Raw genomic sequence first — 54,093 nt, forward strand, 5'->3', positions numbered from 1 at the left:
ATCTACAAATACTACACTATGTTTCTGACACTTCAAATTACTACACTTTCCCTGACTCACCACCAACATTTTGGGTTGAGCAGAATTACTATTCTATTGTTGAACTAGAGCAGTTTAACATTGTACTATCTACTACAGCTTCACTCTGTTGCTACTTTTCCATGTGAGGGTGGAATTTGCATAATTCTTTTTTTTTCCTTGGTAATTTTTCTAGGAAGACTCAGGATTGGGGGGAGGAAAGTTACACCATGTCTTGATGCGCTTATACAATGATACCTGATTCCTTGGTGTGTGTGCTGAGGAGGCTGACTGACATTTCAGGCCAATCGCAGTCAGGTGACAATGAGAACATGTGAAACACTAACCTGCAACAAAAAGCAGTCCTGTGATCCCCTGGTTGAGAGGTTAGTGGGGCTTCACGGGTAAAAATGCATTTTCAGGCTCATTAAATGTGTGAAAGTAAAGATGAGGAAAGTGAACACACTAGCAATAAGACCACCCCCATTTACCTTTCACCATGTCATTTTGTTAAGACTTTTGGTACGTTTTGTCCACTTAAATGTTAATGTGCCTTTCACTTGCATTGCACATCCACAACACAGCATAACACAAAACATGTCAGCCACTGCTTCAGGTTAATATGCCGCATATCTAAAACATCCTGCTTCATCAAAGACAATGCAAATGGAGGAAAAAAAATAGATCCAACACATTCTTTTATGTTCCGAAAATAATTTCAGGTCACAGGGTTGGCTGTAGATTATGCTATAGTCTAATTTTGGTCTGTTTTTTTTTCCATAACTCCGGATCAAGTCCTCACAATGTCTCAGTACATTCACAATATTCTATTAATACTATTACAACAATATAACCTATTTATCAAAGTGCCTCCAGTCTCACGTTTTCAAAAGGGAATATCCTGCCTAGTACAGTTAAGTGTTGAGAAAAAAAGACAAACACTGTCAAACAATGAAATAAAAACACCACAGAGAGTCACCTAAAACCGCAATAATAAACATTTAGGCTTCTGAAGACTGATGGGAAACTGGTACATGGTGGATATTCAGCCGCTCCCTGCTTGGTGTGACATTCCAGTAGCATTTTCCACTCGCACACCAGGAACTGAGATCTAAGGATGTCAGTGAAGTGCAAATAAACACTGATTACCAAACTGCTGTGCCCAGCTGGCTGTGATCTCCTCAGGGGTTCACCCAACACTGTGCACTGTACTGAAACAAACCAAAAGCAAGCAAATACATTAAGGTAGCTTTTCAAAGAGACACCAGGTTGTGGCACAGTTCCCACAGTCAGGTAACGGAAGTACAGACCTACAGTGTACACGACCTCATTTAAGGGTGGTCTCATAAAGTTATGGGTCACTTAAACCCTAGTCAATGCCTCCACCACATCAGCCAGTTGCTAATCTTTTCCTTGTGGTTTTCACGAGGGTGCCTGCCAGTGCAAGTGGGGCAGATTTATGCCAGGTTGTGGGTAGGTGTGGTTCAACACATGCGCCATCTGCAAGCAGCATCATGTAATAACCTGCAAGTGTCCACAAGAAAAGACTAGTGTGCTACCTGCAACCATTTTATTTTTATTCTCCAAGCAAATGCATCATTTAAATGAGTTGGAAATGTAAGACATTTTCTTGTTTTATATTTTTTTCATTAACAACACAACCAGTGCATATTAAAAGTTTCAAAAATGGAGTAACTGAAAGACTCTTTTATTCTGGAGAACTATGACCATCGACACACGGGCCAGCAGTGCTCCGGTTACAACTGGCTGCAGGGATAATGGTCCTGTTACTTGACTTAGCATTGCTCCAACTGCTGCCACAGTCTTAAGAAGATTATCTGGAGAAGTAACAAACCTGCTAACCTCATTATAGCTCGTGGCTGCTCCTTGCTCCATCCATATAAACAACACATGGCTTTGTTTTGACTCTCTCAGTTGGTTAACAATGATGCTGGACTCTGGTTACATGACAATACTGTCAACACAATTTCTGATTCGTTGTAGCAACACTATCGAATACCTCACATAAACTGCAGTCAGCCACCAAGTTGGTTATAAACTTGCTTACAAGGCAGTGGGGAAAAAAGGACAAAAATCAGGAAAAATAAAGATGAATTACTACAGCATTAAAATGTAATGGCACTAGATAATTGCTGTATCACTTGTATTGTCTGAATTTCAGACATAAACACTGATGACATTAACAATTTTATTTCATGACCTATAAGATTACAGGGAAAGGCTGAACGGTTTCATCAACTGGGAAATTACAGCAAATATTAAATATTTCCTCAAACATTAAGTTTGCAATAGGGAGGCATTCAAATATATATTCAAGCATCAATCCACCATAAAACATTGGATTATAGTTGACATTTTCAAAACTATGTACCCAACTTCAAATACTAAATGGATCCTAATAAACCTAATGACATGTTGAATGTTTCAAGGGCAAACTGCTGGACACTTAGTACAATATGTCCAGTACTCAGCAGGACCACATTTACAGTGGGGAGGATAATTGTCACCTTACATAACCCTGAAAAGTACACTGGATCATGACTGGCTGAGCTGAGTGACCGAGCCATTTTAAAACATCATGATGAATATCCGTTCACCTACTAAATGTGTTTGTAAAAGTTAGTGTAATTTGACATAACAGCTGCATTTGTGTAACTGTGGGTTAGACTAACCACAAAGACTGAACCGGACGACCCTTTAAGTCACCTGGCTAGAGACCAAAGCCCCTGCCACAAAACGCTCCTGCTGTAAAATGGAATGTGACAAAGTAAAAATCTGCTCACTCTCCCATGATCAATGCCAACACCATTAACACACACAAGATGTGAAATTAAATCTTTAGGAAGGAAGTTACTGAGTCGCTTAACATCAATAACGAAAAGCCACCATGAGGCAAATCAGTTAGATAAACACAGAAAAACAAAAAGAACAGAATTCATGCGATTACACAGAGAAGGCACTTGAAATCTGATCACTTAGAACTAATGTTTTAGGAAATTCATAGTAATTGAGAAAACTTAAATCACAACAATCACTCCAAAACTGTAAAATTAATGCATTCTTTATCATACATTATATTTCTAAGGTCAAAAACACATATGGTGTCATGATGATAACCTTAGCTAACCTTAGAGTTTAAATAAAAGCACATACTGTATCAGTGTATCTCTGGTATGAAACTGAAGTACGGTTCAAGTTAAATTCCACTGATAAAGAGTGCACACCTTCTTAATACGTGTGTCAAAAGAATGATCCAGTTAAATTAGAAACACATCAACAATAATGATTTCACACTGAACTGTTAGATTAGGAGTCAGACCTTGCTCAAACAAATGCAGTCTAAGGTAACAGATCTGCTTTCCGTCTATACAGTTCTATCCCTAGTTAAATTTCCATCCCAGTAAAACATATTTACTTTCATGAGGTAGGGCATGCATCAACAGACTACAATATGTTTATCTAGTTGGAAGCTGGTTACTTACCATACGGTTATTGCCATATCACCCCATTTATCAAAGAAACGGTCTGAAAAGTATTCGATCATTGTGGTCATTGATTTAAAACTTTATAACTAAGGAAATGACATGTAATTTAAGGAAATAATTTTTTCCTGCAGGTCTAGGCTGTAATTACTGTAGTTACAACATGTATTTCAGGAATCCGGCGTGACCACCTGGTCAGTCCAACTGCTCCACCTCCAACCAGTCTGACTACAAACATCCAGGTTTAATTTACATACTGATCACCTTTCTTTCATTTTCGAATCACAATTATACTAAATTTTCGGCTATTTAGTGGATGCCACGGATGTCAAAGTCGGCTGATGCAACACACGCATGGTACACATGATGCCAGGCACCATGCCAGTGAACACTGTCTGAAAGTGTGACTCACTGTAAAAACACGCGACGCGGCGGATGCTGAGAGCCACGGATATGTTAAACTTAAGTCAAATTAATATCCACGCAAAATTACATTACTTACGATGAGTGTCAGCCACGTTGCCCCTGTAGCCAAGCCACCGGTCTGCCGCTGTCTGAAACATAAGCTAGCTACGTGGCTCAGTCACTCTCGCGTGGTGTTAATGTTGCCTTCAGAGTCTTCAGTAAACAGATTAATACATTTTGTACACATTGCGCATTGAGGCTGGGACATTGACACGAGGCTGGGAATGCCATTGAGAAAAGAGTAAATATCTGTCATTGATTCAATACAGGGCAGGGCATGGAGACTGGTAATGAGTCAATCTTGCATCAGCTTCCATTGTTGTGCCTTAAAAATCACATTATTGCGAAATAAGCGCTCGTATATGTTTTACTACACAAGTCTTTGAGACAACTCGACAGCGTTATCTAGCTAATAATATGCACCTAATCGGCTAATTTAAGACACACGCGTTTTTTATAACAGTTCGTTTTGGTATGGATAATTATTCAGATCCTCTAAATTCGGCGCTTCTTATGGATCCGTGAAGGCAGCATCAGGAGAAACTCCACGCCTTATTAGCACATCCTGCTAGTAAGGAACGTTAGCCGGCAAAGACCATAACAATGAATGGAAAAGCCTCAGTAGTAACACTGAAAAGCCACTTGACATTCTCTTTGAAGAACAGAAATGTACTTTAAGCGGGTTCCCACAAAGGGCAACGTCAAATAAATTTTCCTCGTCAATTTTTCGTTTTTTTTTTCTCCGTGTAGCATTTGACGGTATCAGCTGATTACCCGCTCAAATGACAAATTAAACTACAGCTCGAAACTCAGAATTTCGCTCACGGTTTGGTGCTTATTTTACCTTAAAACATATATAGAAAAACAAAAATGGTCGTTGTTACGTTCTTTTTCTAAATGTGTGCGCCAATACAAGTGATAACACACGAGGGAGGATTGCATCACTCCACTAATGCTACTCTACTCGGTACGTAAACGTTACAGGCACGAGAATTAATTTAGGAAATGTTGCTGAAAACATTCAGTTAAACAAAGTATTGTCACATTGATTAATAGTAGCCCGCCTTACCTTTTAAACACTTGTAGTTGTTGGTGGTTTAAGGACACACAGAGAAAGAAGGACAGTGATGCTTATTTCGTGCTCGCTGATGAAATATCCCGCTTCGTTGTACGCGGTGTGCTTTTGATCCGCCGGGAGGGGCGTGTAAACAAACCGTGACGCACGTGGGTTTGGAGGCGGGGCTTTCTGGGCATGAATGAGAGCGAAGAAGAGGTTATATTTTTGATAAGCCTGAGGACTGAGAAATATTCGTGAAAATTAATAAATTGAGCGACATATGAAACATAAGTTAAATGTTAAAAGATAAAAAAAAAAAAGCAGCTCGTGAGAGATGAAAGGCCGTGTACATAACGTCTATTATGAGCGCGCTTTCCACCGTAGTAGGAATGCCCATATATGGGCACACAGGTTGTGACCCCCTCCGTCAATGCTATGTATAGGTACTTGCTCCAGCCGCTGTAGTATGTCCGCTGCTCTGTTGTTTTGTCCCACAGATGAAAGAAAAGGAGGGAAAACCAAACTATTTCTTTCATGTCTTCATGTGTGTGTGCACCCAGTGACCTTAGCATGTTTGGGCCTCAGTGATGGTGTCAGACAGTGCGATTTTAACCCTTAGTGCCACAACCTATCCCTTATTAAAATTAAAAATTGTCATCCAAAATGTGCTCAGTCTGTGTATTTTCAACTGCTGGAACCCCACAGAATAGAAGGAGTGAAAATTAGACACTTTAAACACTCATTTCAATGTGATGTGGTCTGATGCAACCCTGAGTCTATATGGCATGAGAGTTAAATCATCTTCAGTTTCACTCTGACTCTTAAAAGTCTGGCTTAAAATCTAAAAAAAAAAAAAAAAAAAAAACTTAAATCCTTTAATACTCAGGAAACATGGAAATAATAAAGGAAAGTGTATACAGCTCATACTCATATTTCACATGAAAAGAAAAGTAAAAAAAAAAACAAAAAAACTCTGGTCTTACTTTATCAAATTACTGTATAATTTACAGAGGCGAAGAATAGGGTTTAAGGGATAGGAGATGAATCAGTACAGCATTATAAAGACTAATGAACTCATAATAATATAAAGTAACTATGTACAATAACTTTTGTTCACCTTTTTCATATTCCAGCTGTGTTTGACTCCAGGATCACGCCAGGTCACATAACACGTTTTTTCTTTTTCAGGGAAATAATGTTTTGTTTGCAGTTCTTAGAATCCAGAAAGATGAGGTAATATGTTCCAAATGGTCTGCAAAAAAACATTTCCGAACAATCTGAGCTATAACAAAACTGGAAGTTAGACAATAATCTTCATCATCATTCCGGCCATCTAAAAACACATTCTGAATTTTAAAAAAGTAATAATAATAATAATAATAATAATAATAATATGTTATATTTCCCTTGAAAACACTGTTTCGTTTTTACATTTGATCACAAAAGACAACCATTAACTAAAAGTAAATCTGGTGCAAGTATTTTTATTTTTGAAAATGCAGCTTTTATTGCTATACAGTAATATAGTTGATTATAACAACATAGTCTGATGGAATAATTATGCTTTATTTTTATTTTTCATTTTACTCTAAATTCAGAGAGGTATGAAAATCAAACAATAATTTTAAAAAAATATATTTTATTTTAACACCAAGTTTTATATCAGAAGACATCAAATTCATCAAATTTCACCTTGATACATTCAGAGCTGAATTATATTTTAAAAAATTTGTTGATCATCTAATCTTTTTTTTTTTTCTTTATAGACATGAGATGTACATAACATAAATCAACACCAACAACATTATTGTTTGATAACTTAAATTTGGCTGGACAGCCGAGAAGGTAGAGAATAAAGCAAAGCTATATTTGTGTTGAGGTAGGGGGTTTTAATTGTTAACACTGGAAACAAAATATGCAAAATTATTTCAAATCATTTCCTGAACTTAATCTTAATGTCTTCATCAGAATGGACCCAGGCACTGTGCAATAGTATATATTTTGTTTCTGTTTGTTCTTCAGTGAAGGGCAAATTCAGTTTCCTTGAAAACAGTGGGATGCAAACCACAGTCTGAAATGTTCTGCTAATTTGACAACATTGAGTTTGCAGTGACAGAATGGAGGGCAGTGACTTGACAGCTGCAGAAGCCAGAAGACAGCAGCCATGGTTGAGAATGTTGGAAAACTGGTAGATGATCAAAGGGTAGGTGGTTTGATTCCCCAGACCAGCAAAGAAATTGTTGTCTGATATGCCCATGAGCAAAGCACTTAACCTTCTATTTGTTCCCCAGGTGTCTGACTTGGCAGCCCACTGCTCCTAGTCTGCAGTGTGTGGTGTTTCTGCATGTTCGGCTATAGATAGGTCAAAACCAAAGGTTTGTTGTCAGTGTGGGCTGCATGTATACTGACAGTCAATAGAAACTTTGAGGTAGAAATGTCTGCATATTTCTACTTGTAAGGGGGTTGTAATTATTCATTGTGGATTTATTGATGACTTAGTGCTCGGGTAGTTGAGATAATGAGTTGTCATGTTGTCATGGTTCATTGCACATGGGTTGGTCTCTTTGCAAAAGTGGACCAAATACACATTGAGCAATACTCAGTGGGTATCTGCACAATTTGAGGATTGGTTTTGAAGGCCTATATAAAGGCCCAAAAAAGGCCACCATTGTTAGTGCAGTGAACGGCATCATGCCACGTCTATCACATGAACAGCGTCTCCGGGCACTGGGTATGGTGGAGGCCGGTTTGAGCTCCAGTGATATAGCCAGGCCTATGGGCTGTTCCCAACCCACAATCAGAAACCTGGTTGAACGCCACAACACCACAGGCTCTGCTGACCATAGATCGTGTCCAGGTAGAGAGAGTGACAACTCCTGACCAGGACCGCTACTGTTGTGACTTTGTGTTTGGCAGGTGCCATTTTCTTTTGTTAAGATTTTGGTTTTGAAATTATTCTTGAAACTTTAGATTTTTGTTTCTGTATGCCAATATCCTAAACAAATGATTCATATGAAAAAATTCCAGTTTAGGGTTTCACAATAAAAATTATGTCGAAAAACATGGTCTCAAAGTTTTCATTGACTGTGAGCATAAAATATACTCACAAATAAAGACTCTTAATTGTTTATCATTAACCCACAAAGACCTCAATAAGCACCGGTGACCAAAAGCAGCAACTGATTTAAAATGTTTAATAACTTCTGAACCACTGATCCTAACGATACATAATAATAATTCAGGTAAAATGCAGTTTCTCAGGTTTTCATGGTCATCCGATATGACCTATTTGGACGTTCAGAGGCTCCGTAGTAAATGTGGAAACTCTGTCATCTTCTGTAACTTTGATTCACCAGTAAAACCCATGAGTTTGACAAATGACAGTGGTTGTAAAGACTTGTTTTTATGTTCAGTTATTAATATATTTTACTGAGAAAGTCCGTTTTTCTTCAGTTTTTTTCTGTTCTGAAATAATAACCTTGGAATTTATTCTGAGCTAAATGTAGAGAAATACATGATTACACTGAAAAATGCTAAATACAAAATGATAATATTATAATAAATGGTGATAAATCACTCAAAAAAGGTTAAATGTAGAGAAAAAAATTATTTGGAAGCCACAAGAAAAATCTCTGAGTCTTTTTGGGTTAAATAATTAATTTTAGCCATGAAGCACTTTTCTCTAAAAAACAAAATGAAAAACACATACAGTACAGTTCCACGTGTTAAAAAACATCTCTGTGCTTAGATAAACTATTGCATGATTTACTAAGAAAAGAATATGGTCATAAGGTTTGATATATGGTTCTCAGAAGTGAAAAGGATGCAGATTGGGTAAGTAAATTCTAAAGTAAGGTTTAGTTCCGATGGTTGCACAAGTCAGTATCCAATTTACGGTACAGCATAAAATAGAACAGCTGCTCAGCATGTTTAAGACAAATTAAATGAAATGTTGAACATGTTGTCATGGAAATGTAGGCAAGGTTTCTGTTATTTCCAAGAAACGGAAACCATGCCTTTATGATAAAGTATTTCCAAATGTTTTAATTTTTTTCATAATTTGCTTGAATGTCACAGTATCATTGTCATCATCATCATCATAATCGTCAAGCTCATTCTACAGAAAAAGAACAGTTTTACTTTGAAAGTAATTTAAAATGTGTGTGTGTTTTATTGCTTTAGTTACATGTATTGGGAATGAACTAATACCTACATCCATTGGTCATCAGTAGAGTCAATATGAAGACTAAAAAATGCACAAATAAATAAAATAATATGAAAACACATACTGTAATCAGGTTAATCTTAAACCAACTGCTGCTGAATGAAAAGGTGTCTTCAGGGTCCATGTAGGTCCAGGAACCAAGACTTTACACATTTTTAATCCTGTAAAAAAGGACTTATTTTGAGTATTTTTTGGCTCTTGATTTTAAGTTACACTTCTGCCTTTCTTTTATTTTAGTTTTCTAACAGCATCTTGTTGGGTTTGATAAAACTAAAAGGGAAATGATTGTAAAGTCTGTAAAGACTTTAAAAAAATGGGGCAGTCTGTATTTGGAAAATGTGTGTGCAGACTAAGCCACCCACAGACATGTTAAGAGGCCAGCGTTTTTTTGTTTTAATACTGCTTAACTTATTGTGAGTTATTTTCCTTCACTTTTTCCTGTTTTTTCCTCTTTATTTCATGCTAGATTTTTAATACCTTCAACTATAACCCCAGATAGCTTTAGATTGTATTAGTAAATTGCCCTTCTACATCTGCCTCTTTTCTGCTCTCCGTCCAACGGTACTGTAGCTCGTCTCTCCTTTTGTCCTTGCCTGGTCACACTGCTTTGAGTTGCTCTTTCAATTTACTTCCACTTTATCAAGCTAACAAAACTGGGTGTCTCTGCAAACACAACAAGTGTCATAGCTGCACACTGGGCTCCAGTGTTAGACCTATTAACAAAACACCAGCTAATCTCTGCCTTGGCCCGCTGTGCCCATTCTGTCTGCCTGCTTTCATTACTCAGGACAAGGCCAGGACATCAAAGCTCATAGTTTTGTAGGTCACAGTCTTCATGATGAGAAAAATTGTTGAACATTTTACAGAGTGCCCCATATATGTTGTAAAACCTGTGTTTTGACAGTCTTTTACTTTTTCTTTAATTTTATTGGATTTTATGATATTTATGGATTCAACCAATGCAATTCTGTTACTAGAAAAAGTGCATGAATAGGCTGTAATTTAAAGTGGTTCAACAACATTATTTTACATTGTCTCATTTGAAATTCATTTTAGGGCAAAATATGAAAAAATAAATAAATAAATAAAAAATATCTCTATCTATCTATCTATCTATCTATCTATCTATCTATCTAGCTATCTATCTAGCTATCTATCTAGCTATCTATCTAGCTATCTAGCTATATCTGCTTATATTGTGCTAAGTTCTTATGTCATCATTAGGTTTGCTGGTTTAGTAAAGTTCTAATGTCCACACATATGCACTTCTGAGTCTCTGTATTAAGATCCAATCTAGATATATGTGAAGTATGTACAGCAGGAAAAACAAACATTTCAGGGAAAAAACAGCTTCTATAAACCACTGTGGTAGTATTTAGTGTGGCCTCCCTTTGCATTTAACACATCTTTAGCCCTTTTATTCAGACAATATGAGATTTATAGAATTTCTTGATGTTTTATACCAGGTTTCATTCAACACGTCAGACATTTTTGATAGTGCTGCTTCTTGTCATGGGGTCACACTAAACAGTCACTTTAACCTTTAGAACCCATGTAGTTCAGTTTTTGTGTGTCTTTTAATGCTATGCACATATTTCCTGTATTTTATTGTTGCATCTGAAGAAAAGAGAATGAGAAATAAATATGTATGCTCATTTCAACTCTGCAAAAACAACAAAGCTAAAGGTGGTCTAAGACTTTTGCACAGGACTATGTGTCAGTGCTTCCTGAAAATTGTCAGCTCAACTCTCAAAAGGTTCATTTTATGGGACCCAGATTTATAAAATTAGGCCATGAATTGCCCTGATATCTACAGTTTCACTGACTTGTCAATTATCAAAACGCTATTGAATTAAACACACTTTGCTGGAGCCTCACAGACAGAAAAACAGCATGAATAGTTATTTCCAACTAGTACTGTCAGTTAAAAACCATCACACAAACCTATTAACATGCTAATGTCCACAGACGTGAAAAGTCATTTGTTTTTTGTATAATTTTTGTCATTGTGCTGTTTTTGTGTTGTCGTGTCTCGCACGTTTTTATCCTTTATGTTGTTTTCAACTTATTACATCTTTTACAGCTGAGGACTCTCCTCTACATTTCATGTGGCTTTGGTGAGGTCAGTCTTTTTAACCCTTCTGATCAGTGACCCAGTATCAACAGCTCTGTGACCCATTTTGGATCCCAGCCCTACGTTTGGGAAAGACAGCTCTATGTCGATGCAATCTGTTCCATGTTTGGATTGTTCTGAGTCTTATACAGGAGAAATATCTAATAATATAAGGCTGGGTAATAGGTCTAAAATGATGATAGAACTGTAAGTATTAGTCAGTATCAACAATTACAGTATCAGTGACAATTCATGGGTCCTTGTGGGTCTAAAAGATGATACTTTGGCTGGAATGAATTGCTTAAACTCTTCTTTATAATCAGAATTTGACAAACGCTTCAAAAGTTAGAAGTAGGACAGGTACCCATGATACAACATCAAGATTCATGAATAAAATAACATTAATCTTTTTGTGAGCATCCCTTAAAGAAAATACCTACAAGGTTAATGTATAACAAGATAATCATCAGTATTGTTTTATTGCCCAGTCCTACTTTAATGTATATGACCATTTTTAACACAAAGTAAAAACAATTTTAGTTCATAGTTGGCTCAGTTTTTGACAACTGTGTCCAGTTACTGTCATGTCTCCTTTATAGTTCAATCACCTGCATTTATTCAAGACCACCATTCTTGGACGATTTTAATCCAGCTGCAGCTAAAATTCTTTCTTTGTTAATCCTGGCTTTTTCTGAAGGTGAACAATAACAAGAAAAAGATTAGAGGACTTTGTAAAATTCATTCTGTGGAACAAAAACACCCAGTGTTGCCACTGAAGTATGATGCTTCCTCCCTACCACATAAGCTGTTTTGTTTTAGTTTTATTTTGCTTACTAATGTTCTCCAATAGTTTGTTACAGATGAAATTCAGTAAGTTATTCACCTGTGAATGGGAACTACATAAAAAGGGGAAGCGCATCAGGTGTCAGTGCATTGTTTTAATGTAGATCAAAAAATTCCGTCTGTAAATCACAAAATTTGTATTGTTTTCTTGTAGCCTAGTGTGATACAACAGCTATGTATGAGTTGAAGAATTTACAACTATGAAATCTATACAAAAATGTGCCTTTTCCATTTCTTTTTTTTTTCACCATTGGAAAACACTGTAAAACAATGTTATTTTGAATAGGGTTGCATGTGAGCAGAAATATTAATGTCGCTGGTGATGTAAACAGAATATTCAGAATATTGTCTTCAGGAACAGGAACATTCTTAGGTAAATATATCTGGATAAAAGCATGAACATTAATATCAGTTTTACATTTAGAGTGGGGCTGTCAAACCTTTGCATTTAGAGCAGGGGTGTCAAACCTTTGGTGGGCCATAACTGGCCCACCAAAGGTTCCAATCTTTCCTGCAGGATGAATTAATAAGATGAAAAAACTGCACTGAAGATATTAACAGTCAAAAGTGTCAAGGGTGTTGCATTATGGAAATATTAACTTACAAACTATCCTCACAATAAAATGTGAATAACCTGAGCCTTTTCTATTTCATTGTTGAATTGGGTCACGTATCAGTCTGCGCTCTGTGATCCGACTCACCGATTCACACACTAATCGGCTAAAGTATGAGTTTTAGTAATTTTGTTCCCTGAAAAAAACAAAACAAAACACTCATGTAGACACCAACCAGCAGGCAGCAGGAAATTTAATTGGTGGACAGAAATAACAAGAATGTTCTTGTACTTCATAGTGAAACTGCAATGATGGTAATACACTTCACAATAGTATTGATAAAGAATAAAACAGCTGATAAAGCATGGAATAAGCCTCATTTCAAATCAGTAAACCAGATGCTGATTACACCTTTAAACAATGAAATATTGTTCATATAATGAACCTCTTGTCACAGTGCTTAGATATGGTTATTTATCTAACTAAAACCTCTCAATCGCTGATTTAACAACACACAGCCAAAATTTGGAAATAATGACTGGGACAGCAGAGATAAAACAAGTATTCATGAAACAATCTTGTCTGATAAGGTCAATCATTTTTAAATTGGGGCAATGCTCAAATATATTGGAATAATGTGTCATGAGACTTGTTCATGATGCTACATGTTGCTCGACTTTGGGTGGCTGGGTGGGGTTTTTCATCAAATATCACATATCTGCTTGCAAAACAAAAGTAGACAAAGGAAGAAGTCAACCCTGATGGAATCAAATTTAAAAAAAAAAACAGACATCCATAAAACATAGTAATCATTACAAAAACAAATCTAGCTAAGATTAGATGCTCAAAGTATGTCTGGAACATGTTTCCTTTGAACTGATTAATAAAACAAAACAATGTACATATGTGGAATGACTAGGAGGGGAAAAAAAAGCATAACACTTGACAATTTATACATTGCATCTATTGGTTTTGTCCAGGAGCAAAACTCGTTTTTCTTACACTGTTGATATTTCCCACCAACTTTTTAATGAAGTGATGTAGAAATCATTGTACAAGGGGAGCAGGTGCAGCAGTCTGTATTGTCTTTGCAATAAAAGAGAAACAAAAGAGAAAAAAAAAAGAAACATGAGATATTATATAAAAAGACATTTTTAAACCAGAAATGGATTTGGTCAGTGCTGGAAGTTTATTTAAGCAGTGCCTAATAATGTACTGAAGATAACTAGCACAATATTTTCTATATATAAAATATTACAATATCCACAATGACATGCATGTGGAATAGGGCTGCCAGCATTCATGTGCATGTTTTTCTTTCTGGATGACAGTTGAAAGCCTCCTCCTATCAGTGCGTTTGTTTGAGGATACACTTACTTGGCCAATAGACAAATAAGCAAAGGCACTGTCCAAGGTTGCACCATCTATTCTTATTTCCCATAGTTGACACATGTACAACTGAAGACCTTTCCCATAATACAAAGACAAAGTAACCATTAGAATTATTCATTACTGGCTGAAAAGCCCAGAACCACCACTTTAAGGGAGACATATTTGGGTTTCATTTGTACATTCATACAGGCACTGTAGTGTAGGTATTAGCCATATGACATCTTCAGCTTCCAGAGCGTCAGCCCTATCTGACATGTTGACCCTTGCTCTTTGTAGTGGTCAGTGTTTTACGTAACCTGGTCAGGAAGCAAGCACCAGCTTTCACATATGATATTTTCCTACTGCATTTAACAAAACTTTCTATAATGAAATGACTCTTCTTTAATCCAGCAGGCAGTAAAATAAAACTGAGGTAAAACACTGTATATGACACATGTGCATGCAGTTTTGATGAAAAGGTATCAGAGGGGGACAGACATATCCTGAGCAGCAGGGGTTACCGTGCATCAGCTTCACCAATAAGCATCATGCAGTTTTGCAATTCCCATCACTAATGCGTCATATCAATTTCATGTGTTTCGGTGTTGACAAAATAGGTCATTCACACGTTTTCTTGCTTGCATGCGACCAATGTATTTAGTAAAATGTAATGCTTTTTACTATTGATATAGTGGATGCACACTGATTCACTGAGTAGGACAAAGATAACTGAGTGGCAGTGTGAAGCTTGCGTGCTGTGAAAACACACAAAAAACACATCTAAAATAGCAAAAAGCTATATGATTATACATTAAAAGCGCCTCCTAGTTCTGACATGTAGCTATAAAATGTCCATTATTCTAGCATCTACTTAGCTTACTGGTAGCTGTAAGTTACTACACTTAAGGGCAAATATTTATATAGCCTACACAGGAACTAATGTCAATATTTTCAGACACTTTTTAGCTAACCATGTGAAATTTTTACTTTGCAACAGTTAAAATTATGTATTATACGTAACTTTGAGATGATAGTTTTTAGATTACTACTGTTAAGCTAACAGCTAACAGGAAAGTACTTAAATAGTCTACACATTAAAGTCAGTGTCGAGTCAGACACTTTTTTTTTTTAGCAGTTTACATTTTTACTGTTAAAATGAAAATGTTATGTGTAATATTAGCCTTTAAAGTACTAGCTAGGAAAACACAAAGCAAAATATCAGGATGGTCTAGAGTTGGTTAATTTTTTACCAAGCCTTCTATTTTTTTAATTTAACTACTGCAATAGTTGTGTGTTATTTCTGGTTGGTTAAGTGGTACGTAATAAGTCTAGCTGATTAATCTGATCACTGCATTCACTTTAAACCATGTATTCTGTTTGTCTTTACCAGGGTAGGGGAAATTGTGCTCCAGCTACAGCTGTGTTTGTTTAATGTGGAAAACAGTATGACGTGACAGCTCTTAATCTATAATCTCTTCTAAAGGCAGCAGTGTTGAAGCCTGTTACGCCACTTAGGCCTGGATGAGGGGGCGTTTTCCAGTGGGAAAGTGATGCATGCAGTGCATAACTTGTATATGATTATGTACGGGCACTGACTTGAGCTCACTCAACTGATTAGACATGAACTGTTTAATGAACTGTAGGCCTCCAGATAAAATGGTTCACTACATGTAACAGTCAAGAGCTAGGTGTAATGTAAAAGTCAATTTGTGGCAGAATGGACTCCTTTGTTTTTCAGACAAAGTACAAATGAAACAATTTAACTGAAGTGCCAAGTCCATGTCTGGAAAAAAAAAAAAAGATCAAGGTAATGAAGATCGGAATCAACAGTGAGCGACATGAAAATGATCAAAAGCATGTGAAACAACGTTGGTCAGTGAGGCTAACATATACTTATTGTAAAAAAGCGTGCAAGATTGCCATGCAGTTGATGATTAGCGCAGTTAATGACAATGTATTAGAATTAGTTTGGAAAGAAATATTTCAAAGAGCTCTAGACATTTGTGATGTACTTATTACCTATGAAACAATAGTTCACACAACCCAGAACACTAGTGGTGGTTTGTCTTTCCACTAGTGGGCAGAGAATCACCTGCAAGCCAATTTCTGAGTAATAGTTGTTAAACATTTGTACCATGAACACCAATTATGATTACTTACTGATTGAGATTTTGGTAAATAGTAGAAATGGGTGATGTAAAACTGGCTTGCAGAATGATGTTCTGTTTGCAACACACCATGACCAATTATTCTTTTTTAATTACTGGTTGACTTATATGACAACCGGGGCCTATGTGTGGCATGTTCACAAGACAAAAAGAATTTTTTAGAGTAAATGAATGTTAGTGTTGTTCTCGTGAACTATCGCCTTTGGTCTTAACAGTGCCCATGCAACCACATTTGACCTCCAGAAAGCTCTCAGAGACAGGATGTCAATAAAGTAATGCAATAAAGCAAAACTTACTTCATTCATACCTAAAAAACAAAGAGAATAAAACAGGATCAGAACTCTCATTAACAGTCAGCATACATCTTACAGTACACATTAGTGCCAACACACATATTTAGACATTATTCTACTTTATTCACATTATATTACAATCATGAATATGACACTAACAGAAGGAAAGACGGGATGAATCGTACATTACTTTTGTTCCTGAAAGTTGCGATTAAAAGCCAAATATTAACGATACAATCACAACTACTTAGGATCACTTTCTTTTTTGTACAATTATTAAAACAAATGCACAAATAGAGGAGTCAGAGTTGATTGAAACATTATCAACATGTCTGGTTGTATACAGGGTGTCCCATAAGTCTCCATACATAGGAGACATAATACATTCCATACATATATGGTTCTAACATGTATTTCTTTATATTTCTTCTTTATAGTTCTTCAGCAGACACGCATTGAAATGTGTTCCCGACAAAATGGCTGTCATATACAGCATATTATATAAATAAAACTGGTTTATGTCAAGAAACGTTTATTTTTCCTATGTATGGAGACTTATGTGACACCCTGTAGTAGAAGAGCATACTATAGCTCCAAGATAAAGTGAATATGACTTTACAATAGTATAGAAAGATAGAGGCAGATAAAGCAGAAAGAAAGGGAAGAGAAAGGCAACAAACAGTTTGCTCTAGATTCCACAGTTTAACCCCCATTTGCCAATCTCCCTAATGCCGTGTTTCCACTACGCAGAACCAGCTCGACTCGACTCGACTCAGGTACTATTCCAGGAGACTGTTTTCATTACAGGATACTACTGACTTTACAGTACCTGGATGTCATAGTGACGTTGCGCGTAACTTCTGTGACGTCTGCTGACAGAGTTGCTGATAAACTCGCTCGTTGCGTGTTGCCCTGTCAAGTTCACACTGAGTCTTTTCATTGGCCACCAAGGACAGAAATGTCTGAACCTCCTCGACTGACCATGGTGTCGTTTTGCGGGCTGTCATCATGGATTAGCCTACTGGTATATTTACTGTAAACTTCCAAATCTGATTTTTAAAAAATGGCGCGCCACACATTGATGACACAATGACGCAGAGACAACTCTCTGACCAATCGGTGGTCTGTAGTGTTTACATGTCACATTTTCGTATCTCTTCCCGTATTTTGGAACCTTGGACGAGCAAGTACCAGAAAAGTAGTACCGGGTACCAGATTCCAGGTTCCTTTACATAATGGAAATGTAAAAAGGCCGAGTCAAGTTGAGCAGGTTCCATTTAGAGGAAACGCGGCATAGTAACCCTAGTGTCGTACTTTTCCAGGAATGTAGTTACGGTCAATGCTTTCCTCTTGCAGGAACATGTGAAGACAGCGCTCATTTTGGGCCAGGGGATGACCTGCAATTCTGCAGAAACACACAGACCACACGTGCAGATGGACAATAGAAAGAAATCACTCACTACACATTTTAAGTGCAACAGTAACTAAGTCAACTTGAAGTAATTTAACCAGGTACAGCTGTGGCAATGAATGACCCAATCAAATATGACAATTTCACACAAGACACAGGAAACAAGTAAATTATTCTATGCAAAAAGATAATCTTGCATGATGAAAAAAAGAAAAGATGAAAAATAGCTACCATTTGAGACATTCCAGGCTGCATAAAATTGAAATAATAGCCTAAATAAATAAATCTGAATAACTGAAGATAAAACTAACTGCAAAAATTCTAAGGGATTCTTAATTGAACTTTTCTTTTCTGAAGTAGTATTTTCCACTCAAGTGAATTCCAAGTGAGAGACTTAATCTTAGGCACTGGTCACTACTGGAGCTAAGTTCTGCTGATAATTGATTCATTCATTAAGAGACTGAACCAATAAAGAAATAGGCAATAAATAAGCAGTATGAATGTTGAAGTTGTAACTTGCTGTAACCTAACCTGTTGATGAATTGCTCCAGGCCCGATCGTCGCTCCTCAATAAAGGACTCCTCAAAAATACCCTCATCTCCACGGAATGGCAATCGTCTTTTGAGGGCTTTGCCCGGCAGAGGCGGTACTACAATCTGTAGGAGAAACAGACAGGAAATCCTAGCTCAGGATATAAACATTTAACCTTTTATTTAATATGCACTGTTTGTCCAAGAGTATAAATCACATATTTCCATTGTCTAAAAGTACAATGTAAAGTAAAACAGAAAATGGAAAACTTTCCTGAGAAACCTTAGAGGGGATGGAATTCCAAACACTGCTCTCATTTATAACTCTTTGTGACATTATAACACCTGAGATCATCATAACCATGTGCACCTGTCTATGTCAGTCAAACTGACAAAATTAGCCTCAAACATGAGCACACTCACCTTACTGTCTCTTTCCAGCTCATTCTTTAACCACTCAAAGTCACTGTATCTTCTTCTCACACAGGAATCCTTATGTTTGAAAATGGGGAGGTTTGTCTACGTGAAAAGAAAGAAAAAGTTTTAATCTATATAAAATCATGTGCAATGGCTGGTGATGAAAAAATAGGCAACATGCAAAACTTAGAACTGATTGCTAAATGTATTCTGAAAAGGCGAAAAGGACTGACAATTTTTCTTTGGAAGATCAACGTCTCTGATTTCTTTTTGACTTGGCAGCAGAATCAAGTGTTTTAAGAGTCTAAAAATGCACTACATAAATGACCAGAGTGCAGTTTGGTACACAGATTGCTTGTTGTTTCTACACAAATTTTAACAGAATTTTCAGAGAGTCAGCCAAATCAAAGTGTAAATTTATGCATATTTTCATCACCACTGTTATGTGAGAGCTGATTTGTCATCACGGTTTAAAAGTTTGCCCGTTTGATGTAGTATTTCATACAATAACCTACTGGCGGGAGCTGAAAGAGGGAAGAGATCAGTAAAGACCTGTTGGTGGCTTTAGCTTTTGTACCTGGAAAAATGCATCAACCCAAACTGAACTAAAGGACATGATCATAAAATGTTGTTTCACATTCACAGTTCGTCAAAACCTTTGTTGAACATTTGTTTTTGCAGCTCTTCATACATGGTGCTGCTTTGTTGTCAATTGCATCTAAGACATTTCTGCTTGATCATTAGGTGGTCCAGAACTACTTGTCACAGTATTTTTCACAGAAATATTTGTACAATTCAGACAGGCTTCCTAATTAGCTAACAAACCTACTGTGAACATGACAATGAACTTTTAAGTTAAGCATATTATTACTAATATCTAGTCAGAACATATTAAACTCTACTATTAAACTAATTTGTGGTAGATATGTTTATACATAAATACAATGCATCACATCAGTAACTTAACTACCATGTAATCCTTCAAAGACAGCAAACCTATAGCAAACCTAAAACTCAGATGTGGTGTTTATGCACTACCAACATTTTATCATCCGAAGAGATAGAGTTTCATTTGTTATAGAGTGGGTGACCTTTTCCATTACTCCCCAAAGTTTCATTGCAGTAACCAGCTGGTGACCTCAACATTCATGACTACTGCTTACAGTGTCTGTTAAAAAGTGGGTGTAATTGTGTCCTATAAAACCATGTCTTCATCCAGGCTACCCCCACCACCTCAAAACTGCAAAACAACAATTGAACATGACTATTCTTCATAAGGGAGGTTCCAGAACAATGCCAAGAAACTTAAGTACTAATGTGACCCAACAGGTCAGACAGTCATTTATTTATTCAAAGTAAGCATACTTTCTCTAGAGCCAAGAGCCAAATAATAAGGAACTATCGGGAAGAGGACATCACGTAAACTGTAATTACGCAATTAAGAGTCAACGTTAGCTTCCTTACAATGTTTTAGGATTTAGCTGTGTCAGTGACTTTGTTTCCGGGACGTCTATCATTGTAATATAATGCAACACCTTTTGTCTTTCTGATTTTACCTCTCCTGCACCTCTAGACTTCTGATACTTGTAGTTAGCATGAGCAGAACTGACAACACTCATCATGTTATGCGACTTCAACTTCATTTTAATAATGAACGTACCATTAGCTACTTCTGAAAGTATATTCCATTTTCTAACGATTACCAAAACCATGAGGTTACCATGTGTTCTGTGAGGACTCATGGTACCGAGTACTTATAAGAAAGTCTTTATTTTGTCCATAATCTGGACTAAAGTGATGATAGTTATCGGTTAGCATCGTGAACACAACACACCTATCTTTTTCTTTACCTTAACGTACATACAATTTACACAGAAAGGCACGTATGGATGTTTGGCATTATGTTAGTTCTACATATGTGAAATATTTGACAAATCCAGGTGACTTTTGAGCGTGTATTGCTATGCAGACAAAAACCCACGCTAGGCCGCTAACAATCACCGGTCCTCGATTTTTGCTAGCGCGCCATCTTAAACTCCTACAGACGCCTCGCGTCAACGTCACACGCCGGTCCCTCTGTCGACTTCAGCTCAGCGGCTAAACATGCTAACTGGCTAGCAACTACTCTGTAATTACTGGTTACCTTTGCAAATAAAAGCTAAAGCAACAACGAGATGTTCTCGTTGCGGTTGGAAAAACCTACCCGCATACGAACTTCGTAACTAGTGTAACGATTCCGTCCGACTCCAACGGTTTGTGGATCGTAAACGTCTATTTCCAGAAAATTGCTGGGGGGGCCGTAAGCATCATTAAGGTCCTGGGGCTTGGAATTCAACCGGCGAGTGTCGGCCACCGCAGACTGTGACATTTTGTCGGTTCGTGGTTTTTATAGACGACCAACAAAGAATTTGCGTCAAACCAACTGAATGCGCAGCCAAATCTTAACTCTCATCGGAAGACATTCATGGATTGCGAAAGCCGAATGGTTTAGCTAAGGAAGTAACTGACTTATTTGTGTTGTTGCAGGGGCCAGCCGCCCTACCCTTCTTGAATCTGAAAAATGCGTTGACTCAGTTCCGTACGGTGCGGGACACACTGCCACAGCGCATGCCCTCTACCGGAGAGGGACAGAACTGCACCAGGGGCACAGTCAGGAGGTCATGCAGATGTACTGAACGCATCACGAAGCAGAGTTTATTCTTATTTTTAAAATAAATTTATTTAATATAATCAGATGGATATAAAGGAGGACACGACTGCTTTAGAGCTCATATGTTAAAAAGAATAGCAAAAAGAAGCAAAAACATTCAATACAACCCATACAAAAACACACTTTAAAATGTCTAAATGTAAGCAATAATGTGTTGCTGGTTTATTTAATGTAGCTGCTATTTTACATGGCACATAACAAGCAACTGCGATTACTTAAATGGGATATAGTAAAGAAGATATGTGTACACATATTACCAAGCTCTGCTAAAAGAAGGAGAATAAAACTTAGCTCTTCACCAAAAATCTGCACAATTTTGCACATTTATCATTATTTCACATGCTCTGAATAATGAAGTCCTGAAAATTGGTATGGCTTTAATGAGACTTTTCATCAGGAAGGTATCTCATCTACTCTAGTTATATTTCCAATTCCATCCATCCATCCATTGTCTTCTGCTTATCTGGGGCCGGGTCGCAGGGGCAACAGTCTAAGCAGGGATGCCCCGACTTCCCTCTCCCCAGACATCTCCTCCAACTGTTCTGGGGGGACCCCGAGGCGTTCCCAGGCCAGGTGAGAGACATAGTCTCTCCAATGTGTCCTAGGTCTTCCTCGAGGCCTCCACCCGGCGGGACATGCCTGGAACACCTCCCCAGGGAGGTGTCCCAAGCCACCTCAGCTGGCCCCTCAGCTGGCCCGTGACATCGCCTGGCATGGCGCAGCTGGGGCCCCACCCTGGAGCCAGGACCAGGGTCGGGGCTCGAAAATGAGTGCCTGGTGGCTGGGCCCAGCCCGAAGGAGCGATGTGGGCCCGCCCTCCAGTGGACTCACCATCCACCGAAGGAACCATAGGGGCCAGGTGCAATGTGGATTGGGTGGCAATCGATGGCAGGGGGCTCGACTACCCGATCCCCAGACACAGAGTTTGGCTTTTGGGATATTTCCAATTGTAAAAGATTTTAAATATAGGAAAGTTTGTTTCCTCCAACAGAATAAATAAAGCCCTTAATGTACAGTATATTCATTGGCTAATTATGCATTAGCTTCTTCTGAATAAACAGGCAAAATACTCCCACAGAAATGAACACTTGTGTCACCATGTTACATTCATATTTGCATTGTCTCAATGCTGTCAGTTACTTGTTCTTATTATCAACTCTGTGTCTAAAGAGTAGGTGGTTACTTTTTAGGGCCTCTACTATTGTTAAATCATTTATTTGGACAAATGAGAAGTTGTAAATGCCCTTTGTCTGATATGGGAAGGGAACCTCAGTTTATCTTCTTAGTTTAGAAATAATCAGACCATCTTTTTGGGGGGAAATATATATATATATATATATATATATATATATATATATATATATATATATATATATATATATATATGTATATATATATATATATATATATATATATATATATATATATGTGTATGTATATATAAAAAAAATAAAATATCAAGGTTGGTTGCAAAAGGGTTTCAATTCAACTACTTATGAGGCCCTTTAAAACATTTTGCAATCCAAATCTGACTAGAAAGGCTCCTAAACAGAAATCGGCCGTTCTTCATTTGGGGCAAAGACAGCTGAGGTGGAGGAACTGGAGCAGGGAGTGGACACATCCCCTGATTCATCAGTTGGCATGGAGACGGAGCAATCGGTTTGATCCGTGGTGACAGAAAAGTTGGAGCTGTCAGAGCTCTCACTGTCGGACTGGGATAATTGGCAGTATTCGCGGACGGGACAGGCCCGTTCATTGTAGTTTGGCTTAAAAACATCCTTTAGATCTTTGGAGTTGTTGAGCCATTCCTTTAAAAAACAAAACAAACAAAAAAAACTTGACTTGGTTTTGTAGTGATCAATAAAGTTGTAAATAGCAGTACAGAGAAATTACTGAATAAATTATAAGATTAACAGTACAGCAGTAACTGTAGTAGTTTTGTCTCTAGTGTTTTAACTACCAGGTAAATAAGTATTTATGTGACTGCGTGACAGGAAGGAGGCTATGGATCCTACAAACCTGGATGTCTTTAGGGACCAGGGACGGCTTTGGAACCACAGGGATGATGAGGATTCTGAACCTGTATGAGGAGGTAAACATTTTTTACTCTCAAATCATATAACCAACACTTAATCCCCTTTAGACTGATTTGATGAAAAGAAATGACTGTATCTTTAAATGTGAATGTACTAAAACACATTCTCTTTACAAAAAAAAACAAAACATTTGTGTCATCAAACTATATTTTCTGCATATGTTACAGAGGTGGCAAAAGTACACACACTCAACTCCAGTCAAAACTACTACTATCAGATACTACCGATTCAACTTTATTTATTTATTTATTTTTTAATTAAAAAAAAAAAGAAAAGAAAAAAGATTCAACTTCTTTTAATGCAGTAAAAGTTAAAAAGTACAGGCTCTGAAATGGACTCAAAGACTTAAAGAAAAAAGTAGCTTTTGTTATTATACCATGAAGACTATTGGAAGTTTAACATCAGATAAAAGAGAAACAATAAGTAAATGTTTATCTTTCAATACCAGCAACAGAGCTTGATACCATTTGACATTTCTCTTTTCTGTCATTTTACATTTGTCATGAGTAATATGCACACATCCTTTGTATGTGTTATAGTCCTGCCCATTGCACTGATTCAAAAGAAAAGTAATTGCTAAACCCTCGCAGACACATTAAATTAAAGCCTGTTTTGAAAAATAGCGCAAGAAAGTACACATATTTGTGTTAAAGTATAGGGAGTAAGAGTAAAATAAATATATACTTATGGTAAATCTAGATAGTATTAGTTCTGGTTTTCTTTCCACCTCTGACATGATATCATTGTGCACAGATGTGATTAAACTCACCTTTCATAGTGCAACAACATCATGACCAGTAAGATTAGAATGAGAGCCCCCACTACAGTCACCACTGGTGTCCACACGTTCATTGAACCATTCAGCCGGTTGGAGTCTATAGAGGAAGACAGACACATGATGGACAATCGTTCAAACTTTGAATAGCAGACGCTTGTTGGAGCAGTTATTTGACATTTACTTGTATATTTCATGGAGGACATTAGGTTTGTAATAAGACTCATCCAAACACTGGTGCATGAGTTGAACTGGACCTGATGAACTGAATAACCACTTAATTTAGGATCTTTAATAGCTGCTAATGCCACCTTTGGTTGGATGATAACTACATCAATCTCAGTTTTCTCAGAACTAAACACCAAGAGCGATGAAGAGCATCTACTGATCTAAAATACACTGCCCGGCCAAAAAAAAAAAGTCACACGTGCAATATTTCACTGCACCACCTTTAGTTTTTGATTAGAGGAGACATTCACTGTGACATCCAGCTGATGCAGTAAGTAGCCTCTCATGTCTTTAATGTCAAAAAGATTGATCAGGATCATCAGGCTTGTGACAGAATGGTTCAGAGAGAATCAGACATCATTTTCATACATGAATTAGCCTCTATAAAGTCCAGACTCTAATTTAGGATGTGATGAAGACTTGTTGCAGCGGTCCAATTCTCCATCATCAAAAATTAGAAGTTAATGCAACTATGGATGGAAAATATTATAAACCTTATTGTGACACTACATAAGCATTATATGGCAAAAAAGAAGTCCCAGTGAATGTCTCCTGTAATCAAAACAAAAGGTGGTGCAGTCAAATATTGCATGTTTGACTTTTTTTTTGGCTGGCCAGTGTATTTAATAACGTTTGATCCACCAATCCTATCAGCACATGTAAATAATTTAAGCAAAATTCTGTTTCTCAGCTTTTCAACATCATCAAATATAACCCATTTGGACATTTCAGACTTCATAGTCTGTGGAAATACTAACATCTTCTAAAACACAGGAGTCAAACAATAAATTAAATGCAATTTTAACAATATTCCTCCTGTTACTAAATGTTTTCTGCATTTGTAGATTCACTCTAATCTGTAAATTGTGTTGATAATAAGATGACACATTATATTGTAGAAATTCTTCATAGTTTAGTTCCAAATTCCAAACAAATTTTTTTAACACTATTATGCCCGTTACCAAATGTTTGTGTAGCATTGTGTGTAATGAGTGTATATGCATAAATAATAAGATGAGGCATCATATTGTTAAAATTGCACTTATTTTTCTTAAATAAGTTCATTTTTTTCAGGTGATTAACATCTTTTTTGTTCGGATAGTTTGTAAATGTAAATATTTTCATAATTTAATGTTTCTCATTGCACTAAAACAGAGAAAAAAACTTGGAGTTTTCATTATTTATAGATTATTATGCTACTATTTTAATGGTTCAGCCAATTTAAGATCAAATTGGACTGAATGTGGCCCCTGAATTAAAATGAGTTTGACACTCCTGTTCTAAAACATCAGTTCACCATTAAAACTCATGCAGTTTGACAAATGGAGCTTGTTTTTATGTTAAGTTAATGATATATTTTGCTGAAAAAGCCACCTTTTCCTCAGTTTTCTCTAATATAATATTCTCTGAATTTACTCTGAGCCTTTGTAAAAATCTACATGATTAGCAAATTAAATATAGGAAAATACTTAGTTTTCAATAAAAAAATACAAAATGTGGAGGAGAATACAATAATAAATGGTGATCAATCACTTTGGAAAGGTTAAATATAGAGAAATATTCATTTGGAAATCACCATAAAAATATCTATGTCTTTCAGGGTTAATAGTTGTTAATAAATATTGAAAAACAGTATAGAAAGATGGATCAAAGTAATGTCAAAGTGTGATGAACCAAATATTTAAAATGCAAAGCTCTGTCATTGACTATTTGAAAGACAATTAGTTGATCTTTGAGGTCAGAGGCACGCAGACCCATAAAATGTTCAAGATTATTGTGCAAAACAACTGAAACAATTAACCAGCTAGCAGCTAGTTAGTTGTTGAGTTTTTTCTTTATCAACTAAATGATAATTGATACTTAATTACAACTCATCTCTTCAGTTACATTTAAGGCTCTGTAAAGTTGTCTCAAACTGTACTATTGTACTTTAATTCTTCGGTTGATGTTTCTGCCTGAAACAATATACAAATTAGTTAAAAGTCTTATAAATACATCCCAGAACCAGAACCATGAACAATATGATCCTCTGTTCCATACTGTATTATGTTTGTTGTGTAATGGTGTGACCTGTGCTGTTGTTGGATCCCCAGACCACTGGCTCACTCCAGTCACTCCACCAATCTGACTCTCCACAGCTGCTATCTATTCTGCTCCGCACTTGTAGCTCGTAGCGAGAATTGCTGGAGGGCAGGTTTATGTAGTAATCCGTCCTCCCTGAACTGACTTTTGAAGTCTGGGCAAAAACAAGTATAAAGCAGAGTATGACAGTAGTTTTTCACACAATGAAATAGAAAGATGAAACAATCAACCTGTTTTTTTGTTTGTTTTTGTTAAATTGCTCACATCCCACTTGTTGTAGTTGATCCTATAGCGAACTTCACTCTCCACACAGTGTGTAATTTGTTTCCATTTGAAGCACAGGTTAGAGTCAGAGTTATTCTGGACTGTCAGGTTTGTTGGTGGATTTAACTTGACTGGAAATCACACAAATCAGAATGTGATCATGACAAGACATAAACAATTTTAACATTCAATCATTGTTGCAGATTACTGTTATGAATTATGCATTCATTAACATTGTAAATACACATACCTTTAGTTTTAAGATCATGTTCCTTTGAAAATCTGTTGTTTCCATGTTCCAGCACAGTGTAAAATGTATCGAACCTTTTGACTCGTAGATTATCACTGGGCTGTTGACATCCAATGTTCATGCCGTTTTTTGTCATATAGTTGGCACACTCAGCCAGTGTGTCAAAATGGAACCTGTATTAAAATCAGGATTTTGTCATTAACATTTAGTTTGAGATTTATTTCTATATTTGAAGTGGACATAACAGTAGGATTTGAACTACAACAACTCCAACAAGTATTAGATGCACTGCATTAAGCACTTGTAGTGAATGTTGATATAAAACATCTGTCCACAGGAGGTTTTCTATGAAAAGAAAGAAAGAAAGAAAGAAAGAAAGAAAGAAAGAAAACTGGTAGATACCAATATTTTATCTCAGTAAAATTTCACATGTGAAAACAGTTTTATTTCTGTTTCAGCCCTAATTTAACACCTCTATTAAATACATAAGAAACACACAAATTGTGTTGTAGTTTCTACTCGGTTAGTAAAGACTTCCACAGTTTTGCTCCTTTAACATAGGAAGCTGATTGTCCAAATGAGGTTTTACAGCTTACAATGCCACAATAAGCACTTGCTGAGTACTGTGTACTAACTCTGTTCAACTGCTGATACTGCAAAATAAATTAATTTAATAAAGAAGCCTGATCACGTAGACACATAAAAATGAGCTTTAGGTCTAAAAATTTATGAAATTTTTTAAGATGAATATGTTTAAGATGTAACCTAATGTTACTGCAGTGGATTTATATATATATATATATATATATATATATATATATATATATATATATAAATATATATATATATATATATATATATATATATATATATATATATATATATATATATATATATATATCGGCTGTCTCCATTTTCTAATCATTAGGCCTACTCTCCTAAATAAAAGCTCAAGTTAAATAAGTCCTGTGATGCATCTTTACTGAAATATTTCATATTCATATGGAGCTACAGAATATTCCAAGACTGTCTGCATCACAAAAGACTCTATCCTGTGAAATCCTTCAGACTTTCCTGTAGGGGTGTCTCCCCTCTCACTCTCAGTGCTCCTCTGCCCTCACTCCTACAGGTCAGTAGGGGTGGTGGGGTGATTAGTGTATTATTCTTATTATCCACTAAATGAAGATCATACATGAATCCGCTCAGCTCACGGTGTGTATCCATGCATGAAGTGAGAAACACAGCTGATGCTCCAGAGGGAAGTCATCCCAGAGGGGAAAAAGAGCGCACACTTATAAACAACCAGGACCCTCACCATGCATTTCAGACTAACTAGCTAGCTAAAAGTAGCAGCGTTCTTTTAGAGCTGGAATATAACTTTTGACCGCATAACAACAAAGGTAAGGCGTCTGTACAGCATGCATCTGGACCCCCCCCCCCCCCCCCCCCCCCCCCCCCCCACACACACACACACACACACACACACACACACACACACACACACACACACACACACACAGGGGCTCTCTCGTACGTGGTGTACAGGGTTTTTAGTGTTCAGGTTTTTAGTTGTCAAACTGGGAGTGCTTGGTTCATGGGACTTTGTGCTGTTAGCTGGGGGCTGAACCTAACTAATATGTGATGAATCCTTCCTTTCTTGAACACCTTCCTCATCTCCTTCCCTGTTCTCCTCCTCACATTCACTGCAGTTCCGCTCTGTGTGCCACCAAGTTACATGGGTACAAGCGAGGCTGCAGGGAAAACGTGGACTGGATTTTCAGTGATGTGGGCGTACTCTATGCGGACAAGTGGAATGGACTGGATAAGGACGCGCTGAAGGGGCTCTGTACCTTACACTGTGAAGTGAAGGGAAACAGATTTATGATCATATTTAACTTAATAATGACAGGTTATAGGATTATTTATTTAAACCCATATTCTGGCCACATTATATTGAATTTGTCTGTACTTTTTTGTAAAAAAAATAAAAATAAAAATAAAAATAAATAAATAAATAAATAAATAAATAAATAAATAAATAAAAATAAATAAAATAAAATAAAATAAAACTATGAAAAAGCACCAAATTATTTACGGGGGCTTAAGAATGATGCCTAATGATGCCATTGATCTATGGAACATTTTATTTTTTTCAATTAGACAGCAGTCAGTGGTCTCTGTAAAATGTCTGAATCTGAATGGTTCTTGATGTAATGACTGATTTGTCTTTAAATGTATTATGCAATGCTATTTTTTTCCCCTAAATACCTTTGAGACAACAGGGACAATGGCAATGGGTCTGTAATTACATAATTACCTCTGCCAAGGAGGTTATGTTTTTGCCAGGGTTTGTTTGTCTGTCTGTCTGTTTGTTTGTCTGTCCGTTAGTGTGCAACATAACTCAAAAAGTTATGGACAGATTTTGATGAAATTTTCAGGGTTTGTTGGAAATGGAATAAGGAAGAAATGGTTAAATTTTGGTGGTGTTCGGGGGTGGGAGGGCCCACGGGGTGGGCCACTGATCAGCCTTGGCGGAGGTCTGCGCTCTCCAAGTGCTTCTAGTTACATGTTAAATCCAGTTCGCTTGACTAAAAAATGTGTCTGATCACAACTGCTTTCCACATTTGAGAGAATGATCTTGTTGTAATTGACAGGTTCATGAGGGGTGTCATTGGTTCTACCAATTGTGAACTGTTGTTGCTTTATCAGTGCAGAATAAAAAATCAGAGAAGTCTTTGGCCTTTGAAGGAGTAACTGTACTCATAATTTCGCTGATTGATATCCTTGATGTGTTTTTGTCTACTGTATGTGATATTTGCTCTGCTAGTTAGTTATTTGCAGGTTCCTGTCGTCCTTCCACAAAGAAGGTACTGAATTCATCTTTGCATTATCATATATGTTGACCATTTTATTTTTAGCTCCTTAAAGGGGTCATATTTTGTCAAACTCACTTTTATTAGTCTTTGGTTCATTTATTTGTGTATTTGTACCCTAATAGTTCAAAAAGTTTGAATTTGAACCCTCCAGGTGCCGCAAAGCTATCTTTATATTCATTCTGGCAAAAATTGAGTGGATTTCCCATACCTGTTTTAATTCCTGGTTAATTTTTTACGTCTATAACTAGTTACATCACCACATTAGCACATATAAGGTCAAGACCTCCGGCAAACATTTCTCTGAGTATGCTATAATTGTTTGTCAGCAGCAGCGGTTGTAGTCCATACTGAAAATATGTCCAAACTTCGAGCTGATTACCTAAAATGTTCAGTTGTTGGTTGTATTATTGAATACAAGTGGCTGAACGGGACAGAGCAGCACAGCCAACAACCTGGAGGGGGTGGGGCATGAAGTGGCTCACATGCATTTAAAGGGCCAGCGCTCAAAATGACCTTTCTGGTGTCTTTAGTCATAAACAGGGTTGAAGATGGACCTGTGGAGTTGAATGAATGAAGAATTCAGACCCAACCATAGCATTTACAGTTTATGTAGACCACAGGGAAATGTTTTAAAATGCATAATTCCATTTCAAAAGCAAAATATTACTCCTTTAATTCTTTGATACTTCTGGGTGTTTGAGTTAAATTGTCCAGATGTTTCCACAGTTTTGATCTGCTGTCTTTGGCTTCAACAATAATTTGGAAAAGTCTATTTTGACCTTGTGCAGCTCACTTATAACTTTGTTTCTTAGACTCGTATATTTGAGATGATCATTATCGATCTGTGTGTCAAGAGGTCTCTGAAGAGTCATGTTTCTTCATTAATTACCAGATGGCGATCTTTATTTAAACCATGGAACTGAAGTCCTTTTAGGACTATTGATCCATGGTGGTCCATGATGGTATTGATTAAACCATTAATGGCTGTCATAAAATTACACAAGCACCTCTGATGCATAAATCTGTGTAAAGTAGAAGCACGATTTTTAGGAGGATGAGAAGAAAATAACAGAAATACACAGAAGAAGACATATTCTCCAAACACTGAATAGAGTAACAGTGAGTTAATGGAATTCCATGAATTAAGTTTGCACAGGGTTAATGTTTCGGGTTGATTTCATTAGAGGTGCAGAAATATCCCCCACACAGTGCCATTTAATACCAAATACAAGTCTGAGCCTTAAGATATTCGACAAATGGAAACATGCTGATGAACAAGTGAACTCCCCCCACACTATGACACAATTATGGTGCTTTAAAAGCATCATATTGTGATGCTGTTCATTTCAATTACTTCACACCTTGCAGGCTCAATATCAAACAGCATTAATTAAAGAATAAAAGTAGGAGCAAGGTAAATGAACATAAGCAAATAAATATAAAACTATTAGTGTGTGAATAGGCTTCAAGCATGAATTACATGAATTGCATATCATATTATAACAAATTTGATACATATATATGAGTTTAATACGAAAAAGTGTGATTACAGTATGATTTTTTTAAATTATGCTTTCCCAAAAAATGTGAAATACCTGAACAATCATGACTGACCTAAAATTTCTTAAGAAAAATAGTGGATACCGCTGAATTATGCCTATTGGTGTCATTTCTTATCCTCTACCCCTTACAACTATGTAATTACTTTTTCTTTCTTTCCTTTTTGATAAACCAGTCTCTTAAAAGATCATATCATACTAACAGAATAAGTCACACTTATTCACAGAAGTAGAATATTACATTAAAAAAGGGTCGCTGGGAGAATAAAAAAAAAAATCACTCATAAAATAGGACTTGTTAAAATTGTTGGAGGTAGGAGCTCTGAGAATATTCTCAGGGGATCGTCAGGAGTCATAAATAGCACACAGTTTTTTTAATGAATGCAGTCACCAGTTACCAACCTGCTGTGGAAAGTGTAATTGACGTCTGGGGTTCCTTGTGCGTTCCAGGTACAGTTAACATAATCCAGATTAATCACCATACAGTCTACATCTATCAGAGACAACAAAGAAGTGTCAGACAGAAAAATAACTGAAAATATAATCTTTATTTCACAAGTTTTGTGTTCAAGCATTGTGTTTGACAGAAATTTGAATTGTGGTTAGAAACATTATCTATATCTCTATGTTTAATATCTCTGCATGCAGATGATACTTTCCTATATGTCACTAGTTTCATTATATCAAATGCTTACTCATCTTCAGTCTGTCTGATTTATAACTGTAATCTTTCAATGAACCTCCAATTTTTCTGTAAAGCACATTTCCTTTGAATACAGATGATCAGTTCTAAATGTTAACCTTTTGTTTTCTTCTCATTCGTACAACACATTCATCTTGAAAATTGGATATCTGCCTGATCACCTCACACATCTTTTCATAGAAACAAGGGAATGAGAATGAAGTAAGATAAGTCTGTTCATCGGAAATATTACAACACAGACCAAAGACTTTAACACATTTTTCTCGGTATTTTAAGATGTACAAGATTTTTTCTCCCATTTACCCAAAATAAGACAACATTCTTACATTACAAGGAGGCAAACATAATTGCACTCTTTAGTTGGTTTAAACAGTCCTGTTGTATTCTAACCTGAAAATGGCCTGAATTTAGGATTTTATTACAAATTGATTTTTATAAAAAATGAAAAATATGTCAGAGTTTAGGTCCACAATCTATTGTCACATAATCTGGGACAAAAATGAGGAGGGACAACCTCAAATGAGAAAAAGTATGGACTGCATGTATAAAATGTCAATTAAAATTTATATTAAATATAAAATATGCAAGTTTTGATGAAATTAATTTAAGAATAATTGAGTTGAAATCATTAAGTAAAAGCAGGTTATGTGACCAGATGACTATAGTCATGATGTGGTATAAAAGCAACAACCAGGAAATGTCTCGTTCTTCAGGAGCAAAGATGGGTGACAGACAGAGGGGTCAAGTAATGAAATACAAATACTTCATTACCTTACTTAAGTAAAAGTTTTAGTTACCTATACTTTACTGGAGTAATTATTTTTCAGCCGACTTTTTACTTCTGCTCCTTACATTTTCACGCAATTATCTGTACTTTCTACTCCTTATATTAAAATTTTTTTTTTACTCCTATTTCATTCTTACAGAAGCGTATTGCATTCACACAAAAAATTAAATTTGGCTCTGTTTTTCTGAATTAACGAGATAATTATCTTGTAATTACGAGAAAAAATAAGTTTAAAAAAAATCGGCGCTGTTTTTCTGAATTTACAAGATACTGTTTTCTGAAAAAAAAATTTTTTTTGCTCTTTTTTTCTGAGTTTATGAGATACTGTTTTCTGGGGAAAAAAAAATTTGCTCTGTTTTTCTGAGTTTACGAGATACTGTTTTCTGAAAAAAATTAAATTCGGCTCTGTTTATCGGTCCCCCCCACTCCCACCCCCAGATAGCTTTCCACCTGGACCTGATGGAAAGCTATCGGGGGTGTGAACCGGTACACCAAGCCGCTCCTCCACGGATCTAGTTCTGAGTAATGCTTTCCATCAGATCTGACAAATAAATTAATACACATTTACACTCTTCTGCTATTTATATTTTCTTTAATGCTGGTGAATGTCATTTTATTTGACTTTATTAATATTAATGCCAACTCCCATTACTGCGTCATGTCCTGTCAGGAAGCCGGGCTACAGGCTCTGAGTGCTGGCTCCTGTCCGGCTTGCACACCGGTGAGCTTGGAGGGCTTGATACGTGCACGAAACAGGGCTTGGAGGTCGGAGCACAGCTTGGTTCTGAGTTCTGTAAACGAAATTAGTTCCATGATCTGTAAACGGAACCGGTTACAAGAGCGGAAAAAACTTCACGCTCCCCTGAAGGCTTTTCAGCGGCACAGGTAGAAGGAGCTCCTGCCTGGATCAGGGACCACTGTCCAACTGACACAGATAAACAGAGCTCAATTTAATTTTTTTCAGGAAACAGTGTCTCGTAAACTCTGAAAAACAGAGCAAATTTATTTATTTATTTTTTTTAGAAAACAGTATCTCATAAACTCAGAAAAACAGAGCAAATTTATTTATTTTTTCAGGAAACAGTATCTCATAAACTCAGAAAAACAGAGCAAATTTATTTATTTTTTCAGGAAACAGTATCTCATAAACTCAGAAAAACAGAGCAATTTTTTTTTTTTTTTTTCAGAAAACAGTATCTCGTAAATTCAGAAAAACAGGCCGATTTTTTAAAAAAATTATTTTTTCTTGTAATTACGAGATAATTATCTCGTTAATTCAGAAAAACAGAGCCAAATTTAATTTTTTGTGTGAATGCAATACGCTTCCATACATTCTGGCTTGTCATCGTTCAAATAAAAAATAACTATTCAGATAAATGGCTCCATCTGGATAGAGTGAATTTGATTGTGGTTGGATGAGAAGTATAAACATATACCATTCCAACACCCTATTGGTTTGTATGTGATCCATCGCACCTGACTTTTTGCATCATTCCAATACTTATATTCAACTAGTCCTCATATCTTCCGCTCCATAAACACATGTTAATGCTCAGTAGTGCACGTATATGGTTCTTTAATACATTTGCATTGGACTAAAATGTGTTTCTTTTCAATGGGCATTTGTGCGGCTGAAACAGCTAGACTAGTGCATTCCATATTTTCACATTAATATTTTTATATAACATTATAGTCATTATGGCCTTTAGAAAAATGTTTTTTGGGGAGGTGGGTAGTGCACTATAGGCCCCTGGTGTGGCCTAAGCTTTTGTCCTAATGGCATTTTTTCCTCTTACATTAATTTTATACTTTAAGTAGTTTTGAAACCAACTACTTTCACACTTTTACTTGAGTAAAAAGCTTGAGTTGATACTTCAACTTCTACAGAAGTCTTTTTAAACCCTAGTATCTATACCAGTAACAAATGTGAATACTTTTGACACCTCTGGAGACAGATGATTTGATTAGATTCTAGATTAGTTTACCATTACTCACATTTAGAATTAGCTCAGCCCTGACCTTTCACATCTGGACCTGACCCATATATAACTTCATTTGTTGTCTAAATATGGTGACTTCTGGCTCCAAAAAGCCAACATGACAGCAACTCAACCTCAAAATGACAGTTCAAATCCACTTCTCATACAGCCTAGAGTTGGAATAAGCCTTCCATTTGGTGTCTAATTGGTGATTGATTAGAGAAATACAAAGTTGTTTTTTTTTTCTCCTGTTCCAGAATTTTCCATAATTAAAACAAAATGAAAAAATATGGAGACAGATAGCAACTGTGATGGGTTGATCTATGAAGAGCAAAGTAATCATATGTAATGTTGTTAGTACACACCAAAATATGGATCACATTGACTTTTTTAAGAAAGTCTGACCTAAACCCAGATTTATATCCATTAGAACAAAGTACAGCATTTCACAAATTTATTCAACTCGAACAGAAAGAGATTTAGGGTCTCTTTCGAACACACACTTACAAAAATATGTTACAAACTGACATAAATCTACATTTTTTTAAAGACTCTTCCACTGTCAAAACACAAAACAAGTTTCTTTTTTGTCTCCTGTGGACTCCTCTAGAGAATTCTTCTGTTGTAATTTGGAAAATTAATGTGGGTCAAAGCAAATGTTTCATAGACACAGATGAAATGGATACCAACATTCAGTCTTTTGCTATTTTCTGCTGTCTGTTGACTGTTGGTTGTGTGGCCTGATTTTCTTCCTTTTTAATAAATGGTTGACTCATTATTGTTTCTTGTTCACAGATCTGTCTTTGAAAGAAATTCAAATTGGAAGTAAAAAATAAAATGTACATGTCTATAGGGCAATAAACTAATGCGCAGTCTGCTCAGACAATGAGGAAATGGCAGAACAATGACGTGAAGGGGAATTTACCCTAGAAAAGTATCTAGGAAGTACACCGTTAATACCTTAAAAATTACTTAAAATGAATTCTAACTCATAAAAGAAAATATTTCTTGTTGGAAATTGTTAAATATAATCATATCTATAGGCAGTTGTTCTATTTCTTTGCCTCATAATCTTGGTTTTATTATTCATGTGAAAAAAAAAAAAAATTACCCATTAAAGATGAAGAATAATTATACCGAAGAACGTTTCTTTAACATATATGACATGATATTGAGTGTACTAGCATTTTATAATATACAGCGCAACAATATAATAAGTTCTACTGAAGCATCTGAGCACACAGTCTAACCGCTAAAACCAATCCATGTGGCAAGTAGTGGATTTTTCTCTAAAAAAATATCAAATTGTCAAACTTTAAATGTTCTTACCAGGACCTCCTTTGGCAAACACGTGTCCACTTAGAAAGAGAATCAGAAACAGTCTAGTTGCCATCGTGGCACAGAAAAACATATAACACCTGTTGTCAGTATCGGCACACACAGGCACTTCTTCATATGAAAACTGACGGGTTGTACGTTTCTGTATTTACTGCTTCCGACTCTACTGGGTTTGCTTCCTGTTAGAGGAAGTTATAGCCTGTAGATAAATGTCATGCATGTCCTTATCATGACGTATGCTTAAATAACGCAGATATTAGAAATTTTTTGATTGAACAGATTAATCCTTCCAGTATTTCACAATATAAACCCCCCCCCCGATATGTGTATGGGGTAAAGGATATTAGATTAAAATACATTTTTATTATTTAGAGTTATAGTGCGGTGATAACTTCAGAAAAAAAATATAAATCATATGCATGCATAGTATTTGTTTCCAATCTCCACAAAAGAATGGATATTATTCTAATGACATATACAAACAGCTGTATCCATATCATTTTCACCTGTAAAGTTATGCTTACAAACTTATAAAGATGATATATCCTTTTCTCAACAGGGACTTGTGTTTATATAGATATATAAAAAAAAAAAGCTGTGATCTTGTCTGACTGATGGAAAAGCTGTTAATTATTTTGTGTGTGACAGATGCTTAACATGTCAAAAACAAAACTCCTAATGTTAAAAAGAAATGAAAAAGGATTATATACCTGTTTTTAGTGAGGCATTGTGTTGAAAAATAAAAGTTGAAATAGCTTTAACCTTATCAGGACTTTAGCCCTCTTTGTTATCATCAGGAAATGAAATGATAAAAAACTAAGCCTTGCATGACAGACAGGACACTTCATATCTGGTATGTTCGACTGTGTATGTGCTGCAGTTGAGTTTTGTGGCTACTGTTTCCTGTCAACCAGTTTGAGCAGGAGCAAACAAGCACTAGCAAACAGCCAAAACTGAACGGACCCCCATTTGGTTGTCATGGATGCCCCCCACATCATCCCCCACCCCCAGTCTGACAACCATGGATGCCCGCACCCCCCCGCTCCCACATTATGACATTGTGGTCACACCTCTGAGTTTGAGTCTGAAATGGTATGTTTTGTGTAGAGTTATAGACTAACCATAAAATGATCTTCACTGAATATTGTAAGTTCCACTCAGTTTGTTTGTTTGGTAAATTGTATTACATTTTATTACATTCATGGTAGAAGCACACTGAAAAACTGCTCAGCTAGAGAAAAACCAAATATTGTTAAATTTCATCAAATTTGCTTGTTTTGAGCCAAAAAAAAATCTACCAATGGGGAAGAAAAAAGGTGTTGGCTAAAATTCTTAAAACTAGAATGTAAACCTAACCACTTTAAGACATTAAAGTTGAGAAAAAAAAAGTCCAAATTATATAGATTTTTTTCTTATTACAAGCAACTAAGCACACTCTGTAAGAAATGCTTCCTTGAAATGAATATTCTGTTTTTGTAATAAGGCTGATTTAAAGAAATTTTTAATTACTTTAAGGATTTACACATTAAGAGTTTCAAGTAAACCTCTAGCCTCCAGTGCCACCCACACTGGTGTATGAATGTTTGGTGGTGGTAGGCGCAAAATGGCAGCCACGCTTCTGTCAGTCTGCCCCAGGGCAGCTGTGGCTACAGATGTAGTTTACTGCCACCAGAGGGAGAATGTCAGAGCGAATGAATAATGGGTCAATAATGTAAAGCGCTTTGGGTGTCTAGAAAGGCGCTATATAAATCCAATCCATCATTATTATTATTATTATTATTATTATTATTATTATTATTATTATTATTTAAAAAAAAAAACCCGATAACATACAACAGGATGTATTTTCTTTAAACCAAATACTTCCTTTCTTGATTGAGCTGGCTTTAAGTATTTCTGTCTCAGCTCTGAGGAAAATTGCTTTGAATAATATGGCATTTCTTCAAAAAAAACATCCCTATTTTTAATCGTTTTATTGAAACAGCTTGAGCTGACTGGATTTTGACACCACTCAAGCATCTTGTTCCTCTGCTGTAAATTCATGTAACCCATTGTTACAGCTTGTTACTTGTGAATATAGTTCAATATAAGCTGAAACACCATATTGAGAAAAATCTCAAGGTATTTTCAATATATTCAATATATTGGTTATATAAGGATTATAAAGATATTTTACTTTTTAGACAAAACATTAGGACAATTTCTCAGAGACAAGGCTTTTTTTCTACACTTCCTTCAGTCCTTTTTTGCAGTGTATAATCAGTAAGTAAAATCATCTGAATAAATGTAGCCTACTTTGAGGATAGTGTAACTTACCAGTGTTTCACATGTGGACTAATAATAAAACAGTAATATTTTTATGTGGGATGTTGCACTTTAAAATCTTAGGAGGAAGCACAAACAAACATAAACTGGTGATCTTACATCTTTCTGTCTACAAGGGTCTAAGGTAAAAAATAAGTAAGTAAATAAATTACCTGCAAATATAATTGGAATAAGTTCATCAAGTTACTTACTGTATATGAACTTTGGAAAATTTGTCAGAAGTATATTACCAGTTATAGAAGCAAGAAACTAGTCCCACATTTTGAACTTGATATGCAATACATACATGTAAGTCTAAATGCATGTGAAATAACTAAACTAAGCAGCTTTTGTTTTAAACTAAAGCGGGAACGGCTTTATTTCAGGGTTAATGGTGCTGCAGAAGATCGGTGAGAAACGGCCTCCAGAAGCAGGTGAAGATGAATCTGTAACCACCGGTGACCTCAGCACTTTCAGGACCCCATACCAGACCCCACACCACGGAGACGCAGGGCTGATAAACAATCACTGGTTAAACACGGGGATAGATTTATGACAGTAGAAGCTACATTAAATGGTCCTCCTATCAATCAGTGGTGCTATTTATGTAGCTCATTTCATACATGGAAGTATATTTCAGTACTTCACAAATGACAGATGAAACAAACTGACCAAAAAAACCCAAAACAAAAGAAAAAAAAAACCTAGAGAAGTGTAAGATAAATGTAGGAAAATATACCATATTAAGTAGGGAACCATGTGTGACAGGAACAGGATGTATTCAAAAAGTGAATTATTAAAATAACTTGTTTGGTCTTATATCAAAGTAGTAAAATCTGATTGTGTGATCTCAGATTTCTATTATAAAGGAAACAAAATATACCCAACCTGTACATCAATCAATCAAATTTATTTTTATACCACCAAATCATAACAAATTATCTCATGATACTTTACATATAGAGCTGATCAAAACAAGACTAAATGAGGCTATTTATTTATTACACAGAGATATGAAATATGACATAAACACAAACAAGGAACAGGATAATGGACAATGACAAGAAATGAAGAGAATGGGTTTATGGTCATGTAAATACTTTTGGAAGATGTAAAAGAATAACAGTGAATCTGGTGTTATGATCGAATTAACATGTCCATGTAGCTGGTTCAGCATGTTTTATTATTACAAGTTTTAATTAAGGTTACCACATCTAAATCCTCATCAAATTCAAACACAAAGTAAAACAAGAAAAGTACTCAGAGAGCGCAGACCTCCACCAAGACAGATCTGCCCCCCCCCCGATCCCCACCAAAATTTAATAATTTCTTCCTTGTGCCAGTATCGACATTTCCTGAAAATTTCATCCAAATCCGTCCCTAACTTTCTGAGTTATCTTGCTAACAAACAAACAAACAAACACGCATGCAGACAAACACACAAAGCAAAGTGATCACAATACCTCCTGGCAGAGGTAAAAAGACATACAGCTGAAACATAAATGTACACGTTACATCAAATATGATACATAATCCAATAATATGTGATGAGCGTCACATTCAGAAATGTGAATACTCTGGATAAAATGTTCAATTACTCCTAAAGATGAATAATATTTGACTAATTACTGATTAAGACTCATTGTAGTTCTATGAAGAAAAAAAAAATTAAATCACAGTTTCTGATACATAGTGATCATTCAGAATGTATACTTGTTAAAAAGGAAAGATATAAGTCGGATGACAAATGAATAAAGTGAACACATGTCATTCTATGATCTTTTCAATATACCAGTAAGTGATTAAGTCATCTGTTATGAACTGTCACAGCATTAGTTTATCTGACCTATATATAACCTATGTTATTCCACAGTGAAAGTCAAATAATGACAGAATTTCTATTTTCATATCATCATTAATTCAACAGAAATGTATCGTTTGTTAGCTACAGCTCTCTGATTTAAGTTATTGCAGTTCCAAGATGATTAAAGTGTTATTTTATATAGATTTAAAAGATGTGAGAGTGTACCACTCTGAGGATGCTGGTAGTTGCAATGACGCCCATGGGTCATGTTTCTGATGGTATTCTTGGGCTCATTTTTTACCTGCATGAAAGAGACTTTTATCAATATTTAAACATGAAATTAAATGAAATATCACAATAAAATATAGCTGTAAGCACAGTCATGGCAGTAATTATTTAACTGTTGAGGAACAAAAATGGGAAGATTGAGCGTTAGGAGCAAGGCATAGATAGGAATTAAACCCTTTGGTTTGGTTGAGATATTTTTATTTTTTTATTCTTATTTAACCTTTATTTAACCAGGAAAAAAAGATCCAATTGAGATTAAGAGCCTCTTTTACAATGGAGTCCTGGCCAAGAGGCAGCATGAAATATAACATATAGTTACAACATACAGTAATTTACAGGACAAGTCAAACTATGAAAAACAAGTGCAAGTCACTGAGTTAGTCTCTAGCACTTTGAATTTGGATTTAAAAGCATTCAAGGAGATCAATTCAGTCAGTTTCCAGTCTTTTAGCGAGATATTCCATGTGCAAGGAGCAGAGTAGACAAATGCCCTTTTACCAGCTCTGTACGGGCGAACGGCACAGACAGGAACAAATGTGATTGCTCCTTTTGTAATCAATCAGAAGAAAATTTATATCATTTGTTTCGGTCTTGTCCCTTCTCAATCATTTTCTGGCAAGATGTCTGTTTTTTTATTTGTCAAAATATTGATTCTGATTTTTCTCTTACTTATGTAAAAACATTGGTTGATATTTTTCCTCATACCCTGCTAACAAATCAGATCAATATTACATCATCAGCCTAATACTATTTTTTTAGCAAAATATCACATTCATAAATCCAAATTCTCCAATCACAAACCTTCCTTTTTAATCTTTAAAATTGAGCTTACTCAATATATTTCAAGTATTCAATATTCTGAAAATTAAAAAAGCTATCAAAACCACTGTTCTATGTAACACTTATGATCTTTGTGTAAACTGATGTATTATTTCTAAGAGCATATTTTGTCCCCTGGCTATGTTCTGTTCTGTTCATGTTGTTCTATCCATATTTTACTGTATTTTTTATATTTCCATTGTATTCTGTATAACAAAAATAAATAAGTAAAATAAAAAAAAATAAAAAAAAAGAGGAACAAATGCTCATTTGATCACAGAAAATAAGAAATAACACTTCTTCTTGTCATTAAACTACAGATATAGGAAGGCAGTAGTCCAAGCATGGCCATGTAAATGAAGATGTGCCAGTGTCCCAGCCTCCTAGTGGACAGGACAGGCCAACCCACTCTGGAATACAACTCACAATGATGTGTCATGGCTTTAGAATTAGTAATAAACCTAAGAGAAGCATGATAAACTGTGTCTACCATGTGAAGATATTTTGAGGATGCATTCATATAATGTAGATCTCCATAATCTAACAAAAAAAAAAAAAGTGGCAGTGACAAGGCACTTTTTTACATCAAAAATCATATAGATGATTTGACACATTTGTGAAAAATATAGAGTGACATACATTCTAATTTTTGTGTCAACATACAAAAACATATTTTCCCAGTTTAGTCGTAAAATATTTGACCATTAATACACAGATCCAGGGTTCTAGTCCTGTCTCTGCCTTATTCGTGTTCTTCAGCAATTATACACGTGCATATTTAGCCTGAGTATTATTGACTATTGCTGCTTGTGGTGGTACTTATCAATTTTTTTTTGATAACCGAATTATTCTCGGTTCATCAAAAGTTTAGTCATTAACTATCACAAACTAAAGCAGATGATCTTTAACATCTATCTGAGAAAATGACCTACTTTTCTGGAAATGATGTTTGCATTAGAATTTACACGGGATTTCATTTAGAGTTTGTAGTTATCGAACATGAACCATTACATTACTTCAGATATTCCATATGAGGACACTAGCCTTCACAGTTTTTGAAGTTGATATTCTTAATGAAATTTATTGCAAATGTTTTTCTCACTCTACTTGTTGTACACTTCAAAAATCCAAATCTTACCAAGATAATGTTCACTTGTTCCATTGGCAGATTTGTTTTGCTTGAATTAAGCAAAAATAAATAAATAAATAAATAAAATGTTGAATTAAAAAAAAAAAAAAAATCAGCCAACGGAACAAGTGAAAATTATCTTGGTAAGATTTCTTGAAATAAGATTTTCAAGATCTACTGTCTGAAAAGAAGTTCTTTTATCTCACTTACAAGTTACTATTTAGGTGATTATGTCTTATTTTAAGTGTGATGAGATATTTTGACTAGAAATGAGAAAAATACACTTGGTAAGATTTTACAGTGTATAATTATGGTTATGTGGCCATTGTACATCTTTAACCCATAAAGATCCAGAGCTACTGTAGTGGCACTTCCCAAATTATTTTTTCTCCATCTTTAACCTTTCTTAAGTGATTTAGCACCATTTGTCCTCTGTATTTGTTTTTTTTTTCCAGTGAAAATCATGTGTTTTCCTATATTTAATTTACTCATCATGTAGATGTTCATAAAAACTCAGTTTAAAGTTGAGGTTCATTATATCAAACAGAGAAAACTGATGAAAAATGGACTTTTTCAGCAAAAACATCAATAACTGAATCTAAAAACAAATGTTTCATCCACTGTCATTGTTCCATGGGTTTTATTGGATAATTAATGTTGTAGAAGATGGAAGCTACGGAGCCTCTGAACGTCCAAATGGATCATATCTGATGACCACGAAAAGATGACAAACTGCATTTTATACCAATTATTTCAACATATTAATAGGTTTAGTGGCACAGACGTTATTAAACATTTTAGATTAGTAGATGATTTTGGTGGCCAGTGGCTGTGTCTTTATGGGTTAAACAAGTTTCTGATTCAAGTGTCCCTCTTCAAAAAAAAATTTAAATCACATGTCAACACCTGTTGTGTTGTTTCCTGCCTAGAAGATGCTTTGGGATCAGTCTGGGCTGATACACCCATTAAATATTCATGATTTTTACTCCAAACAACCACTGAAACAATTACAGACAATGAGCAAATAACTTAAATGTGTTATAAATATTGTGGCATGTTGGAGGAGCAGCTGGGGGAAGTTTCCCAGCATGCATTGGGACAAAGTAGTTTGGGATAGTTGTATGTATTTACAGTGTTCTAAGTTTAGAAGAAGTGTTGTTCTTGTTTGATAGCAGAGTTATGGTGTGTTTTACCCTTTTTGTTACTTGTTTTCTTGTGGAATGATTAAATCTATTAAGTTCATTTTCTTGCACCATGAGCTAAGTTGCTCCTTTGTTTCATAACTCTTTGTAATGGTTTCTCAATAGCATGATAATGAAAGTCCTTAAATTATGCCATCTATATTTGACCAAAGTTACATAAATTGGGTAACTCAGGAAGTTACAAGTTGGTGTATTCTGGAATATAATGGGAGGCTGGAGACTTTCCAAACTTTGGCACAAAAATATCAATTTGAAAAAGATGATTTTTTACATAATCTTCAAATGAGAGACTATTATAAAAGGGGAATACAGGTGGGACACTCCATGGAAGAGAGCGATGTGGTTCAAATCATGACTAAAGCATAAAAAATATAGCAATATTAGGATAATCTCAGCATTATATAAAGCCATAAAAAATCTCGTTAAGTAAACAACTTACTATGTAAAAGTAAAATGGGAAAGAGAATTTGACATAGAAATTGATGATATAGATTGGCTAAACATGTGGAAATTACATCATACAACTACTAGCTCTCGAACATGGAGGGAATTCGCCTGGAAAAACCTTATAAGATTTTTTATTACACCCAAGTTTAAAAGTAATCAGTTGCAGAGGCATCAGGAATGTTGGAGAGAATGCGGGGAGATGGATGTTGACCATTCTCATGTTTTTTGGAAATGTTTAAATCTTTCGGAATATTGGGAAATGATCTACAATATCCTATGTCAAGTATTAGGGTACACAGTTCCAAAGAAACCTGAAATTCTTTATTTGTGCAACTTTGGTGATGGCACTATACGTGAATACGATAAATATTTGGGTAAGGTGATGTTGATAGCTGCAAAAAAATGTATAACTGTAATGTATAAATGTATAAATGTATAAGGAATTGGTGGAAGATGAACATGCCATCAAAGGATCAATGGATAAATACGATCGAGGACATATTTCTAATGGAAAAACTAACACACAGATTGAGACTACAAGAACCACAAATGAACAAAAAGTGGAAAAAAATGGACATTATATAAGCAAAATAATTGATAAGACTGTGCTACCCAGATTTATTCATGTTGTTGTGCTATCTTTTTGTTGTTGTTCTTTTAAAACTAATAAAATACAAGTTACCAAAAAAAAAAAAAATTAAATTAAATAAAACTTCCTGAATGCCTGAACTTCTCACCTAATTGCTACAATAAATTGTTAACAGACCAGTGCCATAAATTGAACCCATATGAGCTGTTCCATGTATTTTTTGGATGTATTGTTACCTTGCCTCTTGTTGGATTCCCAGACCACTGGCTCACTCCAGTCACTCCACCACAGCGACTGTCCACAGCTGGCATCTATTCTGCTACGCACTTGTAGCTCAGAGCATGAATCACTGGACAGCAAGTTGATACAGAAATTCCTCTTACCTGGGTTTACTATGGAAGTCTGTGGAAAAGAATTCATATATGAAGGGATAACGATGTGGCACAGTGTGAAATAAGGGATAAAAGATTTAGAAAAGTCTGTGGAAAGTACAGCACAAATGAAGGTATGATGGGATTAAATGATGAAAATGAATTGTCACAATGAAAAAGAAGGATAAAAAAAATTATAAATAAATATTTTCTTCCTTAACCCATAAAGTCCCAAACATCCACTGGCAAACAAAATTATCTACTGATCTAGAATATTTAATACCTGTTGATCCACTAATCCTATTAATACATGTAAATAATTGTTTGAAAATGTATGGTCATCAAATATGACCTATTTAGACGTTAAGAGTCTCTTAGGTGAACGTGGAAACACCGTCATCTTCTACAACATTGATTCACCAGTAAAATTCATGGAGTTTGATCAGTGACAGTGGACGGAGACCCTTGTTTTATGATGAGTTAATATCTTTGCTGAAGAAGTTACTTTTTCCTCAGTTTTCTCTGTTTTGATGTAATAACCTTTGAATTTTCTGTGAGTTTTTATGAACATCTAAATTAAATATAGGAAATTAAATAAAGGAAAATACATGATTTATAGTGAAAAATGCAAAAGACAGAGGATAATATTATAATAAATAATGATAAATCACTTAAATAGTGTCATGTCTGCTCCCAGACTGTGTCTGTCTTTTCTGTTTTGTCTGTCATTTCCTGTTTTATTTTGTTAAGTTTCCCTCATGTGTCATGTCTGGTGTCTTTACTTCCCCTCCTTGATTGTTTCACCTGCTCCTGATTACCTGACTCCTCCCTGATTATCTCCACCTGTGTCCTATTGTCTTCCCGCCCTCTTGTGTATTTAAACCCTGTGTTTTCCCCTGTTCCTTTGCCAGTTTGTGTTCTACCTTTGTGTGCTCACTTACCAGCGTTTTTGGATACCTGTCAGTCTGTCTGCCCGTTTTGCCTTCCGACCACCGATTCTGCCTGTTCCTTGTCTGCCTGCTCGTCTGGTTCTGACCTGGTTCGTACATCGACTTCTGATTCTGCCTATTCCCTGACTACCTCAGCCTCCAACGTGTTACCTTGTGTTTTGACCCTCGCCTGGACCTTGACCGTGAGTAGCCTTTCCCTCATGTCCCGTTGCCTCCTGAATTGCCCTCCTGTGTATGACCTGGCTTGTTTTTTGACTATCCTCTGTTTTGCCCTAGTCGGGGTGTTGACGGGAATCCTCCGGCTCGGCCGTGCTGACCATCCATATTCCCCGCTCACAGCCCGGACGAAGAGTCCAGTATCACATGCCTTCATAGACGTGTTAACTATTTTGTGCTGTGTTTTTCCTACTGTGATTGTGTTTAATAAACACTCTCAATTGGTCATCTGTGTTCTGGTCTTGCATTTGGGTTCAGCCTTTGTACTAGTCCCATTACAAATAGGTTAAATAGAAAGAAACATTAATTTGGGAACTGACAGAAAAATAACACTGGGTCTTGATGGGTTAAAATCACTCACCATCCACTCGCTGTTGTTGTTCATCCTATATCGAACTTCACTCTCCGCACAGCGTGACATTTTGTTCCATTCGAAGCACAGGTTAGAGTCTGAGTTATTCTGGACTGTCAGGTTTGTTGGTGGATTTAACTTGACTGGAAATCACACGAATCAGAATGGGATCATGACAAGACATAAACAATTTTTAACATCCAATCATTGTTGCAGATTACTGTTATGAATTATGCATTCATTAACACTGTAAATATACATACTTTTAGTTCTAAGATCATGTTCCTTTGAAATTCTGTCGTTTTCATATTCCAGCACAGTGTAAAATGTACTGAACCTTCTGAGAAGTAGATCATCACTGGGCTGTTGACATCCAATTTTCATGCCCTTCTCTGTCATATAGTTGGCACACTCAGCCAGTGCGTCAAACTGGAACCTGTATTAAAATCAGGATTTTGTCATTAACATTTAGTTTGAGATTTATTTCTATATTTGAAGTGGACATAACAGTAGGATTTGAACTACAACAACTCCAACAAGTATTAGATGCACTGCATTAAGCACTTGTAGTGAATCGTTGATATTAAACATCTGTCCACAGGAGGTTTTTTATGAAAAGAGAAGAAAAAGAAAGAAAGAAAGAAAGAAAGAAAGAAAACTGGTAGATACCAATATTTTATCTCAGTAAAATTTCACATGTGAAAACAGTTTTATTTCTGTTTCAGCCCTAATTTAACACCTCTATTAAATACATAAAAAACACACAAATTGTGTTGTATTTTCTACTCGGTTAGTAAAGACTTCCACAGTTTTGCTCCTTTAACATAGGAAGCTGATTGTCCAAATGAGGTTTTACACCTTACAACGCCACAATAAGCACTTGCTGAGTCCTGTGTACTAACTCTGTTCAACTGCTGATACTGCAAAATACATTATTTTAATAAAGAAGGAGCCTGATGACGTAGGCACATAAAAAGGAGCTTTAGGTCTAAAAATGTATGAAATATCTAAGATGAATGTGTCTACGATGTAACCTGATGTTACTGCAGTGGATTTTTGCACAGAATTTCTAATTGAATTGTCTGATGGTACAATAATTTGACAGGTTTTAAGGGTGATTGGGGGATTGTGACCAGGAAGTGACAGAGTGTGACAGATGTGAGAATATCATCCAATGCAAATAAAGCTGCGCAGCACTGAAAGACAGATACTCTCTGATAAATCTAAAGAGATCAAAATTTTATTTATCAAAATGGAGGCATGCATCAAAGATGATTCCTGGAAGGAATTCTGTCGCTATCCAACAAACGCGGAAGTCAGAAGAAGACAGACCCTTTCGTCATCGACTGTTCTGTTCATTTGTCTACAATAGTGGCAAAACAGGCACCACTATTCTATCTGTCAGCCTGTTTGAGGCAAAGTGAAGAAGAGCGACCTTCATTATCCCTGATATATCACTAAGTGGTTCAGTCGATAAGGTGAGCCTGTGCCGCACGGATCTGAGGCTTTTTCAGGAGACAACAAGAGCGCAGTCTATGGTCTCATGGTGATTAGGTCACTTCCGTTGTCAGAAAGGTGATTAGGTCACATCCGGTCTCGGGCACGGATTGCATTCACATGGCAACATACCACGCTGGAGTCTGGGCAGTCCATACCCAGGACTACCTTCTGAGCTGGACTCAAGTTCGGTACTCGAGCACGGAACGTTTGCTTTCACATGGATAAAAGTAATAGGACTTTGAGGTCCAGCGTACTCGGATATGGACTTGAATATGCTGTGTGAAAACCAGGCATGCAGGTGGCGCTGGGTGCGGGGAGGGGGGGGGGCGTGCATGTCCCCCTCCAGATTTATAGTGACCTGATCTGCACCCCCCCCCCAAATTGATCAGTTTACAATACTCTTATTCAAGAAGGTGGAAGGCTGGAGCCTGGAGCAGATCCTTGCTGAGGTGGGAAAGCAAGGTGTTCAATTTTCCTCAGAATCCTTGGTTAATAACACTGCATAACTGATCCATTAACATCCTAGGGTTTGTTCTGCCTTATATGCCTACGACTAATGGTGCATTGGTCCATTTTACACATTCACATGAAGGGGTAGGGGTGTCCCAACTCTCAATGAGTCGGAGGGGAGGGGCTAAGGGGGAGAACTGTATGGCCCTTGAAACAGAAATTTTCCAGGACCACATTGCAAACGGAGGGGTACGAGAAGTCTCCCATAATTCTGTTCAAATCATCAGCAAAATGGAGGTAAACACAGCAAAAAAGTGCAGCAGTGTGATGAAAGAAACACAAATGTACGTATTTTCCTCACAAACTACTTAATGTTTTTGATCGACTGTTTAATGCCGTTTTAATGTGTTATAGATCGCATTTCTGCGGTTTGTGGTTGATAGACACAAAAAGATGACCAAAGCCCATGGAGCAGAGATGGGTACAGCTGCTGACGGTGTGGTGAATTCTTTCACAAAGTTGTTGCATCTGTTTATAGCGACATCGATGACTGCTGATGACATAACAGGTCTGGAAGGGTTGTCCCATTTCATAGGGGAATGTTTCAACCCCTACCTCTGGCAAATCTGTTTCAAGAGGTAGTGCCAAGCGCAAGGGCCAAGGGGTAGGGGTCAGGGGGAGGGCCAAGGGGTGAATTGGGATTGGGCCACAGTGTTTGTGAATACTGCTGCAGCTCAGCTGGAATCCCCGTCCTAATGGTTAGGAGATGTTTGAAATAGTTAACACAACTGGCCATGCAGTGGATATTTTATGACTGAAGTGACCGATTACCAACCTGCTGTAGAAGGTATAATTGACATCTGGGGTCCAATGTGTTTTCCAGCTACACTCAATGTATTGTAGATCAATCACCAAACAGTCTACATCTGTCAGAGACAAAACACTTGAGATCAACACATTGGTTTCACGTAGAATGCTCCTCATACAGGTGGGAGGTGGATATTGTACACAGCTTTTACACAGAATGTTTTGTCTTATCGACCATAAAATATGACCTGACTTTTTAGACATGACTTAAGTGCCTCTCAAACCAATGACAAAGAAACATCTGAGGTCACATTATTAGCTCCGCCTAGAAACGGCAGAGGTTATGTTTTCATTGGGGTTTGTGTGTTTGTCTCTTAGCAAGATAACTCAAAAAATTATGGATGGATTTTGATGAAATTTTCAGGAAATGTTGATACTGGCACAAGGAACAAATTATTACATTTTGGTGGTGAAGGGTGAGGGGGTTGACTGATCTGCCTTGGCGGAGGTCTGCGTTCTCAGAGTGCTTTTCTAGTTTTCATTATTTTCTACGTTGCAGATAAACACTGATGCATCAAAACTATTTTATGTGGAAAAAAGTGTCAGACTAGAATATGTTTTATATTTTAGATTCATCGAAGTAGACACATTTTTCCTTGACAACAGCTTGTCACGCTCTTAGCGTTCACTTTGTCAGATTGATGATGTTGCAACCTGGATTGGTGACTACATCGAGTGACAAGATTTTCTCGTCAAGAGATAATTCATGGAATTTCTTGATTTTTTATTGCATTTGAGACCATTAGCTGTGTTGTACAGTCTGTTGTCAACTACTGTTCTAATCCATTTTATGGCAAGAACCACTCAGCTCAGTGAAGAGAAATGATAGTCCGTCAAGTTTTTTTTGCAATTTAATGCATAATATATAAAAACTTATACACGTTTAAAAAATGAAAACAAGAAATGAGAAACATTTAGTAGTTTAAGAACAAAGGGGAATTCCTGTGTTCATTTTGATATCTTTATATAAAATCTGACCCGAATAAAGATACTTACTCCCAGCAGTTTCCAAACCTTTTGGGTTCCAGTTTTAAAATATGTGAATTTCTCCATGAAAACAGGATTGGGTTTTTAGTACATTGTATAAAATGTCCCACTTTTCTGGAAATTATGTTTGCGTGAGAATTTGCACAGTCTTAAGTCTGTAATTATGGCACATAACCCAAATGATAAACCATTAAGGTTGTTCAAGCTTCTCTCTTCAAAACAGACTTAAATCACAAATAAAAGGATGGATACATTGTCTACAGCAAAGGGTGGTAAACTAATGTGCAACATGCTCACTCAGACACAGTCAGGGACAGGCAGCACACTGATATTAAAAGCAGTTAAGACCCAAAATGTAAAAAATCAATCCTATATAATTATATTGTCATTTTAAGACTTAAATTTGATTCTAGTAAATAAACAGGTGATTTGTTATGTTAAATAGTGTCCTATCTGAAAGCAAAGATTCTGTTTCAGTGCATCTGAATCTTAACTTTAATTTTAGGTGAGTCAAAAGTCTACTAGCTATTCATTATTCAGTTAAAGTAGGCAAATATCAGAGTTTTTTTTTTTTTTTATTTTAAAAAAAAGCTGAATTGTTTGGCTACAAATATTCTTACCGGTAGATTTGTTGGCAAATGCGTGTCCCAGTAGACAGAGGATCAGAAGCAGGCTAGTTGCCATCATGGTGTCGGGGCCTTGATTTTACGGTGAGAATGACAGAAGCACAATAATCCTGTAGATTTATAAAATTTATTACAAAATGATGTTTCAATTTGAAGCGAACAACCAACAATAATCAGCAATGATCAATACAGATTCAGAGACAAAATCTCGCAGTCTGCAAACAGGGCGCAGTCTGCTAAGACTAGACACAGACAACTAAAAGCAAAGATCCTTTATACTGTGTAAGCCTCAAAGGTATGTTTACCTAAGTTGCATACCATGTCCCCACAATATCTGGTTTTAACTAGATTTTATTTATTCGCTCAGTCTCTTCAGCATGTCAAGTACAAAGTCTAAAATCATCAGAATAACAAGTACAAAGTTTAGACAAAATGAATCAGCAATAATTTGTTTTCCTTCTACACATGGTACAAAGAACCAGAATGTTTTCAGCACACACACAGATTCTGTATATACTGTATATGCTTGTTACTTCCCATTTCATTGGTTTTGCCTCCTGTTGGTGGAGTTCGTTGTTGGTCAAATGTTATGCTTTAAACCCAGCCTTTTCATGATGTTAAAACATGTTTTGTCTCCAGCCTTGAAGATGATATACCTTACAGCACAGATGTATTTGACGTAATCTGCCCGATAATAAAAAAAAAAAAAAAAAAAAAGAAACATATATGTATTTTCGTGTGGTAAGTGAAATCCAAATGTGATCTTACATCTTTCTATGTGCCCTGGCAAAACGTACAAATGCTACTAATAAATATAATAAAGATAAACTCAGATGAGTTTGTAATAAAAGTATGAACTAAGGTACATTTTTCAGTCCTATTTTTCAGTCATAATATGATCAGGTCAACACTACTGTGTCCTTGAATGTTGGAAAAATTGCTTTTGACTGAAGAGTTGCTGGTTCGATTCCCCGGACCAGCAGATATTTTAATTGTATTTTATTTGTGATGTTTATTTGTACTTTACACTGTAAAGCACTTTGTGACTCTGTCTGTGAAAAGTGCTCTATAAATAAAATGTACTTACTTACTTACTTACTTACTAACTTACTTATTTACCTACTTATTTACTTATTTATTTATTTACTTAAATTGTTTACTGATGTGCCCTTGAGCAAGGCACTGAGACCCCCATTTGGCACATAGCAGCCCACTGCTCCTTGTGTGTAATGTGTTGTGTGTTCCTGCATGTTCAGCTAGTGATGGGTTGAAAGCAGAGGTTCAGTTTCAGTGTCTGTTGCATGTCCACATGTATGATATTTACTGACAGATTTTTCTTCTTCTTGATTTGATAACAAACACACTCACACATGATACATATGACAATTTTTAACTTAAGAATCGGTCTCCATAATACTTTAAATTTGCAGTGAATCATACATAAATGACCACATGTAATGAATGGCTTATTTCAGAACAATATGTAGGCTAATATTGGATTCTGATTACACACGTTTATCTTTTTTTTTTTTTTTTTTTTTTAGAAATTATCTGCCTCTGAGAATAAATGCGCTAAATTTTACATACCAAAATAAGATGGATCAGAAAACAAATTGTAAAAGTGGTCTTTTGTTGATGTTATGACTATATACAGGGTGGGGAAGCAAAATTTACAATATTTTGAGACAGGGATTGAAAGACGGTGTATGACCAATTAGTTTATTGAAAGTCATGAGAATTTATTTGCCACAAGAAAATTTATGCAACAGAAAATGTTTTTATTCTATGTGTCCTCCTTCTTTCTCAATAACTGCCCTCCTGAAACTTGCGCAAGTGTTCCTCAAATATTCGGGTGACAACTTCTCTTTGGTTGATTTCATCTGTAATATGAATATACAAAGTAAATAGTCCATGGGCCAGATGAGATGTCGGTACCACTAAAGGTGGCAAAGGTTGCTTATACTTTTTGAAAAGATACATGTCTGTAGTCCACATTTTGGTATGATAACCTTTCTGGAGTCACAGCTAAATTATTGTTATCAACTGTTAAAGTCACCCACCCCCACTGAAAAAAATGCATTTTTGACACTGGTGCCTATCTTGGTATTGGCCCTGATTAAGGACATGTTTCAATGTATTATATTAATTTGTTTGGTATCATTTTAAAGGGGACACTCTGGGCGTTCATTCAAGCTCTTTTGTGAATACTTTTGACAAGTACACTAGACACTGGAGCTCTTCAAACTTTTAGTCACACAATTTTTCCTACCATTTTTGCCTAAATTATCTCTTTTCTTTTAGTCCTGTGGCATCAGGAAGCATCAGAGATACAAAATACAAACACTGCAAAACTGGCATGATTCTAAGGATTCAGGAAATGCATAATTTACCCATATTATCTCACTGTGGGGGGGGGGGGGGGGGGGGGTGATTTTCAGCTGAATATCAGGCAGACAGTTATATACAGGGTGTTTCAAAAAAAAGTATACACTCAGAAAAATGCCTAAAAAATGAAAGTTCCATAAGTTTCAGAAAATATCTGTACGGTTATTGATAGACCAAGGTCTCATGCTTTCA

General features: G+C 36.1%; 3 protein-coding genes across 10 annotated transcripts in view; all 3 read right to left on the reverse strand.

The window, feature by feature from the left end:
* The window catches only part of slc7a3a (solute carrier family 7 member 3a), a 15,971-nt gene extending 10,811 nt beyond the window's left edge, over positions 1 to 5,160 (reverse strand). For 2 of the 3 annotated variants that reach the window (XM_030153719.1, XM_030153718.1), the window contains exon 1: positions 5,056 to 5,160. The gene's annotated coding sequence lies outside the window, so the exon portion shown is untranslated. Of the gene's footprint in view, positions 1 to 4,023; positions 4,116 to 5,055 lie in introns of those variants that run through there. The other variant, XM_030153720.1, reaches the window with a different exon arrangement.
* A 7,853-nt stretch (positions 5,161 to 13,013) lies between these two features.
* snx12 (sorting nexin 12) lies at positions 13,014 to 21,541 on the reverse strand. 4 transcript variants are annotated; one of them, XM_030153963.1, is made up of 6 exons: positions 21,172 to 21,540; positions 18,975 to 19,070; positions 18,553 to 18,677; positions 17,925 to 18,015; positions 16,614 to 16,624; positions 13,014 to 13,864 (listed from the first exon to the last, which is right to left on the reverse strand). In XM_030153963.1, the coding sequence occupies exons 1-5, from the start codon at positions 21,334 to 21,336 to the stop codon at positions 16,619 to 16,621; spliced, it is 483 nt and encodes a 160-aa protein (XP_030009823.1). In that variant the 5' UTR covers positions 21,337 to 21,540; the 3' UTR covers positions 13,014 to 13,864; positions 16,614 to 16,618. The 4 variants fall into 4 exon arrangements, with proteins under 4 accessions (XP_030009823.1, XP_030009821.1, XP_030009824.1 ...); XM_030153964.1 differs by lacking the exon at positions 13,014 to 13,864 and adding an exon at positions 13,949 to 15,932 and having other exon boundaries at positions 21,172 to 21,541; XM_030153961.1 differs by lacking the exon at positions 16,614 to 16,624 and having other exon boundaries at positions 21,172 to 21,541.
* A 700-nt stretch (positions 21,542 to 22,241) lies between these two features.
* Positions 22,242 to 51,574, reverse strand: il2rga (interleukin 2 receptor, gamma a). 3 transcript variants are annotated; one of them, XM_030155061.1, is made up of 9 exons: positions 51,511 to 51,574; positions 32,211 to 32,301; positions 27,374 to 27,546; positions 27,124 to 27,254; positions 26,848 to 27,013; positions 24,544 to 24,649; positions 23,698 to 23,758; positions 23,169 to 23,486; positions 22,242 to 22,807 (listed from the first exon to the last, which is right to left on the reverse strand). In XM_030155061.1, the coding sequence occupies exons 1-8, from the start codon at positions 51,572 to 51,574 to the stop codon at positions 23,223 to 23,225; spliced, it is 1,056 nt and encodes a 351-aa protein (XP_030010921.1). In that variant the 3' UTR covers positions 22,242 to 22,807; positions 23,169 to 23,222. The 3 variants fall into 3 exon arrangements, with proteins under 3 accessions (XP_030010921.1, XP_030010919.1, XP_030010920.1); XM_030155059.1 differs by lacking the exon at positions 51,511 to 51,574 and adding an exon at positions 36,607 to 36,766; XM_030155060.1 differs by lacking the exons at positions 22,242 to 22,807; positions 51,511 to 51,574 and adding an exon at positions 36,607 to 36,766 and having other exon boundaries at positions 23,111 to 23,486.
* Between the last annotated feature and the right edge of the window lie 2,519 nt (positions 51,575 to 54,093).

This window comes from Sphaeramia orbicularis, chromosome 14 (assembly GCF_902148855.1).
Source record: "Sphaeramia orbicularis chromosome 14, fSphaOr1.1, whole genome shotgun sequence".
Taxonomy (NCBI): Eukaryota; Metazoa; Chordata; class Actinopteri; order Kurtiformes; family Apogonidae; genus Sphaeramia; species Sphaeramia orbicularis.

What these genes read in the sequence shown, in the direction of transcription:
- snx12 (XM_030153961.1), bottom strand. Translation starts at nt 21,336, where the DNA reads ATGTCACAGTCTGCGGTGGCCGACACTCGCCGGTTGAATTCCAAGCCC. An exon ending in GTTACGAAGTTCGTATGCGG is followed by an intron (nt 19,071 to 21,171) that starts GTAGGTTTTTCC and finishes CTTTTCACGTAG; the next exon opens with ACAAACCTCCCCATTTTCAA. An exon ending in AGCTGGAAAGAGACAGTAAG is followed by an intron (nt 18,678 to 18,974) that starts GTGAGTGTGCTC and finishes TTTCTCCTACAG; the next exon opens with ATTGTAGTACCGCCTCTGCC.
- il2rga (XM_030155059.1), bottom strand. Translation starts at nt 36,688, where the DNA reads ATGTTTTTCTGTGCCACGATGGCAACTAGACTGTTTCTGATTCTCTTT. An exon ending in GGGATCCAACAACAGCACAG is followed by an intron (nt 24,650 to 26,847) that starts GTCACACCATTA and finishes CTTCCTCTATAG; the next exon opens with ACTCCAACCGGCTGAATGGT. An exon ending in ATGTTGTTGCACTATGAAAG is followed by an intron (nt 23,759 to 24,543) that starts GTGAGTTTAATC and finishes CTCCTCATACAG; the next exon opens with GTTCAGAATCCTCATCATCC.